This window comes from Lagopus leucura, unplaced genomic scaffold (assembly GCF_019238085.1).
Source record: "Lagopus leucura isolate 7727_CA_CO unplaced genomic scaffold, USGS_WTPT01 Super-Scaffold_73, whole genome shotgun sequence".
Classification (NCBI taxonomy): domain Eukaryota; kingdom Metazoa; phylum Chordata; class Aves; order Galliformes; family Phasianidae; genus Lagopus; species Lagopus leucura.
In genome coordinates, this window is record NW_024962252.1 from 45,481,961 (window position 1) to 45,554,049 (window position 72,089).

Below are 72,089 nucleotides of genomic sequence, written 5' to 3' on the forward strand. Positions count from 1 at the left end.
TTTTGTTGTAAACTACCTTCACGGAGAAACAGCAACAATTGCTCACGAGTTTTGCAGCATGCAACCTTTTTTGAGAAACAATAATCATTTCTTGGTATTTCCTTATAAGTCTACTAATAGCTCTGTCTTTGGGAAAACTGTAAGGATTACAGTCTCCTGGTTTTTATGTGCTATTTGTAGTCTTATTAAATTTACTAAAACAACATCCAAGGAATCCAGGATTTCCTCATGCAGTCTGTTCCCTATCTTTCATCTCTATGGGAATTCTGTAGGAGGGAGAAATCCTGGTCAACAGGTCAGATTCTGGAAAGCATGCTCTTCTCAGTCCCCTGTGCCAGTCTGCTACTCCACTAGTGGTGCCACCAACTCTCTTCATTCCTGCACAAATGAAAATAACACGAAAAATTCACGTGCCCACTTTTAAAATCTGACTACAAGCATCTGACCACTTGGGCTAGTTTCTATTTTTGTGAAACAAACAAACAAACAGTATACAAGCATTTGGAGCGTTTAAAAGGGATATTTTGCTCTGCACTGTAATCCCTTTTTCACTGCATTCATAACTCAAGGATCATTTTTCACTGCACTGCTGAGCCCAAGAGGAAGTAGAATACAATGCTATTTTGTTCTCCTCTACACCAGCTCTGGCTCTGTCCTCTCTCTGTCCCAGACTCATGTTTGTATACAGAGGCATAAGCATCGTTTATAATAGCAGAAGCAAATCTGGATGAGCTTGGTCCCATGTGGATGTGGAGCCAGAGGGCATGATCAAGCATGCAGTTGTTGTTGTGCGAATGAGCCATCAGTCAAAGCGAATCCTAAGTAATTCTTCCTACTAGATAGCTTAGTTTATTGTTAGAACAAAACTGCTTAGTTTTTATTTGGGTAATGTGGCTGCTAGAAGGGGCGTGCATAAAACTTGTGTCTGAGAGCAGTGAAATGCATAGTATTAAGCCGATCATGATGTTGTCTTATTAGACAGACAACTCGTCCTTTTTTGTCAGGGAATTGCAAAGATCTGCCAAGGCCCAGTTTAATCTACTCCCTGTAATAGGATTTGTCTGTAGCTTGAGGAAACAGAAGCTCATAATGCATAGGGTTATTAAAACTGGGATGTAAGCTATTTGAGACTCTTTAATAAGATATAGTATCAGTATATTCAACAAATATGGAATGAGGGATCTAAATATTTCTTGTTAAAACCTTCAGATATCTTGGGAAAGGAGAATAGTACTAATTAAAGCGAGGGTAGAAAGCAACAGCTCTCTGAATTCTAGCCTTCCTCAAAGTTAAATATTGATGTAAGCTAGAGTTCAAGAATCTCATTGCCTCTCCTCTAACCATTAAATGAAATGCCTGCCCATTCCAAGACAAGGTTAATGTATTTCAGGAACCTTGTGAACAACATCTTTAGTTGCTTTCATGTACAGCCATGTGTAACTCTTTTACAAACAAGGCAGTTTTAAACAAGGGAAGATAGAGCTGCCAGGAGGTACGAAGTATTCTGCCCCTTGAATTGCCTCACTTCCGATGTAACAAGCTCTGAGACAGTTCCAAGTATTTGCAGTCCTAGTCCTAAACCTCACTCACTTCCTCCCTGTGTCTTGACGGGAAACACAAAAATCAAAAGATTTAATTGCCTCTTTTTAGAGGGAGTTTGGTGTCCAGAGCAAGCAATCAACACAGTGATAGATTTTTTTTTTCCCCCCTCCCCTTCTTCTTCTGGGCAGAACCATTAGGAACAGGGCTCTGTTTTGTATGCTTCTGAGTGCTATGGCACTCTGTGATCAGAAACCAAATGTGTGTGTAATAATAATAAAAATTTACAAACAGAGTTACACCCATCACAGCCACATCAGACTAACATGTACAATCAAATCTCTGTTTTTAGAGATTCCTGGAACTGGAATAAGTTAAAACAAACTAAAATTGGCACCTTTTAGTCAATAGCACCTTGCCAGCTCCTCCAGAACACCTAGTTCACTGTTTATCTTGCTGATTAATATGACCTTGTCTGAGTTAAACCTAGACAGGTTAAATACCTAGATTATTATTCATGGCCAAAATGTCAGTAAATCTATTGCACTGAAATCATAAATAATCAGCCTGGGGCACCTCTGTTTCCTTGGAGTTACTCTACAAGCACTCGCTGGTTGTAGCACTCTGAAAAAGCTCTGCAGGGGGAAACATGTTTTAAAACCAATTGTCCTTGCTCCCATATCTCTGAGTACAAAGTCTAGATTCAGTTTGCTGTGTGCCTGGCTTGTAGTCTCCACGCGCATGCTAAATATAGGTAACATTCAGTTGGCAAAAGAGAGAAGAAGGGAACAAAAAGGGCAAATTTTACCTCCCATCTGTTGGGATTGGGTACTTTTGGGGGTGGAAAGTGGAAAATGTATGGCATGATTTATTTATTTTTTTTTAAATCAGAAGATGATTATTTGGCATTTGCTTTTATGAAATTAAAATTCTCTGTAGACAGTGTTAAAAAAAAAGTGAGATGAGACAAAGAGGATTTCTCCCTAAAGAATTCATTTATTAGTTAAGAATTCACTATTAATTAACCTGAGCTAATGTGGAAAACAGAAAAGCTGTGCTCTCCTCGTAAAGTTATTTGCTCAAGGAATTAGGCCTGGATTTTGTCTCAGATAAACAGAAGAGACTGAGGACGTGTGTCATTTTCCCCTTAATTTTGTGAGAGACAAAACAATTCAGTGAAAGCTTTGGAGACAATTGTAGGACTGTTGACTCGAATGTCATGACACTGAGTCTCTCCCCAGATCAGGAGGAGTGCAGCAGGCCTTCATAGCCACAGAGCTCCCAAATGGGTTTGTAATATGGCCTGTGGAGACTCAGCAGAGGGTTATTCCTGTGACCTGGCCCACCTCTGTCAGAAAGTTTATTCACATTGGGAACCAATTGTGAACAAGACTGCAGCAGTGAGAAAGCTTAAGTTCAACCTCACCAAAGCAAAGCACATCTCCCTCTGTTCTCCTTCCCCAAGACCTCTCAGATTACTTCTCTGACTCCATCTTCCAAAGCAGATATTTCCTCTGTTATATTAGAGAATGTGTTAAGGAAAGCATCTACTTTATTGCTAGTCTGTTTTGGGTCTCAGAGCCTTTACTTATGAAGAGCAATAAGACATCCAAAACATTTTAAAACTTCCAGAAAAAAAAATTGAAGTCACTAATTTTCAGTGAATTCTAGCATAAAAGGGTTTTGAACAGATAGAGATCAACTCACACAGGGACCTGGGGAGCACAGGACTGAGCAGTGCCAGGGCACAGCGACAATAAATGTGTCTGCAATATGGGGAAAAGCAGCAGTTCTGTAAAGCCTTGGCTCTCCATACCTCACAAAACTTAGCCAAAAGAAAATATCAAGGGGCAAAGTAGCATTTATTCTTTCTTCTTCTCACAGAGATGAGCACTTTCTCTCAGCTCTGTATCCCATCTATGAGTCCAGAACTCACAGAACTAAGCCCTTCCCTTTCTGAGTCACAAAAAGCAAATAAAAGACAGGTACATCTTTTCTTCTTCTAATAGCGGATGAAGCAGGGATAATAATAATAATAATAATAACTGAAGGCCACACACAGGGCACAAATCTATCCTTTGCCTGAGCTGACACAAGAACTTGAAGGTCCTTTCAGCTTCTCATACAAATGCAATAATCACAGGCTGTAGTACAATCCAGGGTGCACATGTGACCAAGAAGCCTGCCTCGTGGATGCTCTACTTGTTGGGCTTCAGTTCACTCTCTCTGGCCCAGCAGGTTTCTCTATCTGTGCACAAGATCAAAGCTTTTAGGAAGAGAGCAAAAGAGACCAATATTAGGAACCTCTGTAACCTGGTAAAACACGTGCTTATTGATAAGTTAAGAGATGAAGAGAGATGAAGAGTCAAAGAAGAATGAAGATTTTCTGTGCACATGTTAGTTTACGTAGCATAAAGAAAAGAGTTATTGGCTTCTCCCATCAGTGCTGGGGTGCAGTTGATGTTCCAGCACTGCAATGTATAGACCTCTGTAACTCTATAGTACAATGGAAAACACAGCAATGACAGCAGGGCAGCAAAGTTTCAGGCTACAGCAAGTGAGTACAAACACAAGTGCAGCAAGCTGTGGATACAGGAGAGAGAGGAGAAGAAGGAAAAAAAAAAAAAAAAAAAAAAAAAGCTGCTCACCTTTGAAGGCCCCAGGTAGACAGGAATCTCCAGTGAGATACCCTCACCTCCACTGCCAACCCTCAAATAAATGCTGGGAAACATGGATCCTGACTCCATCCCTTCCAATCACACAGATGCATTCCACGCAGCCAAGCTCCTCTAGGTTGGCCCTACCTTCCCACCAGGTGCTCAATCACTGCTTCAAGCATGACTTGCATTTCCACTACAGCCTCACTGCCAGTTTCCCATGCAGATTCAGACTGCACCCAAGCTTACACCTCTGTTCCAGGAAAATACTCTAACAGCTCTAATGGTTTAATAAGAGGGGTTACTTCCTTCACTCCTCTGATTATTGCATGATTGTGCCTTGTAAATACCATAGTTAGTGACAGGAAAAAACCCAGTTTTCAAATTCTGCTGAATTTCATGCAAAACAGACATTTATCAAAGAATTCAAACAGATAATGCAAAAGAATTCTAGCTATCTTGACACTTTAAAGTTGAACACAAGTGTCACTCTTGGGTCTTAACCTCACTGTTAGATTATGAAAAATGAAGGTTTAAAATGTGTACATAAAACACATGAAAAAGCAGGGGTTTTTTCCTAAAGGAGATATCTTTAATTAATTAGTTTACCACTTAAAATCCAAAATGTATCTTGCCTTATAATAAGCAGATTGATGAAAAAAATATACAAGCAATAACACAGAGGTTTGAAGAAAAGCAGGGACTGAGAAAATAAGGTAGGAACAAGGTGACAATGGGCTTCTGCAAGTGAGTCTATTTTTGGCTAGAAATTATTTTGATAGGGTGCATGAGAAAGAACCCCTTTCCAATACAGTTGCTGAAAATCAGTGCTAAGCTTAGCGTGCATAAGAAGCTAAAAGCTTCTGAAAAAAATTTGAGTTTCCAGGGCTGTTACAGTCAAAAAGATTAGCACAATAGAAAGGCAATACAAGAGTAGAATGGCAAAAGTACAAACAGGAAGTGAATACTCACTCATCTCTAAGGATCTAAGCTCATGAAGAAAAACTCCACAAAGAAGGGAACTCCAACCAGCTACCTTTCCCTAGGGGCAGTCAGCCCTTAAATGGAGTCTAAAAGAGGTGCAGCCAGGTTCCACCGCTTCCAGTCATACAGCTGAATTGCCTTCAGCTGTGCTCTCAGGGCTGATCCAGTCATTTCCTCAGGTGGAAATTAGTGGTTCAGGCTGTGTGACTCAACAGTTCCCATAGACAGGCTTAAATTTGTACTTAAAAAAATCTCATATAATTTCAGTAGTAGGATAGTAAATGATTCAGCATTTAATCCTACAGGTTTCAAGCAAAGTTTGTAAAAAGTGAGGTTATAGAATCCAGATTCCTAACTTCAAAAGGCTAAGCATACTGTTGGTTTCACCTTTCCAAATAATTCAGGACTAAATAACAGTTTCTGTTCCACACAGCTGTAAAGAAAATAGTGCTCTATAATTATTTTTAAATCTTACCTTCAGCAATAGATATAATAGATAACTTGCATGAACATGTGCACACATGATACGTACTTTGCTAGTGAGATGTCCCATGCCATGTATTGGATGCAGTGATAACAATTCTAGTAATATTGAACTAAATTTAGTAAAATTAACTCACAGGAAAAAAAAAATAAAAAGAAGATCCTACATTGCAATCCATTATTCTGTTCACTAGTATATCAAAGGAAGGCGCACTTACAACACTTAAAACTATACTAGTTATTTTTCTTCCGATATATAGGATTGATATATATGAATAGTTAGGCTACAGATAGAAAACAGTTCAGCTAACACAGTTTCATCTTGAAAGTTGTTCTGTTGGTACAGAAAATGCTAAGATTACTTTAACCCACAGATACACAAAAATAGCACAGATCTGAAAACAAACAAACAACAAAAAAAGAATAACCCAACACAGTAAGAGGTAAGAAAATCTTAGTAACAGTAAAATTTCTCTCTACTATTAAATCCCTTTTGTCATCAAGGGCAACAGAACTTCACTTTGTGAGTGGTGCTTATGTTTGGGTAAGAAGCTATTTCCTGCAGGATTTCTTTTTGAAAGCTTGAACTTTCCCTGCGGGAAATTTTTGTACAGGCAGTAAATGCTTTTCTGGCCATTGTACACTGGCTTGCCAAATTCTTCCCTCTTTCTAACTAGCCAAGATAAAAAGGTGTGCGTGGTATTTTGAGAAATACAGTTACAGACCTTTTTCTCCCTCTACAGTGTTTGTTAGGAATTTTTCACCTTTATTTTGATCATCTACAGACAGCTGCAGTTAGGATATAGACTGGGCAAGAGAACTGTCTATTAGACTGTATCAGTGAACCATTTGTAAGTTCTAGAATAAATATCTTCTGGAGATTAAACCCAGCATAACATTCTGCATGGTTGTTAGAAGACCATGTGTATCTGTGGAGAAAAAGAAGTTTTACTCCTCTCAGTGGTCGCTATCTCAGCTGCATCTCATACACATAATGGTAAAGAAACAGAGACCACTAAGATATGTTCTGTCAAGGAGATGTTGTCATTGTGCAAAGCAAGCCAGTGCTCAAAGAAAGCCATATAGCATTAGTTCAAGAACTTTGGTATGATATAGTCTAGAACTAGTTTATAAAATAAGAAAGAAAATAAGTGTTTGTCTCTGAACCCAGTTGCACAAGCTATTCATTCTGAGACAAACTTCAGGTTCATGGCTAGTCTGCTTTATTGGCATCTTCACCTTCTTCCTACACGAAGACCAGTCTTTCCAGTTCTGATAGTCATGGTGATTATTACACCTCTGAAAACTGGGATCTAGCTGGGGAGAAGTGAGAGTAGATCTGAGAAGCTTGTGACCTCTCTGGAAGCATCTTGGAGTACACAGTGCAGACCCAAGCTACGCATCACATCACATCATTCTCTGCACTAGGCATCCTCTTCTGAACTTTCCTCTAGCCCTCTGCCTGTCAAGCACCAGTCAGAGATCAACAGTTGAGCATTAGAACCCAAATGTTTGTTGTATGTATGTTATCAGGTATTTCCAGATGTAGCACAGAATATTCCCACTATTTTGCATTAATTAAAGCTCTTGCTTAATGAGCACTTATTTGCAATTCTGGAAATGTCTTTACTTTTCATTATAAAATGCAACGTAGTAAGAAATAAGCATGTGCACTTTTGACACATTTCATCTTAGGAAATCAGAGTGCTTCACAAATACTAATTAATCTAACACCCCATTTATTTACCAGAAGCTGTTAAGTGTTCTCGAGCCATAAATGGTGTTGTGCTGCCAGTACAGTTTGTGTTGGTGATCTCAGTCGGTGTGCCTGGGATTAATCATTCTGTTCTGAACAAGCCACAGAAGATAATTTTTCCTAATATATATGTTTGATAAAGATGACATAAATTAATATTGTTAATTATTTTAAGTGGCTTTAGACCTCCTAAGTGCAAAAAGCTTCCCCATAGATTGTAGTTGTTTTTTTTTTTTTTTTTTCCCAGTAATGACACTGCATTAAAGAAACTGTGAATGCAAATATATTTTTCACTGTACTAGACATCTTACATCTTAACACTGAAAGAAGTCTTGAAAGTTTCAAAGGAGTTACTGTAGAATTAAGCACTCAGAATTTTTCCCAGATTAGCCTCATGTCAGTGAGTTTAACAGCCTAATCCAACAGTCGCTGCTTTTGAGGACATTCTTTAGACATCCTTGATCAGGGTGGTATCTGATACATTATATTCTCTTTTCAGCAAACCAGTTGTTAACATATGTGTAAACCTTAAAAGCACATCTGAAGACAGACTTGTTGGGTGCAGTTTAGGGTTTCAACATGTGCTTATTTGGTGAACTCTATTACTTCAAAGTATTTAAAACATTTTATTAGGAATCCTGAAAGTAGAATGGTTCAGTTCATTTGAGGAATGACTCTCTAATGTAACAACCACAAATCAAGAAAAAAAGAATATTGAAACTTTTTATAGACATGTGGTATGAGGGCTAGAAAAATTGTATGTGATGGATAGAGAATAACCTTTAATCTACACCATAGAAGAAGCCTTTCCCTCCTCTGATACACTGGGAGTTTCAGGACAAAGAATGGAGATACCTATGAGAAGTAAGACTCAAATAAGAGTTCAAGATGAAAATCTTGTTTCAGAAAAATTCCTGTGCAGACTGCCTTCTACTCCTGAAGGTATCCAGGATATTGAGGCTTCCAGTCTTTCTGGCAGACTTGCAATTCTGTACTTATGCTCTGGAGCATCCCAGCTCTGTGCTGTGCAATTTCTCCAATCCTGTAGAGACCGAGTTCCATCATGTGATGTCCCACTTCCTCAGCAGTGGAGGGGATGTGCCCATCTGCTTTCCTGCCTGATCAGAGCACTTCTTGGGTGGTGGACAGTGAGGAACCTCTAACTGAGGATGTACTGAACAAAATACATTCAGTTCTTGAAAGTATGAAGCAAATGCTAAGTTGCTGGCATGTGGATAGAGGTGGCATCAACTCCCATGGAAGAGAGGTGTTCTAAATTATTTAAAAACAAGCAAACAAACAAATGCATGCTTTGCTTCATACTGAATTAAGGATTGCAAGTCCTAGTTAAATCCCAAACATTGGAGAAATGAGAATTTTGATTCTTCTTAGGACTCAGTAGTATTTGGTGAATAGGCAATTCCATGTTTGGCATATGACATTTTCTGATAATAATTTGGAGTGTGTAATAGTTCTGCATATGTTATAAGAAGCATAATGTTGGGTGTATGTGTGTTACTCCTAGATGTCTAAATACTTTTTTAGATCTATTTCTAAGTGTCTGAAGTAGTAAGTCAAATTCAACTTCGTGTCACAGAAACTAAAGTTAAAATATCAACAAAACTGATAGAATAAGTTGGAAACCACCTGTTGGAAATTTGGGGCATACAAAGATAATTCTTTGCTGAAGGATCTGAAACCATTTTATAAAAACACTCTGATGTGACCTCGAAACTCCATTTCCCATCGAGATTGCAATCTTGATTCTCAGCTGGTATAAACTGTCAGAGCTGCATTGAAGCCAATTTCCGACAGCTTCTGATCTGGCTCAAAGATATCATCTACTGCTATCTACACCAGTATCATCGAGTATCATCTGTACTGGCTTCAGGACCAAATGCACATGCCTGTGTGTAGCTTTGTATCTTACAAAGACTCAGAACTAGGCTGACATAGAATAAACATTAAGAATAAGATATGCTGAGAACTGAAATGTTCTTTATCCATGATAATGTGCTGCTTACTCCCTAGTTTCTGTTATTATTTATTTAAAAGATGCTTTTCTTTAAACAGGCTGATAGCCATATTAGCTGCATTTATAGACTATTTCCAGTGCAGTACAAAAGCCTCTGTCCTGCTACAGAATGCAGATATTGTAGAAATACATCTAATGTATATTACAGCCTTGTGTAGAGTGGATAAAATATGTGATACTGTCAGAGAAATAGTGGTCAGATATGCACTGCAATGTTTTTTGTTAAAAAGGCACTATCCTTTTCCTTCTTTTTATACTCAAATAAAAAAAGGGACTTCAGAAATACAAAAATTTTCAACAAACCTGTTGGAATGCAAAGGCAATGTTGGCAACAGGAAGATTTTTATTCTATGGCCTTTTGTTATGAGTCTTTCAGAGCCTCATAGCTCTCAGATAAGTTTTGACTGGTGTTCTTCTTGCAGAAGGCATGTATGTGTGTGTGTACGTTTGTGCACGCCTGTTCTCATGAGGAAGCTGCAGGAGTCTCCTGTCTGTGGATGTAAGCTCAGTGATGGCAGCCTGCAGGGATGCAGGTCTGGAGATGTGAAGTGTGATGGTACTGGCCACAGGAACACTGCCCAAGGTGAGAGATTCTGGTAATTTTCCTTGCTGTTATGGGAAATGTTGTATGTAATTCCAGCTTTGGCAGGTTTTTCTACAATTATCTGACTATCAGACACACCTTTTGCTGGAACAAAGCACTGCCCTCCGGCTGTGTTCTGGCAGTCTGTGGCAGTGCTGCTGCCTCTGCCTTATCGGTAACACCAGTGTCTGCACAGCTTTGCATGGGAACAGAGCAGGGGATTGATCTGGTTTAAGAAAAGCAGTATCCCAACATCCACACCTATTTTTTTTTTTTTAATCTATATGAGATCTCTGTGCTGGGCCATGAATAGCAGTAGAAATACTTGTGCCAGGACAGGATTCAAATGCCTTGGGAAAGAAGAGGTGGCAGCTCCTTGGAGTGACTTCTCAAGACACAAAGCCAGGGAGTATTGGTCTCTTTCTTGTGATCATAAACCACAAAGGACATGACTGCAGCCAGAACACTAGGGCTGCCACAGCGATGGCTCCAGGCCCAGGCAGGGTCTTGACATTCTAAATGCAAAGCTAAAGACTTGTCATCGGTATTGACTTGCCTACTTCCTCCCAGTAACAGTGCAAAGAACTTGCCTTCGGTATTTGCACAGGAACATATCTCTAATACCTCTTCCACCATTCAGTACATGTTATTTTCTGGCAAGCATCTTAAAATGGCTGTATCACTACTGCATTAGCAGGTATGCAGCTCAGGATAATATTTGAAAGAACTGTGAGCAGGATAACCTAAAAACTGGGTGAGAGACAGGTCTGTGGTTCTGAGGGTGATCTGACTCTTTTTAACACGAAGATTAGAGAAAGGATTTTCACAAGCTGCGTGGTGTTAAAAATTTGATTCTTAAAATCACCTCTTCTGAGAAATACTGACATCAGAATATGATTAACTGTGCTACTCCTGTTCTATCTTGCTTCAGGAAGACAACAGCAGTTCCATGGAAGCAGGCAAGTATTATTTTACATATAATGCAGATTTAATTTCAAGATGCATGCTGACAGACTATGTTACTTTCTCTATCATAGTAAAACAAGGTAATTAAGTTTGGAAAATATCAAATTTTTTTTGCTTGATTTTAGAGCCATTGAAAATACTTTTGCAGTCAGAAATCCACTTTATTCTCTTGTGTTGCAACAGTAGAGAGCTCTACTGGCTTTACAGTTCTGTCCTAGAGTACAAATAGCATAATGCTGGAAATATTATCTATCTTTTAATATAAGGTTAGACCCTGAAGACTGTATTCACTTTTTATTCCAACACAGCTCTCTGCTAAGTCAAAAGAATTTTTCTGAATAGAATTGATTAAACATCTCTGGAATTTGACCTGTATTTGTTTAGTGTGAACAGCATGTTCAGTACTGTCAAGTACGTAATTGTTTCCATTTCAGGCATTTAAAATGCTTTATATTGTTTAGTGCATACAGACTGGCTCAAATAACTCCAGGTTTTTGATGAGAGACTTTTTCAGATTTCCGGTAGGGCATTAAAATAAACATAATTTTAGGATGGGATTTGAAAAACTTTGTGAATAATTGATCTTCTTTATTCTGGTTCTATACTGAAACCCTCTGTGGGATTTTGTTTTTCTAATTGCCAACTTAAATTATAACACAGGAAATATAAATTTAAATTATGGAAATACTGAACAGCAAATTTTTTAATTTTTTTTTTAATTTTTATTTATTTATTTATTTATTTATTTATTTTTGTGGGAGTGAAGCTCAGAATTTAAATTATAATCCTCTAATTTCATGCCATACAAAGTTTATTTACCAAAGTTACCCAAATCTGTGCTGCTACTCCAACACAAGAACAGGTTTATTTGGCTCTTGAGAAAAAGCCTGTGGTGCTCAGAACTGCAGTGGATGACAGGTGCCAAACTTTCTGGTCCCTGTCTTGTTCTCATCAGTGATCTCTCCAAGTTTCAGTCCTCAAGCCCTGCTTTTCTGCAGAGTTGGGAGTCCACAGAATAGAACCCACTAGAAAGATAGGGACAGTGAAGTCCTGAGTATGCAGAAAAGACTGAGCCAGATCTGCTTTGGCCTTTAGATTTTACAAGATGACCTTCACAGGCTGCTTTCCAACCTAAATTTTTTGATGACTGCATTTTTGTGAACTAACCTTTGTATAGTGTGATTCATTTCAAAAGCCTGAGCAGTTTTTCATGTAGCATCTATTTTACAGTTATTGAATATTCTCAACATTTAAAATAAATTTCAGAGCATTTCTAACAACACAGTTCTTCAGACTTGCATTAATTGGGATTTTTTTTTTACTTTGTATCCAAAAATAATCATATTTTTTGCTATTCCATTAGAGGAATATGTGATCAATGAAGTTCTAAAATTTACAAATTAACTATTCCAAGTAGCTGCTAAGACTGACATGAAGGAGGAATTCCCCATATCGGTCATACGACAACTAAATGGTAACAAATATATAGAGGTAACAATATATGATGAATAATCAAAGAAATCAAATTGTTTGCAAAGCAATAATGTATTTAATGAGCCAAATCCAAAGATAATTAATTCTGCTTGAAATCATACTTTAAAATAGCAACAAAAATATTTGAGCAGGGAAAGCAACTTATCAACCAAACTGCAATACTTCTACCATCATTTTATTTCACAAATAGTTCTATTAATTTGGTACAGCAGATACGATAGTATCGCAGGTAAGTCATGCAGCCTTGAGGTTTGTAAGTGAAAAACTGAGGCAAAGTTATCTTAAGCAGCAAAATATGTCTTTGTTGGTAGGTTGGAAATAAATACTGTCTGCTCTGAACAGAAACAGTGGAGAGTAAGACATGAAATTTTATTGTGTATCCTGTTTTTAGTCATCTTAGTTTTCTCTCAAAAACTTGCAGTCTTCTGTAGGCTTTGTACAAACAGAAAATAATCACAGAGCTTTTCTTTCACTTGCTAAAAATTAGTATCAAGCACTTCTACAGTACGGTCTACACAGGAAATTGCTCTGTCCTTCAGCTGAAAATTGATTAGGTAATTCATTATATCAGTCATCTAAGACACTCTACCCTCTGAAATTTTGTTTTCTGTGGCTCTGATAAAGGTAAGATCTATTGGTCTTCTATTCCAAGTAGGTGAGTCATGTTAGGCAGCACATTTCACAGGTTTTCTTAGGATGGCAATTCTCTGTGGCTAAAACAACTGAAGAAAAACATTAAACTTATCTGATGCTTATCTGTAGGGTGCACAGAATACAGGGCAGAATAAGCTTTGTATGAAGAACTTCTCATACTTCTCTTCCTCTTCAGTTCACAATCATTGGCTTTTGTTCACATCTGAAATGTTTGTACTCCCCCAGGAGAATGCTCGTAGCAGAACCTGAATCTCCCCAAGCTCTTTTCCTTCCATTACTACATATTGATTTTTATTTATGTTTGTAAATCACAGCATATGCATTAATTCTCTAGATTGGCTCAGAAAAAATCTTGCTTACATGATAAATCATCCTTCTGATGCATAAGTGCATCAGAGACCACAATTATCTGACTTTTTGCATTTACAGTCTGTGTGACATATGTGAACCTGAAAAATTGATCTTATGGATTCCAGCCAAAGGAAAAATAAAAAAGGAGAGAATAAAAAAAGTGAAGCAATTTATACCTAATTATGACTGGGAAGAATTGAGAGGATGGGGAAGCATGAATAGGGAATCATGAACAATAAAACTCATTGCAATTATACAACATGGTAAAAAGCAAATAAGAATAAAAATAAATAAATGGGTCAGTCTCTTAAAATTTGTGGAGAAAAGGAAAAAAAATTACTGAACAAAAGATATACCAAAATAATCCATACGAAAAGTTAGTAGAACAGTGGTCCATAAAATATTTTTTGCATTTTCTCCCTGAGTATGTAGTTTTACAAAGTTGATTTGGTCAGAAAGGAATGCTAAAAAAGTCTTCCAAAGAAATAACATGAATGATTAACATATAATTCTAACGTTATAACACTAGGAAGGCTGTTATTTATTAAACAACTTAGGCATATGAAAGGAAACAAATTCATCATATTTCATCGCCAAAAACAATTAAGAATCTAGGAAAAGCTTACAGTATAAGTAATAAGGGAAATTATGTTTTGTTATGATTTTAAGGGAAAAGCATGACTTGAATGACTTAATGTTTGCATTTTATCACTACTAAAATCAACCTTATTTAGATTAGTGGTTTACATTTTTGCTTACCATGGTTGCTCATTTGTCCACACTTCATCTCAGTATATAAAACCAAAGTCTTGTTGTTGTTGTTGTAAATGAAAGTCAGGCTTTTGTTCTAAGTCACCAAAACACAAGATGTAAAGCAATCAGAAAAAAAGAGAAAAGAGGAGAAGGAGAAAGAAAAAGGAAAAAAAGAAAAGAGAAACAGAAAAAGAAAAAAGAAAAAGGAAAAAAAGAAAAAAGAAAAAAGAAAAAAGAAAAAAAAGTATTGTATTGGGAAAACAACACAACAAACAGTGTGAATAAATAAGACAGGTTAGGAAAAGTTGTCCCTGCTAGAGCATGGGGCTTGGACCAGTTGATGCCTTCCAATCTAACTGATCAGCAATTCTGGGAAAGCACTCTACCTCTACAAAAGGTTTTCCAGTCGTTTCTAAAAATCATTTCTAATGACTAACGTTACAGAATGTCTTTTCACTTTTGAAGCTTCCTACTTTCTTAAAATATTTTGTATATATATTTAAGTTCTTGATAGATACATTTATGATCTAGAAAGGTAACAGTGCTGATACAGCTGTGGTTAGAAAGTACGTGCACACAAAGTTCTCCATTGAGACATATTTTCATTTGTTCACAACAATCAAAGGTAAGAAAACACTTGTCCACTTTAGGTGTTTGCAGAGGAAGTAGTATTCTCATATTCAGGAAAAGAAAGGAGAAGATATTTTCTCATCCTTCCTTCATCTTGGTCAACCCTTTCTTGCTAATCCATAGAGATGACTTGTGAATGAAGAGATGACTTGTGAACGATAGATGACTTGTGAACGATAGCCCTGTTTTGGTGCTGAAGCACATGCTAACACTGATTATATAGAAGAACTTGACAGAGAAAATATTGACTTGATTTTCCTAATTCTGGATAAAGGAAAAAACTTTTTTATTTTTTCAATAGAGGTGAATTGAAATTGTACATAATTGAGGACCTGAACAGATCAAACAATGTCTTTGAGAGGCCTTGCATCTGAGAACAAACTTTTCAGTAGCTACCCCCTTTTTTTTTTTTTTCATTTTAGCAGCAAAATGTATACTGGAAAGTGAAGAAGTTATGATCCTTTCTCCTCTTAGTTCAGTTTAGTTCACTCTTGTTGAAGGAGTATCACAACCAAAACATCTTCTTAGCAGGTAAGAAAGTAGTATTCAAAAAATTTAAGCCATGTCCCAACAAGCAAAACAGAAGGTAATGTGAAAAGTGGCAAATAAAGCATAGTAGCTCAAACATAGACCATCAATAAATGTGTTAGGGAATACTTGCTAAACCTATAAATACTAATAGCAAACTCTTCCTTGAAGCAATTAGGGTTTGAGGGAGTCACCCTTGGAGTCATTTGGGGCAACTGACATATAAATGAGAAGTTAAGATAGAGCACGAAAAAAGGGATTATTTTTATTTTTATTTTTATTTTTATTTTTATTTTTATTTTTATTTTTTTTTTTTTTACACTGGCAGGTCTTAGGACATTCACACTCCAGAAGTCTACTTTACAAGGACAAATCAGGAGACTCGTTTTAAACTGAAATGTCTGTGGAGGAGGTTACAGAACAAATTTACAAAATGAACAGTAGCAAACTGCCAGGACCATATGGTATTTACCCAGGATATCTGAGGGAAATTGAGGATGAAATAGCTGAATTACTGTCTGTGGTATACAGCCTCTACCTGCAAACTGCCTTTGTACTAAACATGGAAGGTGGTGATTGCAACAATAACTTCTAAAAAGCGTCTCAGTTAGAGATTCTGGCATTATAGACCAACGATTTTGATTTCTGTGAAGCAACAGACAATGCAGAAAAAAATAACCCTAACTTTACATGCACTGTGAGGAACTCTGTACTAAGTGCTACCACTCATTAAAAAAAAAAGGTGTTGGAAATGTAGTACACAACTCTATGAAAAAGGCTGTGTTGTACTGAGTGACAGTGAAAGAATGAACTACAAAACACTACAATTTTGGAATATTATACTTACTTTTCAGTATATGGGCCCCTTCTCAAAACCATGTGTTTGTCTGATTTCTTTGCTGATTTGTTTTTGTTGGTGGTGGATTTTTGTTCTTGTTGTTTTCCTCTAGTTATTCTGCTAAACATATTACCTTCATTTTTGAGCTACTTACTTTGATATTTTTGAACCAGCACAGCAAGAAAAATGCTACCAGAAAGATCAGGAAATTATTACTGCAGGACTAGAGAGCATAGCAGTGTGTCAAGCTACATCCCTTTCTTAAATTCTGTTACATTTCTGGCCTTTCTTCATATCTCTCATGCCAGAAGTCAAGGGGAAGAGCTGGAAAATATTCCAAGATGAAGAATAGCAGTCACCAAAGGGATGAAATAGCATCCATAAGGAGAACAACTACATTGTTTAGAACTGTTCAGCCAGGAAAAGGCAGCTTAATTCTGTACAACTATCAGGGTCTGTAGAAGGTGAACAGTCCAATGACTTTTCCCCTATAATGACAGTGAGAGAGCAAATGATATTTTCTGGGGACAGGTTGAAAATAAAGTTATTTATACTGTGGATCTTTCCCACAAGATATTTTGATTTCAAAATTGTTCAAAGATCTTTTGGACAAATGAGCAGAGGAAAAATCAACTAGATTTCATAAAATAATAACTCACATTCAGGAAATTGATGAGCCACTGGAGTTTGAAAAGGTACTATGGAGAAGTAGTGGCATATTCTATCTTGGCTTTTATACCATTAACAGGAAACCTGCTATGGGTCAGTGTCAAAGAGGTGTTATGATCCCACATGGAATTTTGATCCTATCCAGTAAGCTATTGTCATAGTTCTTCATTTACATATTGAGATACCCCATACTAGGTTAGTTTCTGAAGTCCTTTATGCCTTTGGTGCACGGGCAGAATCTCATTCAGAATCTACATTCTGTTTATCTTAGCCATAAGCATGGCTAGATTTTAGGTATGCAAGGAATGTCACAGCTGCTACTAATATTTGTCCTCTTGAGAACATAAGCTACTCCATCAAATTGTGAATAAATGCAAAAGAAAAAAAATGTAGGCTAAAATAATAAATTATTGTTCTGTTTTGTATTGATTGAACACAACATTGTGCCTCTGAGGATGTGTGTGAAATTCTGTGCAATAATCTTAATGAGAAGAAAAAGCAAGAATAAAACATTATAAAAAGTCCATAAGGAAAATCTCTACCCGTGAGTCTTTAGAGTAAGAGTGAAAAATAAATAGAGTAAGAAGATTATATCCTTTCTGTATCAGGATTTTTTTCACCATACAGTAAAATTAGATTTCCTCTCAGACTTAGAAACTGTAAATATTATGCATTTATAAATTCCACCAGGGAGGGTATTTATCAGTGTAACAGTTGCCAAATTGAAGATGATTTTTCTTTATTTAAAAAGAGGTCCATATGTGGCCGTTTTCCATATAGTTCTTGATGATGGCAGTAGGAAAAAAAATGTTCCTGGGCAGTTTTCACTTCACCCAATGATGAGTATTGACTTTCATGACAACCCTTTGTTTGTAAAGGTAAAAATGGATGTAAATATTACCTTCTGCTTGTTTCTTGAGACTTTACAAGAATTAATTTCACTCTTTTTGGTTTTCCAAAGCAATATTTTTAAAAAAATCACCCCAAGATTTACAACATCATTTGCAGCCCCAAATTGCTGTGGAACAAATAACTGGAATCTGACCTCAGTTTTTCTCCTTGGACAAAATTCCTATCAAAAAACTGCATGAACTGGTAGTTAGGAACCTATTCAGACAATTTCAAATACGTGCCACTGTAGGAAGAATGGGTAGAAATTTGGGGCAGGATATAGAAAGATTGGACTTTTTATTTTCTTCAATGTGAGGAAAATGACTTGCTTAGCTCTTTCTCTTTTTAATTTTCCTCTTTTTTTTTTTTTTTTTTTTTTTTGCTAGTTTTATATTTATTCTAGCAGAAGTATATTGCCAACAATATACATACCTCTTTATTTGCACTGCAAAAATTCCTGATAGCTATCAGGAGGCAGCAACTTTTTTAATACAAAAATCGATATTGGTTTGTATGGACCTCACTAATTCAGGGAGACTTCTCCATAAGACACTAACTGGTAACCACTTTATAAACCACTGTAAAATCAAATTGGAAAGTTTTGAGTCTTTCACTGAGGTCTGAGCATAATTGATAACAATATACACCCGTGTGGCAAGGGGGAAGAAAGTTTTCTTTTGTTTTCTGAACTCCACGTCTTCATATTGAAGGCGATAAATAGGTAGGCTTCTCTTCTGTGCTGAGTTCTTCCAGTTGGTTGGTAGATATCCTGAATTCTGTCCTCTTTCTGAAGATTCTCCTAAACTGAACTTATTTTTTCTCCCCAACATGATCTCCCTATTCAGCAGACTAATTGAAGAAAGGTAAATAATAGGAAACCTCCCTTTTGATGGAAGAGTACCTCTGTGAAGAAAGAGGTGAAGCTAGCAAAGACAAATTCAGTTTACTTTTTTCATTTTACTGCCAACTAATGTCTGTGTAGTAAAGACAGTATTTCTAGATCTAAACCAAGAGTATTTAATTTCACAGTGCTATTAGTTTGATTCATTTCATGAGAACAATCTTCTAAAGTTGCTTTTAAAAAATGAAAAATTCTACGAAAGACACACAGTTCTGGCAACAGGCTAATAGGGAACAGCCTGCTACAGCCTGAAGTATGCGAGCCCTCACTTGCCAATCTAACAGTCATTCCCTGTTGGTACGATTGGATTATTTCATTGGATTGTTTCCCAGATGGACATTAATGTGTTTATAGGGCACATTCAGTTAAAGGGTCAATGTTTATTAAAACTGCAGATATTGCATTTGCTCTGAACACGTAATTAAAACAGCAGATTGTTCTCTGTTTTACCTTTCATACAGTAGGCTATATCATGAAACAACTCTGGATAATTTTACCACCTGCTTTGACAAGAGCTTTTAAGTAGAATATATTATAGGCTTCTTATATGAAATAGTATTTTTCCATCAAGCTAAGTTTTTATGAGTATGATGATATGCTCTATCGAGGAAATTCCATATTCCCTGTGAGACCTCTGTCTTGGTTTATGAACCTGTTGTTCCTCCGTCCACAGTTCCCTGTACATGCTATTGAATTTGTGCATGTGAGATTTTTGGTGAAATAAACATGATTTAGATCTATAATTTCTCAATAGATGATACTGTGAATAGCCATTCTTGCATATGAGTAACATACTGATCATATTGTTATTCAATCATAGTTTTTAATGTGGCCAATATTAGCAATACTCATTGTCTTACAATTGCCTGTCCCAGAAATATAAATTGTGTATATTATGAGAAAGATACAAAATTATTTTTCCTACCTATCATGTCTCATCCAATTCCACTCTGCATTTTTCATTATGTATTTTTATATATAACATTATATATTGTTTCAGTTCAACGGTGAATGAAATTATGGTTCTTACATATAATATATTATGCATCATGTATTAGATGAAGCAATCTTTTTATCAGTGTTTTTAATAACATTGAGCAGTAAAATACAATGGTCTCAAGCATTAATATGCTTTGTTCTCTGCTTCAAGGGCACTATTTCTACCATACAGTCAGTATCCATTGGCTTTGTTTCCTTCATTCTATACTGAGAATAAAGTGTCAGAGCCTTTCCCCAGGTTCAAACAAAAAGAAATCAGCAGACTTGAAAGATTAAGGCAGAAATACTTCTCAGTTTTCAAAGCAACCTCTTAAGAACGTCGTTAAGAAGCTAGATCTCCTGTAAGCCTCTTCCAATTGTACTGGCTTAGCACTATTCCAGAAGCTTACCATGTTCAATTACCCTAAAAGAATTCTAATCAGGCCTTAGGCTAAAATGCTGCATTGACAGTAGTTCTGGACACTTAGTGAGATGTTCTTTTTACTTCAACCAATGGCCATATCACTGAAAATAGATGTCCTTCTTTTATTCTGAGGTGAACAAAAAATTTAGGCCTGCATGTAATTCTTAGTAGTCTTGAATCATATAAGATGGTTTTATCATCTTTATCAATAGATGATGGATCAAGTGCACCGTCAGCAAGTATGCTGATGGCACCAAGCTGAACAGTGCAGTTAATACAGCAGAAAGAAGGGATGCCATCCAGAGGGACATTGATAAACTCAAAGGGTGGGTCCATGTAAACCTAATGAGGTCCATCAAAGCAAAGTATAAAGTTTTGTACTTGGGTCAGGTATCCCGGGTATGTATACAGACTGGGAGAAGAACTCCTTGAGATTAGCCCTGCCAAGAAGGACTTAGAGATCATGATAAATGAAAAACTTAACATGACCTAACAGTGTGCTCTTGCAACCCAGAAGGCCAATGTACCCTGGGTTGCACCAAAAGAGAAGTGGTCAGCAGATCAAGGGAGGAGATTGTTTCTCTGTACTCTGCTCTTGTGAGGCCTCATCTGAACTATTGCATCCAGGTCTGGAGACCCCAACTCAGGAAAGATGTTGACCTTTTGGAGGGGGTCCATACAGTTGCCACAAAGATCATCAGAGGGCTGGAGTACCTCTCCTATGAAGACAGCCTGAAGTAACTGGGCTCATTCAGCCTGGAGAAGAGAAGGCTACATGGAGACCTCATTATGTCTTTCTGATATTTAAAGAGAGATTATATAAAGGTTTTACATGAGTAGATAGTGATAGAACAAGGGGAAGTTCTTTTAGACTAAAGGAGGGAAGATTTAGATTACATGCCAGGGAGAAGTTTTTGTCTGAGGTTGTGGTAAGGTGCTGGAACAGGCTGCCCAAGGAGGTAGTGGGTGCCTCATTTTTGGAAATGTACAAGGCTGGGGTGGATGGGTCTCCGGGCAATATGATCTAGTACTCAATCTAGTGGCTGGTAATCCTGCCTGCAGCAGGGGTTTGGAACTTCATAATATCCTTGAGGTCTCTTCCAACCCAAGTCATTCTACGAGGTCTACAATATGAGCCTGAATCAACAAAATTCTAGTATGATGCTTTGCACTAAACTTTTATTTAAGAAATTTACTTCAGATCTGATTATATTGATCATCCTAGAAGTATAGGAATTCTTAAGGATTTCTCAGACATCCCAGACCCTAGAGGTAAGAGAAAGAGCCTGGGCAAGAGGAAGGATCTGCTCAGAGAGTGTCTAGCCAAAACCAATGCACACAGACACATAGACACCAATGGGATGCACCTGTGTGTGCTGAGAGAGCTGGCAGAAATGACCGTTGAACTGCTGTTTTTCATCTTTGAAAGGTCTTGCTGAACAGAAGAGTTGCCTGAAGACTGGAGGATAGACAATGTCACTCCAGCCTTCAAAAAGGACAAGAAGGAGGATCCAGGAAACTACAGGCCAGTCACCCTCACCTCCATCCCTGGAAAGGCAATGGAACAATTTGTTCTGGATACACTCTCCAAGCAACTGGGAGAGAAGGTTATTGGGAGTAGTCAACATGGATTAGTCAAGGGGAAATCATGCTCAACCAACATGGTAGCCTTTTATGGTGTCATCACTGCCTGGGTATATGAGGGGAGAGCAGTAGATGTTGCTTATCTTGACTTCAGCAAGGCACTGGACACTATCTCCCCCATCATCCTTGTTATGAAACCTAAAAGGTGTGGGATAGATGAGATGGTGAGGTGGATTGAGAATTGGCTGACTGGCAGAGCTCAGAGAGCTGTCATCAGTGGCAGAGTCTGACTGGAGGTCTGTAACTAGCAGTGCTCCCCAAGAGTTGGTGCTGGGACTGGTCTTGTTCAATGTCTTTATCAGCAACATGGATGAAAGGATAGAGTCCACTCTCAGTAAGTTAGCTGATGATACAGAGCTGGGAGGCTAAATACTCTGGGCTGACATATTGGAAGGTTGTGCTACCTTGCTATGAGATCTGGACAGACTGGAGAGTTGGGCAGGGAGGAACTTGATGAGGTTCAACAAGAACAAGTCTTGTACCCAGGAAGGAATTTCCACATGCATCAGTACAGACTGGGGGATTACCTGCTGGAGAGGAACTCTGCAAAGGAAGACCTGGGTGTTCTTGTGGACAACAGGTTGTCCATGAGCCTTTGTGGCCAGGAAGGCCAATTGTATCCTAAGGCACATTACAACAAGTGTGGCTAGCAGGTCAAGGGAGGTTATCCTCCCCCTCTACTCTGCCCTGGTGAAGACAAATTTAGAATTCTGTGTCCAGTTCTGGGCTCCTCAATTAAAAAAAATCAGTGCTCTCATAAAAGGAGTCCAGAGGAGGCCAGAAAGATGATAAAGAGCCTGGAGCACCTCCTGTATAAGGAAAGAGTGAGTAACATGGATCTGTTCAACCTGGGGAAAAGACTGAGGAGGGATCTGATTAATGTTCATAAATTTCTAATGGGGGATGGGAGGCAAATGGATGAGGTCAGGTTCTCCTTGGTGGTGGGTAGTAAAAGGACAAGGAGTAATGGCCTAAAGAACGAGCATAGAAAGTTCCATGCAAACACTCAGAAGGACTTGTTTATGGTCAAAGTGATGGAGCTTGGGAACAGATTGCCCAGGGGGGTTGTGGAGATTTCCTATCGAGATATGTAAGACCTGTATGGTTGCCAACCTGTGTGACCTATTGTAAGGTATCTGCTTTAGCAGAGGGGTTGGACTCAGTGATCTCTTGAGTTTCCTTCTAACCCCTGCAATTCTGTGATTCTATGTGATTCAGTGATTCTGATCCAAGTTCTTCACTTGCTGAGGTTTGTGGCCTTGACAGCTCTCAACATTCTTGCCATTTTTCTCTTCTCATCCTGCGTAATGATGCTTCAAGGCTTAGAAAATAGTTGTGCAGTAGTCATGACTCCAGCGATGCATGTGATGTTGAACTGGAGCCCTCTGTGTGGTCAAGTCATGGGAATATTAGTAATTTTTTTTTTTTTTTTTCATTTCTGTGATAATTTTTGAGAGTATAAGAAAGCATGATATTTAAATGATTTGGATTGAAATTGAAATTTTAGATTCTGATTATCTCACGTGCTTCACTCACGTAACTGTGAAATGCAAGCACTGGTTTAATTTACCTTCAATAACTCAAGCAGATACATTTTATTTTGTAGCAATTTATTCTGTTTCTTTTTATTACTTCTTTTCCTACAGGGTGAAAGCCAGGGCCACAATGACAAGATATGTGATTAATGTGATTTGAAAGATAATGGGAGTATTCACTTCTCTGCTATTATCTGTTCAACAGACCATCTGCGGTAACCAGACTCCAAGATTATTTTTCTGTTTGTAGTTTATCATGTAAAAGCAGCATATTATACAGCAGTACTCAGCTAGATTTGAAAGGTAAACTTACCTTATGTTTCCCTTGCCTTGGAAGACGCAGTAGGTTAAGAGCAGTCGTGAAGGACTGGGAATTTTTTTTTTTTTTTTTTTTTTTTTTTTGAAAGCTGTTGAAAACACATGGGATGAGTTGTTTGCAATGTTCAAGCAAGAGAGGCAGCATGAGTTTAGAGTGAGATGACATTCAAGAACATTCAGGGAACAGACATCTCACTGGCTCACTTGCTGGAAAACAAAATTTTCTGGAGAGTGTGGAATTTGCTGCAATGCAATCTGACTTAGAGGATTGAGGGTGATTTTGAAGGATAGGGCCAGCCCTATGATTATACCTGGGACAGAGGAGGTATTTGTTTGTAAATCTATTACTCTGCTGCTTTATGTTAGTTTGTTTATTTTTCTGTGCTCCAGTAAGATAGCTTTTGGAAATCAATGCTCCAGAAATTCTGTGAACACTCACAGAAAGTTTGACCTACTTTCAAAATTTGACCCAATTCATGTTCCCATTACGCCGTTCTTAATAAAACTTTCTCCTGAAGTGCAATTAGCAAGTCTGAGTGGATAAGATTAGCATTGCCTAATAAAACTGATAACTTAATGCCTGCTCAGTGTTCCCACCTGATGCCTCAGCTGGCAGAACATTCCTCTCTGTAGCCATCATTCCTCCGATTAGTTACCAGCTGATTAAGTCTGAGGAAAATCCTTGCACCCTCTGGATTGGGTGCTAACCATGCCCCCTGCAAACAAGTGTGGAAGCAGATATTTCTGTTGATGGGAGGGTTATGCCTTTGCAACTGTGCAGATCATCATAAGTGGTGGCAGCAGAGATGCAAGCTACAGATGGCAACAAGGGGTTGCATCTGTCTGCGTAAGGCTTAGTATCCCTGAAGCAGCTGCGCTGGGAATTTGGTAGATGTAGCATGGCTTATGTGTGCTGAGTGCTCTCTTTTAATCCTTCTGCCTTCACCTTATCTATGCTCATTATGTTATTATCACAAATTATGAGTACTGCTAAAGTACTAACAATATGGCAACCTGTTGGCATATCCACTTGTCCTGTGGTCTCTGTGTTCCTGGCATAAAGTAGACTACACTCTGCTTTCTTTTCTAATGCTTTTCTTGTCATTGCTGTTTTGTTTTCCAATCTGAATTTAAATAATTCTATGCCCGTATTTAACAAATTATGCCCAGTTCCTTGTGTAAATAGCATTTTAAATTATAATCTGTGACATAACTTCAAACTATTGAAAGTGGACCCTTTTGAATCTATCACTGAAATCAGAAGATTAGCGTAAAAGATAATCTTGATAGTTTACTTTAATTTGAGCTATTATTTAAATTATGATCAGTTTTGCACAAAGATAAATTATAGCTATATTTACATCTTTCATTCTCTTTTCTACAGCACTCTTTATGTTCTTTTTCCCTTTTTTTTTTTTTTTTTTTTTTTTTTTTTTTCCTTTTTCTGGTCACTTTCAGATTGTTCCTTAAGATCCTTGTCCCATCCTCTTTCCCATCCCATAAAAAATTATTTATTTGATCAGCTATTAAGAAATCTTTTATCTCTTAACAGTCAATGTGCCATCATTAGTGCTTTAGTGTTAGCAAAAGAAGTGTACAGTAAAACTTCTGATCTTGGAGCAAATCTTCCCTGAGGCATCCATGAAGTATTTGGATTAGTAGCCACATTATGACCAAAAGCTGTCTGATCTTCCAGCTCAATATTACATATTCTCTGAAGGAAACTGAGTATTGCTTCAGCACTCTTCTTATTCTGAAGGAACAGACAAGCTAATTAAGTCTCTCCAAAAGAAGTTCATCAGGGAAGTTCATCAGTTCAGAAGTTCTCAGGGTCATCTCAGCATTACCTTTATCCAGTTTAAGCTTGGCTGGCATTTGCTAGCAGGTACCTGACCAGATCATAACTATTCCCAAACTGGGAATTCTGTAGGAATATCAGTTGCAGTTCTAGCTCAATGTGCAAAAGACCCTTAATGGTGTTAATTGAAAGAGGACTTTTCCCATTTTAAGATCTTTTTGCACTGGCTTTGAGACTGCAAGGTAATAACCGTTTAGGCCTAGTGTGTTTCTACATCAGTGCTGTAGAAGAGGTCAGGAAGAGGAACAATAAAGGATGCACAGAGAAATGGAATTTACTTACAATAATTTATTTTAAATTTATTCACATTCCTTCGGAAAACATAAAACATTAAATTTAATCATAGCAATAATTCCAGAAAATTGAGGAAATGTTATAAAGTTATTTTAAATGTTTTGAATTCAAGAGAGGTAATTAAACCTGTTTTTTAATTAAAACTGTTCACACACAATATATCAGCTTGTTTCAGTGAGAGAAACTTGGTTTGTGCAAGACTATGGGAAGTGCTTGCAGGCAATGTTATTCTGACATTATCTGTATTTTCTCCTTTCCCTTCCTCTTCGCTCCTTCAGAACTTTTTTCTTTCTATGACCTTTCTTTTCCATTTTACTTGCTCATAATTCCTCACTTTTAGCTAGTTTCAAGTCCTTCACGTTCTTTTTTCTCCTTCTCTGTCCTTTTGTCTTTTATTTGCACTTGCTCCATTCTCAGCTTCTTTCCCATGTGCCTTCTTCCTTTCTCATCACATACTCCTTTCCTATGTATATGATTACATGGCTAGTCCGTTTCCTCTAACCTCTTCGTATTTCCATCTTAAAAGACGAAATAAAAGTTAAATGTGAGATGCAGCTTTCATTTAAATATTTATACTGTATAATGGCTTTCTCACTATGTTAGATATCTTTATATTATCCCAATACATACTGGCAGAGAAAGTAAGCTTGAATTTAAAAAAATGTAAAAAAAACTTCAATTTCCAGAACTGCTTTCTGGAAAACAGCTACTAGGTCTTAAAATTTTATTTTTCCAAAAATTTAAAACTTTATTTAATGAAACATTGACAGGACACCAGACTTGTTTTATTTTTGCACAATCATATTTTCAGAGAAAACAGTTAATGCACAGTGACTTTCTTACACATAGTTCAGAATTCATTTTGTAAGAAAAATGAAGTGAATAATCAAGGATGAAGATTTAATAAAGTAGTGTTAGCCCCAAGAACTTCTTTCAATAACTTTTCTGACATCTCTCTAACCTGTTGGTTACATCAACAAGGAAAATGCTTGTCTCACTGCTGAAAAAAGAAAAATGATGTAATGAGGCAAAAAATAAAATGACAGCCAAGCTTTGGTATAAAAGTAAATTAAGCACTGTTAATGGACTATAGACATCAGAGCCTTGATCCACTGAGGCCAATGAATATAGTCATATTGAGTCAGTGAGAGCCAGGTTTCTGTGCTAACTTCAAATTCAGACTACAAAAGCTGTCTTAAATAAATATTTCCTCAGTTTGACTGCAGCAAATACCTTAGTTTGTCTACCTTTTAAATCATGAGTAATCTGATAGGCTTTAATCTGCCTATTGTCAGAACTAGGAATCCAGGGTCTTCCCTACTAACCCTACAAAATGGGAAAAGGATTCTGAGCAATGCTTGTGATACCCTTGCTGAAAGAGAAGAGGATCCGTTACTCAAATCTCTGCTAGCAAAACAAATGAAGCAAGACTGTTAGAAAATGTTTTATTTCAACAAGTAATTTGTTCCTTTGCATGATCACTGCTGTTGATTTTTTTTGTTTCAGAATTAATTTTGATAAAGCACCATAAAATATTACAATGAATAATCCAAGAGTATCCAAATAAGAAATTAATAATATTTTGTCAGTCTATTACTTTTCTAGCTTCAGTGGTTCTAATGATTTGTAGTATAAATTTAGAGACAAAAACACCTGATAGTCATTATACAGATGAATATAGAGACTTCTGTTTTGCAATGCAGAATAATTCCATATTTCCTAGATTCTCTAATTGTATTCTATAGACTGTGTTTTAATGCCTAGTATGTATGGTTGCAAATATTTTTTGTACATTTGTATAGATTTTGCCTTGGAAAGTTTTCAGAGAGAGGTTTCTAACTAAAAATATGCGATTACCTGTTTTAAGAAATGAATCTCAGTGAGTAGGTTTAATATGTGCAAAGTACTATATCTGGGCTTGAACAGTAAATGTCTCTTAGCCTTTGGAAGGATGGAAGGTTCATTTATCCTTGTTGACCCCTGTAGGCAGTTTCTTCTGAAGATGTCTGGCCATGGCTTGAGTGGGAAACACAAACAATTTTTGTGTACCCACAATAATCTCACAACATTCCTGAGTTCTGGTTGCAAAAAGGAAATCTTGAATTATACTTTGTCTCTTATTCTTGTAGTCTCTGCTAAGTGGCTTCTCAAGGCTATTCACTTGGATGATATTTCTTTCACTTTTGTGCATTTACAGTTACATTTACTTGTTAATCATAGGCCTCGTTGATCTCTGATGTTAACTGAGTATATAAGGGCAATAATACTTACAAATCATGAATAATCCCCCTTCATAGGAAAGAGTGTACCTAAGTGAGAGAACAGTGACAATTTTGGTTTGAAATGGCTGGTGCTAACTTCCTGAAATGGCTGAGAGAAGAAAGTCCAGCTAAAGCTAGTTTTGAATCACAATGGCAAGCTAAGGAATTCCTAAAATTGTCACATGTATAAGCTGCATAACCTGTTTCTAAGCTTTCATCAGCAGCAAATACATTGAGGCAATTCCAAGAATTTTTAGTGTCAGAGACTAAACACATTCAATAAGAGTAGGAGATGGTAAAAACAGTGAATTATTTGTGGAGAGTTGCTAAGTAAATTAGCTGAAAGAATTCTTATAAGACTCTTTGGACTGCTTCCTGCTCAGAGATTTATGGAGGATAAATACAACAAGTACTGTTCCTGCATGTTTGTTTATCTGTGAAACTTCTCCACACAAAAAATAATGATACCCTTTCATTGACATCATCCCAGTAATAATATCTTTCTGACTGTGTCAGAGGGGTAATAACAAGCTTTCATCTACTTCACCAAGTACCATATCTTTGACATTCTACATAAAAAATGAAAAGCCTCCTTAAAAAAATACAAACTCGTATTTGTTCCACTATAAATGTCAGCATCTCTAAATTAAACTGTTGTGGATTTAAGATGAATGCAGAATTTGACCCACTGTACCAAAGAAGTAATCTGAGTTCTAAAAGACTTTCCCAGTTACTTCCTCAGTTTTCTTAATGCTTTCGTAATTATATAATCCATTTGTTTTAATAATGATTTCATTGCTATTCTACACAAGACAAGAGTACATTAGGAGACAAAAAAAAAAAAAAAAAAAAAAGGAGCAGGGTGACAAAGTTTATGAGAACTCTTCTTTCAAGTTCAATTGCAAGTTATTTATCATTCAGCAAATTAGCCTTGAGAGGTCACTGTTGTTCATTCAGGATGAAAGCACTCATGCTAAGATACTGCATAAAAAAAAATAGTTTAGTTATGTAGTTTCTCCTCTGCTTATTACTCTGTGATGCAGTCTTATGTTGACATGCAAAGGTCTTTTCCTATGATGGAATAGAAAGTTGTATGAAACTGTTCAAAGCAAAAATGTAAACCTTTTCCCTTTCAATGCATTACTTTAATTACTTTACATAACAGAGATTTAGTACAATAAAATTATATATATTCATTAAAGTACTCTGATCAGATTGCTTCTTGTCATAATGTTTAATCCCTAAAGTGAAATACATTGAGATGTTGATCTTTTTATTAAGCTGATATCTTTTAAAGCTAAAGATCTAGCAAGTTGTACAGGAACTTAACTGACAATCTGTTTACTGCACTTCATTTACTTCATTGAGCTTTTAATATCACCAGATAAAATAAAAAGATCAAAGAAATTTCCTGCTGTATGGGAACTGCTGAGTCACGGCCTGAACCTCTGATTAATCACCTGAGGTGAGCCATGAGTCAGCCAGAGGAGCACAGGTGAAGGCAATTCAGCTGTGCTGCCGGAAGGGGTGGAGCCAGGCTCCACCCCTCCTGGCCCTATTTAAGAGCTGGCTACCAGAGGGGAAGGATCCCTTCTGGAGATCCTCCTCTTTTGGTGTTTTCTGGTGAGCTCAACCCAAGGGTAAGCTCTTCCACTCTTTTTGTGATCCTTGTCTGCTTTGCCTTACTCTCTTGATTATATTGCGATTGTAACATCTTGATATCTACTGATTATACACAATTATATTGTGATTATAACATCTTGGTTATACACCTGCCTATGAGGGAAAGTGAACTGCGTATTAACTTTTTCATGCTACTAGTGAGAATTCTTGTAACCCAACCAATAGAATAACTGCACTGCAGAGGCGTGAATCTTTTGAATTACACTTGCAGAAAAGCTGCAGTCATCAGTTCTAGCTTCTTTTAGAACAAATTCCTTTTTCCACGACTATGAGTTGTTAGAATGCCCCTTTTACTCTGACTGCTCCCATTTGAACTCATGATAAAAGCAGGCTTTCAAAACTCTTGTAAACTGAGTTATCTTTTTACTTAGCTAAAAAACAAGAAGTAGAGCTTGCCTTACTTCAAATATGAAATTCACTGATTTGTTCTGTTCACATGTTGAATTACATTCTGCCAATACTGTGAAATCACATTTTATCAGTTGGCAATGACAGCTCTCTCAAGTTCACATGTCATATCCTATAAGCTAGATTTGATAGCTTTGAGATGAGCAGCATCTAACTCTATGAGAAATTCTGGTGAAGTTGGTAGAATCTCTTGCAGTAACTTTTTTAGGGCATGCAAATTATTAACAAAAAAATGTTGAATTATTTTATCATTACTTTAATGCTGAACCATCTCAGATGACTTTCTCCCTCTCAACATTTTAAATGTGGGTCATTTTGTACCTTTAAGCTATAAAGATTGTTCTTTATTTTTTAGAGCCACATATTTATACAAATCAAAGACCTGATCCTGCAAACATTCAAGCATATGCTTAATTTGACTTAGTGATGCAATCTCTTACATACAGATTAATGGGACAAAAGTGTATATAAGATTAGGGCCTTATTTGGCTTTCAGGAAATCTTTTTACCCCTCTCCAAATACTTTGAGTAGCCCTTTTATTGAGCATATAATGCCTGCAAGGCTGCAAAGGAAACCCAAAATAAAAACAGAGATATCTGCACATTTTTCAAAGAAGGATAGTTTTTTCCATTTAATCTTTAAATGGAAGAGAGAAGGAAGAAGAAAAGTCATAGCAGCACCTGTTATACTGCCTGTTAAACCCATCAGCAGGGCAAAATGTGGTATGAACATAGCCATCAGCAGAGTTAACAGGAGAAATACACTTCTTACACACAAAGCAAACAGTGGGGAACTGTAATTGGAATAGTTGCCTCTAGAAATACAAGCATAAACAATTTCCGTGGCTGCAAAAAAGGGCAAAGGATAAGAAAGAAGGGCCTTGGTTAATAGGCACAAATTCACTAGAGTTTGAAGAAATGATGGCAGGTTGTCAGTAACAACTTCCCTAGTCTCTCCACCCCAAGTTAAGAATGCAGACAGGGCAAAGGTTGTTTTCAAGACACAAGCAAAAAAGTGAGTCCAATTCAGCATACACCTAAATTCCCCTGGGTTTTTCATGTTACCTTCAAGTGTAGGAAGAAATATTTGTGAAGTGTAACTGAAAATTATCACCCCCATGGAGACCAAGAAGTCTTCAAATTCCAGAGAGAGTCTGAATTTTGCCCAGGACCACTGATGTATTTGTGTGAGACAGTAAGTCATCACTACAAAGATGATAATGAAATGGACCAAAGAACAAAGCTGGCTGAGTTTGGAGACAATTTTTAGAGTTTTGATAAATACACAAGGCAGCAGTGTAAGAAATGCAATTACAGACCAAGTTTTCTCGGTCACTGGTACATATGAAAAACTGTGTGACAGCAAATTCCCACTAACAACCAGATACAAAATACATGTCATGATCAGTTCCGTCACTTGGGTCACATTGACAACTATGCCACCTAGTCTGGGAGACAGCTTTTTGCAGCAGGCATTTGCAATATCTTCATATGTATCTCTCACTCTTATGAGCTGCCCATCTTCATTTTCTTCATACAGGCAAGCGATTAGAATTTTGCCTGTATAACAGCATAATGCTGCAGCCAAGACAATAAGAAACAGGCCACTGTATCCACTGTGGAGAAGAGCATATGGCAATCCCAGGACAAAAATTCCCTGAAGAGGAAAAAGAGAAATAAGAGATAGCAGAAAATCCCTGAGGCAAAATGTATAGTAGAAGTCATGCTCCCAAACTTGCCCTTCACCAAACACTGCTTTCACCAAACTGCATGGTGGAAGTGCTGCTACATCCAGCTAAATAACCATGAGAAGTATGTTTATTTATGACAACTGAAATTATCAGCAAAAATAACTGCTCATACTGACACACATGTAATGATAAGCTAGGAAAAGGAGAATGTGGATGAATGATATAGTCAGGTTCTTAGTTAATATTTAACGCTGATGTGATTTTACAAGGTTCCGAGGCAGTTACTCAGTCAACATACATATTAATGAAGTGGGTTTAATAACAGTAAAATTAAGCAGCTGTATCATCACCATCTCCATAATTTTCATTTAAACTAAAAATAGCATTGTAGATAGATCCAGTAATGACAATTCTCTTCAGTCTAATAATTGTTAACACACCTCTGGAAAGGAAAGGGCATTAAAGCAACAGCAGCATTGGCTTTAGCTTTCTTTGTGGCTTCTGAACTCCTCACACAATCTTTACAGTGGTTAAGTCCATTACTACAGCAATTTTGCTCAGAAGTTGAGATTCTAGATTGTGCAAACTTATTTAGGTGTCTAAACCACACATGAAAAATATAGACATAATTTTCTCTAAACACTCTCAGAAATGGACATAATTATATATATATATATTTATCCAGTAAAAACTGTCATTCAAATTTCATAAAGCAGTTTAGGAAAAAAATACAGTTAACCAGTTCTACAGAAATTTTTACTTCTGTATTTATTATAGCATTGGTGATACGATGAAATAAGAACTTTCATGGTCATGTTTGCTATCATACAGACAAGACATGATTTGTATCAATTCCATCTTAATTCTATTTCTGAACAAACCAGAACTTCATTCTACTTTGCTAAACCTGTGAACTCTCAAGAAAAAGAGTTTTTTTTACATCACATGAGCCATCAAGACATCCACCTGATGGTTCAAAACAAGTAGGATTTTCCTGAAATTCTAGATTTCATTTTGGTATTACCCAGTGGAATTAATTGCTACCCACATTTTTGAATAAAATCCTTGCTACTATGCACTCATCACTGATTGCTTTCTGAACATTACTCATTTCCACATTTTAAAATGCTAGTCATGGCTCTTTTCAAAGTAAATGGAATTTCCTTTAGAGAGCACCTCATTTCATGGAATATGTATTGGCTGAAGTTTGAAGGGACAAGTCCTATTTCTTAGACATACCTCTAATCAGAGAGGAGCTCTGTTCCCTACAGTTACTACTGAGTATTACTGTTTACAGGCTCAGATGCTTATATTTTATTCACTGCGAAACATGGCGGACCCTCCTGCTCTTCTTGAAGGGAGCAACAGGTTCTTTCCCTCTCACTTCCTAAGCAGGTAGTGCTGCTTACTGTTTTCAGGAAGAAGAAGTGAATTTGACAGTCTAAATCTCAGCTTATGAATTTTTCATCCATAATCTTGGCCATGAGATCAGATAAGGACGTTTCAGGCATGCTTTTGTCTTTTATGTTTTCTCAACTCACTCAAACATCGGTCTTTCTTGTGAAGGCAGCATAGGAGGCCGGCTCTGTTTCAGTTCATCAAGAGGGTTCGTGTTCACCGCGTCTTCAGGGGCTTTGTACCTTACTGCCCATTTCTTTGTCGTACACATTGTCTCAGGCTTGATTGATAAGGAGGGGCAATTTTTCAAACACTGAATAATCATCAATGTATATAAAGTATTACTGTTTTCTTCCAGCCATGAGATAGCAGTCTTTTCCAGGCTCACTACTGGCCTGAATCATCAACAGGAGAAGAAATATTAGAGCCCTGAAATTAAAACATTATTTTTCCTCTAAGACAGTGAAATTGTTCACCGTAAGCATTGCCAGTCTCACCAGACTTCACTCTAGATACAGATATCTGCAACATGTAGCTGAATAAGAGCTAGAAGGATCATATTAATTACATGCCTTAGTACCTCTTGATTAAAAGGTCAGCATCTTTGTATATTGTAACAGAGGTACTTTGGTTATTATTTACATAACAATACAGTTATTCACTTTCACTACATAACTATTTTGGTTGTTTTAAAGATTTCATTTTACAGCAATGTTTTCTGGTATAAATCACAGGTGCTATTTCATTTAAGAGCTGGGATTCCACTGTCTGGTTGATTGTACTTCAGTCACCCCAAACTCCCCACTCCATTACAGTAATGGCTTGGCTCCATTCTAACGTGGGCCTTGTGATCCAATTAGCTCACAGTTAGTGTTTCTTACTTATATGAACTTCATGGAAGCATTCAAAAGTGCTTAATTTCTGTTATTTAATAAGCTACTTACTTAAAAACACTAGGTATCTGACTACCTGGTCTGCAGATAGTACATGCATGTAACTTCTGCTGTCTTGCCATTTTTAATCACAGATTTCACTGACTGGGAAGATAAGTAATTGTCTTAAGTACAAAATGTGTTCTCTTACCTATGAAAACAATCCTTAGAGAACATTTACATAATAGTTTGAATTTAAAAGCATTGTAAATAAACCAGATCTGTGAAAAAGTCATGAAGATAAAAGCCACAATCATCTTGCATATTAACATAAGAACAATGATGTTTTCTCAGTTTCTTGCAATTTGTAGCAGGCTTATCTCATTTGCTCCATACTCACAGCACCACTGTTTTGCCCCTTAACCTGCATTTGGGAGTTCAAAAGGTATCTGCTGACCTGAAGGGTGACAGTGTAATTAAACTGCAGGTAAGTGTCAGAGCAGGCTTTACCACAGAATGGCTTTTTTTTTTTCCCCATGCTGAATTTAGGCCATTAGCATTTATCTGACTAGCCTCAAACTAAACCAAAGCGCAAGTGTTTCAGAGATACTATCACGTTTGACAGCCATTTGCAGTCCTCCCCACAGGTGTCTGCATTTCCCAGCTTAATTGTTAGTTTAATCAGAGTATGACATAATTCTAACCTCTAACATTTCCTTGCTGTTTGTTTATATCAATTTTATTTGGTACTTGTTTATATTAATTTTATTTGGTACTTAACACACAGCGTAAGATGAAAAATGTTGTTGTTGTTTTTTTTTCAACTTTTGAAATTTCAGACGTTATTAAATAATCTCATTTTTGCTCTCTCTATACTTTTTCTTCAAATAAACATAGAGCCATAGAATCCTTAGAGTCAGAAAGGACATCTAAGGGCCATATAGTCCAATTCCCCTGCAATGAACAGGGGCATGCACAAGTAGGTCAGGGTGCCCGGGACCTTATCCGGCTTTGACTTGAAAGTCTCCAGGGATGGGGCATAAATCACGTCACTGGGCAACCCATCCCAGTACCTCTCCACTCCAATTGTAAAAGATTTTTCTCTTATACCTAACTTAAAACTACCCTCTTTTATCTTGTTACTGTTTCCCCTTGTTCTATCACCCCAGACCCTGCTGCAGAGTCTGTTGCCTTCTTTTCCATAGCTCTCCTTTAGATACTGAAAGGCTACTATCAGGTCATCTCACAGCCTTCTCTTCCTCAGGCTGAACAGCCCCAGCTCTCTCAGCCAGTCCTCATAGGAGAGGTGCTCCGTTGTGTGGATCATTGACCTCACTGTTGATGTCACTGATGAAGATATTAAAGAGTATTGACCCCATCACTGACCCTTGGGGGACACCATTTGTCACCAATCTCCATCCAGACACTGACCTATTGGCCACCATCCTCTGGACTGAATAATGCAGCCAGCTCTTCGTCCATCAGACTACCCACCACACTGATATCTTTCCAATTCGGAGAGAAAGATGTTATGGGTTATTGTGTCAAAAGCCTTACTGAAGTTGAGATAGATAACATCAGTGGCTCTTCCCTGGTCCACTGATGCAATGATACCATCATAGAAGGCCACTAGTTTGGTCAAGCAGGATTTGCTGCTGGTGAAGTCATGCTGGCTTTCCCATATCACCTCCCTGCTTTCTGTGTGCCTTAGCATAGCTTCCAGGAGAGTCTGCTCCATGATCTTCTCTGGAACAGAGATGAAATTTACAGGTTGGTAGTTCCTAGGGTTATCCTTCTCACACTTCTTAAGAATGGATATGATGTTATTGTCACTACTTTTCAAATACCACAGAGAGTGGTGTGACACTACATAGGCCAGTTCCCTTAGGACTCTGGGATGTATCTCACTGGGACTCATAGACTTACAGATGTTGCTCTGGTGGTCACAAACCTGAACATGATCTTTGCTTACAGTGGGAGAGTCATAGTCTTCCCAATCTCCTCTTACCAAACCATATGTTTGAGATCTGTGTGGTGAGCAGTTATCAGGAAAGACAGAGGCAAAAAAATTGTTAAGCACCTCAGCCTTCTACTTGTCTGTTAATACCAGCTCATCTGTGTTACTCATTAGGGGGGATGCGCCCTCCTGGACTTTCCTTTTCTGGTTGAGGTACCTGTAGAATCCTTTCTTGTTTCTTCTGGCATCCCCAGCCAATTTCAGTTCAAGCTGGGCCTTGGCTTTCCTGATCCCACCTCTACACAGCCTAGCAGTTTCCTTATACTCTTCCCAGGGGACCTGTTCCTGTTCCCACTGCCTGTGCGTTTTCTTCTTACTCTTGAGTTTGACAAATAGGTCCCCTGTTCAGACACACCAGTTTCAAATCACTGGTTGCCGATTTCAAATTAAGTACACCGAGCTTAGAATTTGTAAAATGAACATTTCTACAGAAAGTGCAAATTTTCCTTTTAGTTGATATTTTCAGCATCTCTATTACTCTATCACTTTTCCCAGCTGGCCAGCAAAGGCTTTTCAATTAAGAAAGAACAAAGAAAATGAGAAAAAGGAAAGAAGGAGAGAAGGAGAGAAGGAAAAGGAAAAGAAAAAGAAAAAGAAAAAAGGAAGGAAGGAAGAAAGAAGAAGGAAAATAAGGAAGAAAAATGGAAAGAGAGAAAGAAAGTTTACTGTATTGGCACACTGTCAAATTACTATGAAATAGCAAGAAAATGTTAATGATGGCCACGAGGGCTGAAAGACTCTTTTTCAGACTTACAAATTCTCTTTGGATTTGATCCTCTGCTCCTACCTTTTCAAAAGTAACACTTTCTGTTAGAACCATTTCCTGTACATCACCAAGTTTAAACAGTTTAATTTCAATGTAAAAGATACCTTTAATAAGTGCTTAGATTACTGTCATTGTGAGAAAACAGCAAAGGCACTGTGCTGTGTGCTCTCGTTTAAAGTAGTTCAGCAACCTTAGACCATTTCTTGATCTATCTGTGGAAAATTCCACAGAGAATCTCCTCCACAGAGAAATTCTTTCATGGTGCATTGCTGTTGAACATGGTTTTTGTACACCTCTTAGGAGGACAGAATATGGACAGAGTATATCAGCACTGCTTCTCTGCCACTGGAATGGGGACACAGATAATTTCTATGCCATCAGTCAATCCACTTTTGGACCAGTCTGAATGCTCTCATCCAGTCTTGTGTCCAAATTACGTATGCAACAGATAGCTTAAGCTGTGAGGATTCAATTAAAAATGAGCAGCCAAAGGAGCAATTTCTTAAGTTGCCTCGCAGATCTTTGTTTTGTCCATGGAGTGTGCCTGCCTAAGTGGTTTTACTTTCACGTATTCTACTGGGAGACCAAATAAGCTGAAAAATTCTCTTTTAAGGTGATTTGTTTATAAAATAGAATAGCACAGAGAAAAAGCACTCATACTTGAGTACGAGTGGAGAAGGAGTTTTTGAAGCAATTCATTTTTACAGCTTAGCTTGAATGTTTATTTGCCAGCAGGGGGGGACCCAATCTTGCTCAGCAGGCTGACCCTTCCCTGGCTGTTGTCTCCCAAGATGATTTTAAGACTTTGTTATTTTCAACCCAGACTGATGATGGAAGTGCAGTGGGTATTGGTGTATGTTGCCAATGAGTGAACACATGTACCTGGGTGAAGGTCCTCATCAGCCCCTGGAGTAGACTTAGACATAGGCATCTGGGCCTACAAGAGAGGACTCGTGGATGAACTGGTGATCAGCCTTTAAAGAAGCAGCCTTTAAAAAAACAGTAGTGGAAAAGGCATGCAGGGTGAAGTCAGCTAGAATCTATTCGCCTTATCTGAACTTCCCCAAGATGAAACCCCAGAAATTACTGATCCACCAAAAACACAAAACCAGCAGGTTGGGATTTCCAATCTGTGTCTTCATATTAAAATATTTCTACATTTCTTGACGGCTTGACTGCAATTTTTTAACCACATAGTATCGTTTCTCATACCACCAAGACTGGATTCTTGTTTAAAAAGCCAAGATTTGCATAGAATGTCAAAATGGGATTGTTCACTTTCATACCGACTTTTTGACACTACTTCACCTCAGGATAAGTACATCTTCAAGGAATCAAATATGTAAAGAAAAATGGAGAAACAAGCACAATTTAGCATCCTGAGAAAACATCAACAATTCTTAATGTTTTAATATTTTTTAATCCCTCCCAAAATGCTTCATTTTATAAGCTATTCTGGCTTGAAATATGACACTTTAAAAAACAAAGCTGAATGAAAGGTAGTTAAAAGCAATGAAGATCAAATCGTGGTCAGAGCTGAAATATGTCAAGAGGAAATTGAATAAAATAGAGTAAAAGTGATGGTACAATAAAAAAAAAAAATATGGAGAGATTTCACCTTAAGACTTAATCAGATGAAAAAATAAATTAAGAAATGAAGATAAATTTAACTGAAAACAATTAAGTTAGTACAGCTCTGCTATGTGCAGAACACATGCTAATATGTCGGACTGCTGAATGAGGTCTGATTGCCTTTCTGGCAATCTGCAGTTACACCACTGGAACAGTTCAGTTAAGCCAAACTGTATTTCCAACATTTGATTCTGTGCATGAATTTGTGTTAGGCATAGAAACTACATAGGAAAATCTCCTTCATGCATTTTCTTCTAAGAGCAGAGACATAAATTCAAGAAGCATTTGTTTTCATTTAAAGTGCATTGTTTTCCAGAACTGCTGTAAAAGGGTATTGTTGTGGTATTTATATGAAGATACTACCTTATTAGCTCTACATTTTAAAATATGGCAAATCTCTTAATCTCATGCCATGATAATGGAGCTACTTGTTTGTTCATGTCCTTGGCCTTCTACCTTTCTCAGGCACCACTATAATAAAAAGAGATTTTGTATTTTCTTCCCGGTCACTGTGTACAACACAGAACAATATTGGACAAGCTCCTGATTATTGTACCAGAAAACTTCCTAACTACACCAGAAACTCATGCAGAACCAAAGAATTGCAGAATAGTTGAGTTCAGAAGAGATATCTGGGTCCATCTGGGCCAACACCCCCTCAAGTAGGGAAACCCAGAGCAGGGTGCTCAGGCCTGTGATGGTTTCTGAAGATCTTCAGGGTGGGAGACTCCATAAAGTCTGGGCAGCCTGTTCCTGTGCTCGATAACTTGCTTTGACAATCAATCTACACTGACAGTTACTTTTTTAGGATTTGTCACTTAGGCAGTTATTAATCCACTTAAGATGTATTTTACTGCTATGTTAATTGTTAAATCAGAATGTTGTGTATTAATGTGTCAAAAATCCTTTTAAAGTCTAAATATATTATTTTTCACTACCTAAATTACAACAAAGAATTATATAAAGTGTGCTTAATAAGAACAGAAAGGACTTTCTTCAACACCTAGAAGATTGACACTAATTATATTCCTACCTTTTTATTGCATATCAATTAAAAAGTGCATTAGTGTTACTTTATTTTTCTCAGAATTGTTAATAGGCTTAAATAGTTGGCCTGACTTTTTAAATATCATTATGATATCCATAGTCTACTGAAAATTCTAAACGTAGTAGCAATTGTGCATTATCAGATTAGATGTATCTATAGCTAAGTCTCCCACTTGCACACTTGCTAGGCATTCTGCTTTCAAAATATTGATGACATCTTAATATTCATTTAAAATTCTAACTGTAGTTATGTAATAGTTAATTGCCCCAGTCTAAGCTAATCATCAAATGTTCCTCTATAAACACTTGAAAAAAAAATCACCCCTATTTCTAACTCAGCTACCTTAAGATATGTGGATAGCAAAGATGAAATTAATTTTCAGCCTGTTTCTCTGGCTGGACAGTGAACAAAGTGTGAACAAACACCTTTGAAACTCTAAGAGCTGACTTCAAAATGTCTTATGCAGAATAGCATGATGCCATCCTGAAAAATTTCAAAATGACCAACTCTAATCCTCTGCTAGAAGTACATCTTGATTCCCTCGGATAGAGACTAGGAACAGTTTTTTATTATATACATTATTTTTATTATTATTTTTATTATACATTATTTTTAGAATTATGAACAATTTTACATGCTCCCTCTACAGCTAATAGATTTGCAAAATTCAATGCGAAATCTTAGGGAAGAGAGTAATCTCATACTACCAATCTCTAGTGGTTGAGATAAACCACTCACAGCACTGGTGTGTGTGACATTGAAGCCTAAGTCCACTTGCATGCCACAAGGAGGACAAAGGATGCTGGCTGATTTTAGATTTACCTTTTATACTCATTTGGAGTAGATTCTGGTTTTATACATACATCCTTCTCTTAATTCTCTTGACATTTATCTTTAGGTTAGTTTTTCTACCTTTTCATTTAGTTGAAATCACATATGTAGTTCTCTGTGGTAGTTAACATATGGCAGTGTGGAACAGGTAATCTCAGAATTTCAGAATTAAAACAAAAACATCCTAAATACTGTCCTAATCTGTGGAGGATGCATTTCTTCCTAATGTCTTCGGACTCCTGTATCTCTTTGTTAGACTTCATAACTTATAATTTACAACAATTACACTCAATCTCCCTCCCTTTTATTATAGGTATATATTTGTTAAATTTTAATTGATACATTCACATAATGACTGGAGTTGGAGGGGTTTTAACATGTAGGCGTACTGCTTCTTAATTGTGAGATGTGACTTCTGGACACCTCATAAATTCTTGTTAAGTAACTTTCAAATTACTTCCACTATTTGCTTTCTGTATTTATTTTTTCTAACCCATTATCTCTCAAAATTTTATCCAGGTTTTTAAAATTCTCTCCTTTGAAGTATTGAGTGTACGTATATTACTGTCCTCTGTTTTCGCATAATGAATGCAATTAGATCCACTGATCTGTTCATCTTTATTCAAGGTAATGAGGCTCAAAATAGAATTACCTTATGTTAGGTTCAATGCCTTTTGTGTTAGATAATTATCATCTATCATTTTTAGAAACTTTAATGATGTTTTACTACAGACTGCATACAACCTCCAGCACAGGTCTTTAGAATGGAAGGCACCAAGAACAATACAATTTGTCTTTCCAGACAACAGCTCTGACACAGATAATCACCTTTCTAAAGTAAAGTGCTGCACTCACTCCTTTTACCAATGTTCTTTTTTGTAAACAAGCTTTATCTAATTATTTTAAAATTTCAGTCACATAACTGTATTTGCAATATCAATTATGTTCTATTTCTCTTCAGTGTTAAGAATTTTCTGCTTCTTTAGCTGGCAACACAGACTCCTGGCATTAATCTACAGACACCAGGAAAGGATTTCATCCTCTTTCTTCCTCACTTATCTGTTTGTTCACAGAGTTTGAATTCAAAAAATACTAGTATTTCTTCTATGGAAAACTTCAAATATTGTCCATTGCCTGTATGACCTTAGCAGCTGATCCATCTCTTTTTAAGCCAGTGAAAAATCTTCCTATAACTTCAAGGTTGAAATGTACCCCAGCAATCTTGTTTTTCCTGGTTTGTCTTTATTCTTTTTGTCTGCCAATGCCAGCCTGCTTTAGCTTCAGGGAAGAAAGTGAGTAAGGTGTTTATTTTGTGATTAATGGCCACAATCACCTCATATACTGAGAGAAATTTCAGAAGTGTTGGTCTGTCAATCTTCAGGTCCCATAAACATTTGATAAGGCAGATAGACTGCTCAGGAGATGCTGGGATAAGAAACACAGGTAAGGAAGGTGCACAATCCATACTGTGAAATGTATGCATCCATTCGACAGAAAAAGAAGTCACTGTTTTTGTTCTCCTGTCAGTAGCCAGATTAGTCTTAAGAATCTCCTAAAGATTAGGTAAGGGAACAGAGGAAGGAAAATGTCTCAGCAAATAAAGATCCGATGTTATTGAATATGACAGCTGATCCCGTTGGCTTTGTATTTGTTTAAATATTTGTTCTCAGATTGAAATAATATGTTGATAGTTAATTCTGGTTTGATGGAAAATGTTAGTTTATATAAATTCATAGCTGTCTGTAAGAATGCTCTGAGCCAAACAAACTAAATCCCCCAAGCAAATTACCTTTTAAGAAAATATGTTATTTCCCTGAGTCTCAAAGGACAAAGCAAGATTTGGTAAAGGAATGAGAGCTTTTATTACGCATTATGGGGAGAAGAGGAAAAAGAGATGAAAAAATTAAAGCAGCCAAAACTAAAATTATTTTGAAAATTAGTAGTGGTGAGTGATGTGGAGTCACTGGCTGCTTATCTATTTCTCACATCATAGCTCATCACAGATTCTCAGGTTTTCACCTGAAGATAGATAGGCACTCAAAACATCCAAATATAGGAAAATGGGGTTCCTCAAAAGTGTGTTTGAAAGAGCTTAAGGGGAGGAAAAGAGGGAACTATGGGAGACTGGAATTAAAGCAAAGCAAAGCAGTGAAGACCCTAACATCTTTATCTGAGTCTGCACTGACATAACAAAAGGAAGTGTACAAGTGTGTAGAAAATCAGGCTGAGAGAAAGCATTCGGCTTGTTAGGATTTTTTATTGAGCATTGCCTATACTGGATTAGCAGCAATTCTTATTACTTACAAAAGCAAGGCTGCATAGAACAAATCTTACACACTTCTGAGAGGTGAGAAAGAAGCCAGGTTATATCTTCTGGAGGTTGGGTTATGTGTTGTGAAAGCTGGCATAGGATTTATCATGACTGCATGCAGAGTAAAAGGTGACTTACTCTTCCCCTGACCAATATTATCCTGTTTTTTCCTCTGCACAGACTCGTTCACCAACTTTTGATGGACTTCTACTCAACATATAATGACTCCCAGAGCTCGGCATGCAAAGGGGAAATTTCTCATCTTACAGCACTGCCAGGAGAGAATGCAGTTAATAGTTTGGGTGAAAGACCTAAATAGTGGTATACTATTATTTTTTGTGTCCATGAATCAGCCAACTGATATAAAATACTGCAGCATATTGTTGTATACATATGAAAAGATATTCCTTACTGCTTGGCTAAGTGTAGACAGCAAATCTCCAGTGCTTTTGTTCACTTAACCTCAGTTAAACTTCAGTGGCACCCTGAGGCTTCTGTCTTTAGGATAAAAGAAAGAGCAGTGGATTTCAATGCTAAAGTTTCATCACATGCAGATATAGATGAAGATGATATTGCAAATGAATTCCAATAGTGGAGGTGTCTCTATTCTGCAAGGAAATAAAAGATAGTATCATTCTTAAAATTCAACAAAGATGGATAATTCAACTAATTTTGAGTAGATTAGCCAGAAATCCCCTAATTTTTATAGTTAATAATAAAGAGAAAAATTAAAGATGAGAAATGAAATGTGATTTTTTTTGCACCCTCTTAGTACTCAGTATAAAAGCAAAACTATTTAATGTCTCCCTTCTGAAATAAATAAAAGAAAAATGGTCTACAGTTATGTATTGTGAAAGCAGGCATATGGCATATTGACTGCATGCCAAAGAAGCATTTTTAAGGTCTGTAGATGTAACATACTAAAACTGTTATCACTTGAGGAGTAATTTCTCATTATGGTTACACATACTGTGAGACTGCGGTTCTTGATATCTATCGGCCCATGAATATGAGTGCTGAAGTTATAAAATAAGTCAGATTTCTTCTCTGCTTTCATTTATTTCCATTGTTTTTCTTGGTCCATGACAACACTGGAAAGACATGGAGACAAGACGTTGCCCAGAAGTAACAGCTAAGAGTTTTTGGATGAACAGACTGAGGAATTTTACTTTCTTGACTTCATGATTACTCTAAGCTTTTAGATACGAATACTGTTTGCATGGATAGAAATATGAATATTTTATAGAATCATCTCATAGAATTTTTTAGATTGGAAAAGACTACTAAAGTCATCTATCCCAACCATTAATTTCATTAGCAAAGCAAAGTTAGTTTAGTAATTATTGTCAGAGTCTGCATCTCTCTCTTTTTTTTTCAACTTAGACTATTCTTACACAGCAGGGGAACTTCTCAGCTACACAGAGTTTCTTCTTTGCTCATACTTCAGTACTGAGAGCTGTAGTGATTTCATATTCGAGATATTTGATTAAGACTGCATTTAATTTCTGTTCTTTTCACCAAATTTTCATTTGTTATATTCAAATATCTGGATGAAAGACTTTTGTTTATTTATTTATTTATTGTGATATGAAGTTCTGGATTTTCATGGAAATTCAGTGCTGTACTGTAGTTTCTGAAGTAACTATTTCTTTACTCTCTTTGGTACACAAGGAAATGAGTGTTTCTTAACGTCTATGAACTCTATCTCATTTAAGTACTCTGTCTAAAACAGGTATGTAATGAATGAATACACATAGTAGCAGAAGAGATATGCATTACAAATCTACCTTCTTTGTGATGCAGTTAGAGATGAGATTCCTAACTTCCTGTATGTAAATACAGCAAAAATAAAATGACTGTTAGCTCTGGACAGTGCAGATAGGAACAAACATCACAAAAGGACTATTCATTCAAAGAGCATAGGACACTTCTTTTAGGATATACGAAGCTCCACCAAAGGTGCCTATCTTTCTTTATCACCTACAGAATGAGATGGATTTCCTTGTGAAGGCTGTGAGATTCTGAGGTGCCTAGGAAGAGCAAAGGAAGAGCTGGGCAGTTTGGGAACAACACCTGCACATGTGTTGTTATGTAACCTAAGAAATATTGCAATACAAGGTTATGAACCATATCAGGTAGCAACAAGGGATAGGAGAATATGACAGGCAAGAAGCTGTGAGGAAAAATAATATGATAAACATATAACTGAAGCATAAGACAAGAATCACTAGAAAGCTAGAGGGAAAGCATGAATTATGCAGACAATTATCCTTTCTGATTAGAAGAAACCTTTAGGGGTTGAATGGCAGCTCCTCACAATTTAGGAAACAGCAAAGAGCCTCTGAAATCCCATCTGAGTAGCAAAAGGAAGCCTACAGTTTTGTGAAAGTATTTTAGGTATTTTATTTTTAACTTGAGATGACAACAATAAAAAGTACAAAAGGAAAATCACTGAGAGAGGCTGGCTTCCCAGCAAAAGTGAAAAAGTCAGCAGGCAAGCAAAAACAGCAAAACCAAGAAGAGAGAATTCATTTTAAACCTTCAAATCCTAATTAAAACTTGGAAGATTTTTAAGACCCTTAAGGGAAAGTGACTAGGGAAATGTCATTTGGAGTTGGAGATTTGATGCAGCAAAAGAGACAAGGGAACTACATTAAAATGTGGTGAGATAGAATAGATCTCAGTGCCAACTCCTAAATATAATGTAAACAGTTAAATGAGGGAATTAGTAGTAACTATATATATATACATATGTATAATATCTTATAATATCTCTTACATTATGCTATTATATTTCACATATCTGCAAATTCTTGGAACTACTCATTATGTCTGAAATATGCAGTTTATTTTGAAGTAATCACACTAGAATGGTTTCTAAAACTGAAAAACAAAAAAATTTGTCTGTTTGTGACCCTGAATCAACTTCTAAAAAGGAAAACTGAGCCATGAAAGAAACGGTAATAAATGAAAACACCTATGGAAACACCAAGAAAAAATTTGTCATTGCCACTAATATCATTAAGCAACCAAATTATTTTTGTTCTAGGTAATTACAAAATACAATCTCTTAGTCCTGTTATTTGTCTCAGTTCATGAAATAGAATGAGACAAAATGAAACAGATAGTGGGATGAGTCTATAAGTTGAAGTGAATGTTTCCTCACTTTGACTCATGTGTTTACAATTTTGAGAAGTAAATATTAAATTTATTCTTTTTTTGTTGTTGTTTGGTGAATATAGTTTGCACATATGGTAAAGCTAGTGCCACTGGCCAAGAATACAGAGCTACATTTTCATCCAAGAAACATGGTATGTGTGGGGGGAAGAGGGAGAATAGATGCAAATGGAAGCCATTATTTTGTATTGTGCTTTTATACAGCTAACAATGCTAAAACTAGAGTACAATATATCATCTTCACTACTGTGTGTAATCAGTGTTTATGGCTTTTTATATTCTCAAATAGTTCAATTTACTCATTCAGACAAAGCTTGTGCCATATTGCTGAATCTCTCATTGTCAGAAATTATACAGACTGAAGTAAATGGTAGATTAAACATCCATGGATTGTGAGAAAGAAGCTTTGCCATTTGGAAAGTCAGCTAGAGAAACATTACTATTTCTGATTCTGTCAGTACATTATAATTATTTGGAAGTCCTTTATTTTTAATATTAAATTCTCATACCTATAGGTGTTGGTCTTGTCCTAGTATTTATTCTTTGATGAAACTTATGGCTCTCTGGCTCACCTTTATATATATATATATATATATATATATATAATATATAAACATGAGCTTCTTGCTGAAAAAATTGCTAATGAAAATGAAGGAAGTTTATTTCCTTCTGGAAAGGGCTTATATCTGGCAAAATATTTGCAGTTTACCAGCTATCATTATGCTATTCCTGCCTTAGAAGGAATGTTATCTTGGGAGGAATTATATATGTAAATGCTGTGTATTAAAGCAAATAAATTCTCTGAGGTTGTGCATCTTACAGGTTAAAGAAGTTAAATGGCAAGATTATAAGACTGTTTTCCATCAGGGATAACTAGTTAGTGATATGCGTGAGAACCTGTAAAAAGGCATGAGCGTGCACAACATATCAGCCATAGCAGGCTGGTAAGTCATTGTAAAAGGCAATACGGGTTTTATTTGGAAAGGTAGGTCAAACATTATCACAGCAATAAAGTAAGATGATTTATATATAAATTCAAAATTGCCAAATAATAATGGTTTTTAACGAAACCCCACCACGAATTAGAGGGGAAGAAATTATGCCATGTTTCTATTTTGCCTGTAGAAAATACTTAGGTACTGATAAGACCAAAAAGTCTGGCAGATTGATTAGTGTAGATTGAAAGTATTTGAGCTATCCACTTGACCAGAGAGAGACAAAGATCTTTGTTCTGCAACAAGTCTTGCTGTTTTGGGTTCTTCTGTGGAATAAAGTTGTCAGCTACTTGAAACCTATGACAAGTGTTTGAATTTGTTTGGTATTTACTATTTCAAAAGGTATAACTTTCACACATTTATCTTTAATATCAAGTTTCTGTCATTCTCTTGCTTTATAGGATTTTTAAGATGGCATACACATTTTAATGCCAGAATATTCTAAAAGTACTTCTATCTTGTTAGTCTGCTGACTTATTTTGTGCCCACAATGAATCTCAATCACAAGTAAAAATTATTCATATTAAAAAAAAAAAGAGGGAGGAAATTGGATCAGATACCAGGCTGATTTATCATAGCCCACATTTAAATGATCATTGTTTTGTAAAGAGTCTCTAAAATAGAAGACTTGTTGAGACTTACTTTCAAAATTATTTTCCTTATTGGAGCACCTGAGAGTCCTTGGTCAGAATCCCTTCATGCCAGACACTGTGCAAACAGACTGCAAAAAGATGGTCTCTTCTTCAAATAATTTAAAATCTAAGGGTGAGATAACAGTAAACAAATGCAGTGTGCAGTGAAGTCAATGAAACCATGACTCAATATCAGAAGCTGCAAGTCAAGAGAAGTAGTGGTTCTACTGTAGCTTGTAAAGGTGATGTTTTCAGCAAAAGGATATTTAAAGGCAGCTCAAAGAAGGGCAAATAAGTATCTTCATGTAAGCTGATAAGAATGCTTGTTTAAATTTTAAAGAATTCATGATCTTAATTTTAACCTGAAGAACTGAAATCAGTCAGCAGATGAGAAAGGTAAATGGTAGATTGCTAAGGAAAAGATGTGTAGTTTATGTTTGACTGAAAAGTTGAAGAGGTGTTAGCAAAGAGCTACGAATAATTGGTTTATAAATGAAGTATTCTTTTTGTTATGCAAGAATTATTGCAGTGAAAAATGCATGCTGGAGTTATTTAGCATGTGTACACTAGTATATATCTCCGTATCACTGCAAGCAAAAGATTTTTTAGGCATGAACACCTCTGGAACAGGCCATCTCCTGCATGGCTTGAAGGTTTCCTAATGAAGAAAGTAAAGATAAAGAGGTCTAGAGGGAGACACAATGTTCAGGTTTTCAAAGTATTACTCACAAGTAACATTTATTCCATGTATGTCATGGGAGAAATACACACTGACAAACTTTTTTTTGCAAATATATTTAAATGTAATGCAAATTACACCTCTGACACTTGGCAGGTTGTCTGTTGAGCTCTAGCAACACCACTGATAGTAGTTGGCCTTTGAAGACTATCAAAGTCAAAACCTCTCAGGTGAATATGTGCTTTCACTTCATTCATGGAACTGTTCTTGAGCTGAAATATAAAATGGTAGAAATACTGATGTGCCTGCTAAGAGTGTCAAAACACCTCACAAATTTCAATTAAACCAAAATTTTGTGCTATTACTGGCTGGAGAGCAAGGCTGTAAAGAGGAGAGCTGAGCTGGTCTCTTCCAGCTGCTCTCCTGCAGCTCACACTATGACTTGTGAGCCCTGAGCCCATCAGAGCTGCAGGGAGCTCACTCTCCTTGCAGAATGGGAGCAAAGGGGCCAAAGGGAAAAAGTGGGAGACGCCCAAGCCATAAACAGCCTATCAGCTCCTGCCCCTCAAAAGTCAGTTCCTTGAAGTGCTAGCACTTACAATTCAGAAGGCAATAGTCAGCTCTGCAGGTTGGACGCTCTAAATAATGCGTAGTGCAGAGAAACTTTATTGATCATGATCTGTTTCTTACATTTTAAAATCTGATTAAAATGTCAGGTAAACACTGGACCATAATAGCTCCATTCATAGGCTTTCCTGAAAAATGAGTTACAAAAGTGGTTGAAAAATCAGTCTCCAAATACTGCCTGTACACTTTTCTTCGCTGTCCTGAAATGCATACAGATCAGTGACAAAACTGCTTTTTTTTGCACTGGCATGAAACATTTAGACAAATGCATCAGCAAGGCATTGTGCTCTACTGCTGATATTGGCTTTCTGTTTCTAGGTGTTAGGAAGCAGGAAAGCTCTGTGGGAAGGGCACTGCTGCACACAGCCAGCTGCAGTCCCTTCCATCAATCCCACCACAGGGTGCAGCTGAGCCCATTGGCCATATTTGAGGCACCTTTGAAAGGTGTATGTGGAAAAAAGCAGAAAAGGCTTCAGAGGACAGTGTCAAACTGAACATAAAAATTCAGGATAAGTGTATTATGCATTACAGTAGCTTAGCTACTACTTCTAAGAATAATTACCTACAATATGATGGCTCTGAAATTTAGACATGAAATAGATATATTTTAGGGAGTTTCAGTTGACATGACTGGAAATTATAAACATTTGACATTGCTAAAAATAAAGCGTCAAATGAATAGGTTTTTGAAATACAAGATTATAATTCAATGTTCTGAACAGAACAATTTGAATTTATTTAAGCACAGCAGTGTTTCCAGCTACTGTTATCAAAAGGATGTGAGGTTAGCTATGTCACTAGGACTCAGGTAGAAATCAGTTAAAGAGATTAAAGATATCAGTTAAGAGTAAACATTTTAAAATAAATCTGACACCCAATGTTATCAGGATATTCACATTTATGGTTGATTTTGCCAGCTAAACCTCAAATGAGTGTTGAGTGCGGTATTTAAGAATGTCTCCCATCTGAAATACATGTTAATTACCTCAAAGTATCAACATCATAAATTATAGATCACTGTATATTGGTTATAGCCAACATATAAAGGTTATTAGAGTCATTTATGAAAGGGGAAATGTAAGGGTAAGAGAAAGGGAGAGAGAAGCAAACCTCCTTTAACTCTTGCTACTCGTCTAGTAGGAAATGGAATTTTGTGTCCATGGTACATACAAGCATAATCTAAGGACTGCATTAACTGGTAAAGATTTTTAATATGTCTTTTTGGCATCTAGAAGATTGCAGGAATTGTAATACTTTGACCAATTACTTTTTAAAGCCATATTTTTAACAGGTAGTATAGTGCTTTCTGAACCAAGGGTGCATATGTTGGGAATCATCTGTATGTCCAAGGAATAATTTGTGGAGTATTTATTCTATGCCACAGATCCTACTTGCTAGCAAATATGACACAAAAGGACTATGGAAAACTGATTTGCCACTTCTATCATTTCCATAGTAGTTATAGTAGAATATGCTGATGTAAATCCATTCAACACTCCCTCCATCTGTTCATTGCTCCAGTGATATGACAAACAACAAAAAATGCAAAAGTTACAAAACAGCAACTTAAATCCCATGAGAATGATACAACAAGGAAAAGTTTAGGAGTCCCGTCTTCATAACATTTCTAGTATTTACAGCTGATGAAAAGAAAACTTGGCTAATAGAAAACATTCTCTAATTAGATTTATGGGAATGGCAGTTAGTTAACTCAAAATAAATCCACTGCTCAATCTTTATACATCAAATCAGGAGATTTCTGTGAAGTAGATATAATCTCATTGCTGAAATATAACACATTTTTGTGAAAAAAGTAGAGTTGACATGAGAGAGAATATGTATACTGTATGCAGCATTCTTCATGCTATGTGAAAGTAAAGAATTATGGTGTAGAATCTGAGCTAAATTTGAATATGAAAGATATGAATAAAAGATTGAATATAAAAGGTTGAGTTTAGAAGTGACATGTCCAGAATCTTACTCCCTTCTCCCTGCTCCCCCACAAATAGAAAATCAGGGCATGAACATTAGTTACACACAAAATGCAACTTATATTCTGCATTTTATAATGGTGACATTCTATCAAAGGAAAAATGTATTTAAATTTAGATGGTCCTCAACATGTCCTAAGACTTTTTTGATCTCTAGTTGCAGCCATATGAGTTTGAGATTGCAAACACATTAAGAATAAATTTATCTAGTACTGTAGGTGCATTTTATCTAAAACTTTAAAAATTGGCATTTTTATGTGCATCATGTAGACATATAGGTTTGAAATTTTGCTTTGTGTTGTCACTTTTTGACTAGCTCTATTTAGAAACTTGGAATACTTGTTGTTCCTAGATTAGATATGAGCATCAGGCATCTCCCTTTAATTCTCAGTACCATCCTTTGATATGAAATACAGAAGATTGTTTCACTCAGATGTCTATAATTTATTGCAGAGTATGACTTTAGCCTCAAGGAATTTACTGCCCTGGGCAACTGACAGAGTTCACCCTTGTTCTCAATTTTGGAAAAATTGATCACTTAAGATCAAGATTTAAGTGGCTGTTTAGCTTTCTAAACACATAGGAATGTACATCTCTATATTTATAAAATACTTATACTGTCAGTAAATCTTGATGAAAGGCGTATTTAGACACTTTTAAAAGATGTTTACCTGTATATCTTTAGGGACATGCCTGTTAATTCTGCTTTGGTGTCACTCTGTTTCATACTTAAGACTATGGGAGTTGTTGATAATACGTACACTGCAGATTTAGTTATTTTAGGGAGGAGGTGGGTAACTCAGAGCAATCATCATAGAGAAACAAATATGAACTATTTGATATTCTTAAGTAAATATTATAGTCTCATACATGAATGGAGATAAGCCAGATCAGAACGCAATTTGGAAATTTATCTATAATGGCCCAGCTTGATGGAAATACAAAGATGGGTGTGAGCACAGTGAGGCAATGGGTGGTGTGTTTCAGCAATGATGCCATCACACTAAGTATGAGACAGTGGGTCACCTCCACTGGTTCAGATATTTATGAGCACAGCAAGCAAGTTCTTGTTCACTGTTGGTGAAGAAGCATGCACTGAGTCAAAATACACCTTCAGTATGATTGGATACATGTCATTATTTCACCAAATATGCAGGGGAGAACTGTGTTTTTTTATACAAGCATCATGGAGCTGAAAGTAATTGTACTTTGGAATTGCCTGGGTACATGGCTGAGTATTTTAATTGTTAAACTTGCTTGTCCTGATGAGACCAAATAAGGCAAGGTAGACTTACGGTGATGTAAATTACAGTCATAATAACATGAACTTTGATTCCACTATGAAAGGCTATAACATTAGAATTTAACTGCTATTTTTTCTTGCTACTGTTGCTTTGCTCATATATCCAGAGTTACTGTATAAGTTAGAACAAAATTTTTTGGCCTTTTACTGCTCTACACAAATACGACTTGCATCACTCTGAGAGATGATACTGTTCATTTTCCCTTTTGAATTAATTCAGGTTTATGGTCTCTGTCGTTACTCAGATTAACTGGATACAGATTTTCATTTGCCTGTTCAGTGTTGGAATATGAAACGTGTTTCCCTGGAAACTTTAAATGTCTCAGGCAATCATTTACATAAACAGCATTGTCATCAAAGCTGCACAATTTTTCAGTTGAAATTAAAAAACAAACAAACAAAAAAACTATGTCATTGATTGAAAACATTTGCATTTTGAACAATCTAAGAAAACACTTCTATTTAATTTTGGGAACCAAAGATGTACTTGTTCTCATTATAAATACGAAAATAATTTCAATAAATACTTTCACTTATAGACTAACAGTATTCTGGAATATCTGTTTAAAACAGGTCTGAATTCTGCTTAAATATTTACCTCTAATTGTCATGCAAGACACTGCTGCTCTTTCCTCTGGGTAGGGCAAAAACTACTGTCTTTTTGGCACACATTGCTTTCACCAGTCAGGAATGTTTGGATTATTTTAATTATTATTCAGGTAATTCTATTGTTCTCTTCAAAGCTATTTACAGAAGTTTCTTTGAACTGTTATTTTTTTTCCCTCACAGGTACCCAACTAATATTTTTTTCTCCCGTTCTGCCTTTCCTCTTTTCCTTCTTCTGTCTACCCTTTTGCCTAAATGGAATGCCAAAGTATTGGGAAATAGGAAAAGTGCACGCACGTGCACATATGTCCTCCTATATGCACTCAGCACTGCACTGTCATTAGAACATTTTGTCAATTCTTTTAGATGAACTGTAGCTCCCAGGTTTTGCCATCTGCTTTAGAATGAAAGCCCAGTACAATGGTAGCTGCCTTCTCTTTTAATTATGATTTCTAAAATATTTGAGATCAAAGAGCAGCATGCAAAGCTTACAAAGCTGAAAGTTTTAACTCAGACCATAGTTACTGATATGACTGGGTAAGTTAGCTTGAATTTCTCCAGTTTTTAAATGGGCATCTCTATGTAACAGATCTATTTTTGAGCTGGAAGCCATAATATTAATGATTGTTAGTAATTGTCTATATAAAGACATTTGGGACTTTTTAGACAATTTGATGCATTGCAGAGACATTATTGCTTTTGTTTTTCAGAAGGAAAAACAATGAGTGAGGGAGAAGGTGACTTCTCAAAAGGTCATACAGCAAATATTGACAAAATTGAGTTCCAGAATGAAATCTTGGCTTTGGTTAAATCAAAGGTAAAACTCACAAAGATAGCAATGGACTCTCAACCCAGGCTCCTGTTCTGACTAGAAGCTGATGAGACATATCAAAGAGAAAAAATGTTACTAAAAAGTAGCTTGGCTATTTTAGGACCTCTATTCACAGCTGAGTACTTTCTGAGTATGATGTGATACTGTGCCCTAAATGTTATTACATTGGCTCTCGTGTGGTGGTGCTCATGTCTGAAAATAGAGCGAGGTTAAAATACGTCCTTTTTCTTTTACTCCTTTGCAGAACTGAAGGATGAACTGAATACATAAACAAATGTTCATCAGCATGAGCACAGAATTATGTGACATCGGAAGGATTTTTTTTGTATAATTGGATTGCCATAAAAAAGTCAAATAGTTACTGGGACTAGATGTATCTGTGGGTATCACTTTCTTCTTACCATGTCAAACACAAATTCAGTTGTAATGATTGAATTATGTAAGGAAAAGAATCACGAAAAGTGAGAAAAAGAATCTGAAACATTTTATGCTAAATTTAAGGACTCAGAAAAAGGACTCACATCCACAGAAAATGCTAGGACCAGATCCCTGGGTCTTGCCAACTCGACTATTTTCTTTAACACTGAAGAGTATTATCACACTTTGTGTGTTTCGTGCTCCAGTTCATATCTAGTGTAACTTACACATCAGAAAATATTTGACCTCAATCTAACTCTTATTGCCCTATTTCTAGGAGATATTTTTCTCAATTTTCTCATACTTCTCCGTAACTGAATTAAAATATACTTACCAAATAAAATTTACAGACTTTTAGAACAGATGCAATCACCACCTTTTCATTTTCTACTAGTTTAAATATTTCTGAAGTTTTAAGTAACATCCCTGTGTATGTTTTTTTTTTTTTTTATTCCATTTGGAGCAATAGCAAAAGTAAAAATTTCACAGATCATTTAGAAAATTGCAGAATGATGGTGAATTAAAAAACAAACAAACAAAAACAACAACAACAAAAAAAAAGCAGGCTAAATGATGACCAAATTGTAAAAATTATAGTTGTAATGAGTATAGCAGTAAGAATTTACCTGAATAGCATTGGTCACATTCCATCCTGCTTCCCAGCTGGAGAGCAGTTTTACCCGGGCCTGTGGCAGTGGAGCTGGAGTCTCATATCCTGGATCCTGATGGCAGATGTCAAGCTCAAATTTCAGGGGTCCATCTGGCTTCTCTCTCTCCTCACTGTGAACCCTGTTCAGTTCATCTCTTCTAGCAAAATTCACATTTTCTTCATCAGTGTCTAGGCAACTGTCCCATCTTACCATTTGCAAAAAGAAAGACGGTGTTTCCCTAAAGCAGGTGAAAAGAGATGAAAAGGTCTGCTTCAGATGAGCCATCTTGAATACCAAATATTAAAATAAAATCTTTCGTGACTTGTCTTTATTTTGATCTGCAGCTGTACACTGTTAATCCTTTTGCTAAGTTAGCGGAGATACTTAGTAATTATGATTCACAAAGTTTATTGTTCATTTATTTATTCCAATTTCAAAAGCGAGCTAAAGAAATATCTCCAGCATCTTCAGCATGCTGCCCAGAAAGGTCTGCAGTGAGGTTTAACAGTTGGCAAGCTGCAATTTAAAATTCAAATCATTTTTCCTTCTACCTATTGTATCTACATACATTAGTCAGTCATTCATGAAGCACCTACAGGTTGCTGCAAGAATCTTGTTCTGGAAATTATGCATGTTTCTAATACAAATAAATAGTTCTGCCAAAAGGAAGAAAAATGCTTCATTAAAACCTAGAGTTGATGGACTGACTGTGAGGTAAATGCATGTAAACAAGTTCACTTCTCCCAGTGCAAGAATTTTCTTCTACATTTTAGTGTCTACAGAGGTCAGTAGAACTTTAAAAATGTTCTTTAAAAAGCTCAAAGTTGCAAGAAAAAAACAGCTTGCTCATAACTGTATTTAACAGGGAAACGACACAGAGCTATGATTATATGCTTACTATAGGGATGTAAAGAGTTATAATTATGATTATTCACACTACAAAATCCTAAAAATACCTGTATATTCCTGTCCTTCCTTTGAAGGAATTTATGAAAGAAAGGTTGCACAGTTTTAAAATTATTTATCCTAATTTTCTTTTGATATTTTCCAAGCTAGCCTCATGTTTCTCTTCCCTCTTCCCTTCTTTAATAAGAAGACTAAGCTTTTTAACAGCAATATTTCTACATTAAAAATTGAATAGCTAGGACAACAATAATGCTGGAAAAAACTATTTGCTTATAAAGGGTCTGAATTTGACCACATGAGAAGAATTGTAGTCCTTGTTTGCACAAGCATCACCTCTCTGTTAGCTGTAATTTCAGGAATTCTGAAAAGAAGTTTCTATTTCTTAGTGAGAATATTGAATTGGTAACTTCTCTGCCAGATAAATGTAAACCTCAGACTTAGTAGTACTTATCAGTTCTCATACATTTTCAAAAATTAAGTATCGAAATACCAAATAAAAATGCACATTTATATGTCTCCAGAAATAACTGATTTTTAATTAAAATATTTCTTTTAGATCTCTTGGGCTTGGTGTACTGTTAGAACTGATGAAATATCCTTATTAGTCTCTGACATACATCATAGCACAGGACATTATAGATTACCACTGTACAATATTTATTATTATTTATAAGACTACCTAGATATCCTAGCTGAAGTCAAGATTCCTTTGAATTAAGATGTCCTAAAATCTGTTTAGTAAGAGACAGCCCCTTTTTAAGAAGTTTGCAGTTTAACAAGAAAAGACATACAGAAGCTTGGCAATTTAGGAATCTATTCTCCTTCTTTGCCTACTAGGCATAGATTTTTTTCATTCTGTATATTACCTGCAGCTTTTATTTTTGCAGTCAGCAGGACAAATTATGCTCTTGGTACTTTACTTGGTACAATATTACATTGGTATACATCTACTGCATGTTTCACTGACATAAGTAATGAGCAAAGGAAGATACATCAAATCTTGTTTTATTATTGCATAAAAAAGCTCTGCTTATGTGACGGCAGAAAATTTAATACTCATTGTACCACTTACAGAGCACTGGGAAAAAGCAAACTGTAAAAGCAATTACTGAGAACTAGACTCAGTCAAAGAGTAGCCTCATTCTTTGTTTTTCCCATTCATTACTTCTGCTAGTCATTCTTTCTTAACATGTTCTTTATACACGCAAGCTAATATTACAAGCTTCATTAAACCTATTATCTGGTTTGGGGTAAAAACTTCCCAGTTTATGGTAGGATACAGTCATCATTGTCCTCGTCAGCTATTTATATATTTCTATTTCAGTACCTGAAATATGATCAAAATTTTCTCCTCCTAGAGAAGCAGGCTGTTGCTGTGATTCATAAGCATGGTAGGACTGGGTTTCAGGAACAGGAAGAGTGGTTGGATAGGCATGTAAATGATATATATCTTGGTCAGTAGGATCACAGTATAACGTTATATCCTCAAGAATAAGATCTTCAGAACTGCCAGTTGCCTCAGACATTATTTTTTCCAGTTTTCCATTGTCCTTCAAAGACTATGTTTCAGAATACTAATGAAAAGTGGGTCAATGAAGTTTCATACGCTTTTATTTTAGACAGAAGTGGAGTTACAGATCATTTTATGTGACAGTCAATCCTATCTCTTCCTTATAGCCTCATCTTAGCTATGGGACTTAGATTTGTTTCAAGTACAAGGATGAGTCATGGCTGCTTAGCATGCTCTTTCATAAGGAATAAGATCTGTCTTCAGAAATAAAATAAGTTTCTTAAAGATTCATCATTCTTAGTCAGAAGACTAGCTGGTCAAATAGAGCACTTATATATATATATATATATATATATATATATATATATATCTTTTTTCCTCTAGAATAAATGCCTGCACAGAGGGTATACACTACTATCACTTTCCACAATGGAGTTACTTCACACCTGTAGGATTTTTTCAGACTTTCCCATGACAGTGCTCTAGATCCATGAGTAAATGCACTAGATCCATGGGTAAAACTGGATCTAAGAGCATGGAAATTTTGGATTTAGGCAAAGATACATGTGGCATGCTCTCACAGAACCATAAAGCTGTGTGATGGAGAATACTGCTGAATACCAATATTGTGCAGTTGAGATATCTACTAGCTACCCCACTCCCCAACACAAGATTAGCAGGGTTCTTTTTTAGTCTTCAGAAATGTATGACTGTAAATACATATGCCACTTTAAAAATATATAAAATTCCTTACCTAAGGAGCCAAACTCTAATGCAGACAGAAAACAATTTAAATCAAGAATAAAAAAATTGAGTGGTTAACAGCACTAATACTGGAAAGTTCTTTGAATGATCTTGATTCTTGGTCAGAATTTGTAGATGATGATTTTTCTCAGAGAATGAGTATGAAGCTGTTCAAAGCCTAAGGGTCATGAGAGGAATTAGTTCACTAGTCGTGCAAATAAAGAAGACAATACAAAAGAGGACTGTAAGAAATACACATCTCGATGATGTGACAGAAAATAAGAAAAAGTATAGAGACAGAAAGGAAACTGCAATGGCCAACTGGTCCAGAGCAGGATGTCACAATAATAAGCTTTTTACTTGTTTATGTAAAACAAAAACGTCAGAAATCACCATGTGACACCAGAATTGTCTGTCCTTTTTTGGCAGTCTCAAAGTTAGTATATGTTGACTGCTTATTTTTGTTGCAGTAGAGGGAAAGAGATTCTGACAGTTTTCACAGTTAGGGATATTCTGCTGGACAAAGTAATATAATTTGTGAGTACACACATGTGAGCATAATGAGGAAAAGAAAAAGTTTTGTAATTTCATCAAGAGCAGTTATTTAAACATATTCCCTAAAGGAATGTGTGCCTGGTCTCCAAATAAAGATCACAAGAGATGCTAGTACCAGAAGTGGGTGTTAATATCAATTAACTGTAGCTCATTCTGAACTACATCTTCAGGTCCCTTTCATGTACCTTGCTGAATAAGAAATGTAATTCTAGCAAATGGCTTATCACAGTCTAAAGCTGGCATCTAAAGCAGGTCAGCTGCCGCAGGTCAGTACCATGAAATCGACCATTTTCCCCCCTCACCATAAGGAAAATCCATGATTACCAGCTTACATGTGAATAAATATCTCTACGGTACCCATATGAAGGCAGATGAGATGAAACTCAGAGTATATATTTTTGGAATGCCTACTTTGCTTTGTGCACTGCTGCGGCGTATCTCCTTGCAGTGTTTCTTCCAGATACTAATTAAATTTTGCATTCAAATCCATGAAGATTTTTGGCAATTTTGCTGATAATCTCTATACTTTTATTCAGCAAATAGGAAGGGATCCACAAGAATCATTGACACCAACTCCTGCCTCCATATAGGACTACCCAGCATACAAAACCTTGTCTGAGAGCAGTGTCCAAACATCTCTTGAATCCAGCAATGCTGGGCCATGGCCACTGCCCAGATGAGCCTGCTCCATTGCCCAACCACCCTCTGGTGAAGAATCTTTTCCTAATCTGCTACCTGGCCCTCCCTTGATGCAGCTCCATGTTGCTCCCTCAGGTCCTACCTCTGTCACCAGAGAACAGATATCAGCACAACCGCTCCACTCCTTCATGATGAGCTGTAGGCCATCATGAGTCCTTCCTTCAGCTTTCTCTTCCCTGAATGGAACAAACCAAGGGATTCTAGCTGTTACTTATACATCTTGCCTTCTAAACAGTTCACCATTTTTGTTTTCTGTGGGACTACTGTCCTTCTCATCCCCTAGTTTCTGTACATATATGACAGATTGCCTCAGTAGAAGTGCAGAATCTGGTACTTGCTCTTGTTAAACTTCATGCTTTTTGTGGTTGCCCAGTCCCCCAATTTGTAAAGATCTTTCTGCAAGGTTTCTCTATCCTCAAGAGAGTCAACAAGTCCTGCTAATTTAATGTAATCTAAAAACATACATATTTACACAAATATAAGCAAATAGAAAAAAAAAAATTCAAAGGTTGCGATAAAAGATTAAACTTCTTTTTGTTAAGATGTAATACCAGGCTCTTAACAATTTGAAATTCCTTTGATCACATTCATTTAGAAAGTTAGAAGATTGAAAGTCTTAAATGATAGCCTTACAGATAGCAGGAATTCCTCAATGATCAGTTCAATCTATATGAGGACTGCTCCAAAAGTAATGCCTCCTTAGTTTGGCTCATGACATCAGAGGCAGATGGTGGTGGTACGGTAGGTAAAGATGAACCTGTCCACCAACATTCCATTGTATTTTGTTGCCATGCAACAGACATCAGCAGGAGGGGCAGTTGGCCAAATGACCTCTGACGTGGAAGAACAGATGAAGCAAATGTGTGTCACTGACTTCCTCCCTGAGGGGGGAAAAAAAAAAGATACCCACTGACATTCATCGGTGCTTGCTGAATGTTTATGGAGACCAAAGAGTAGATGTGAGCTGTAAAGTGGGGCATGGTACATTTCAGCAGTGGTGATGGTGGAGCATCTATACTGTTGATATTTACAATCATGGTATGCAGTCACCTGTTCATCAACTGGTGAAAATGCATAGCTAATTGTGGTATCGATGTTGAAAAATAGTATTTCATAGCTGAGAATTTGCTCTATCAAAGCGTTATTGTGCTCTTTGTATCTATTATAATTTCCATGGAAATAAGGAGGACACATTACTTTTAGAGTGGCCTACATAGTTTGGGTGTTCTGCATTGAGAATGACCTCCCACTAATTTCCAGCTAGACACTGAGTGATTGAACGTTACACTCTGGGTGCAACCTCGCAACTATTCCCTTGTCCATTGAATAGTCCACCCATCAAATACATATCTCTTCAATTTGGAGATAAGGATGTTGTGGGGGACCATGTCAAAGGCCATGCAGATAGATGACATCAGTAGCTCCTCCCTCATCAATTGATGTAGTTATGCCATCACAGAAGATCACTTGGTTAGGCAGGATTTGTCTTTGGGGAAGCCATACAGGCTGTTCCACATCACCTCCCTCTTCTCCATGTGCCTTAGTATAGCTTCTAGGAAGCTCCTAGCTTCCAGGAGGATCTGTTCCTGAAACCTCCCTTGCATAAAGGACAAGCTGACAGTTCAGTAGTCCCCCAGGTTGTCCTTTCTACCCTCCTTAAAAATAGATGTGTCACTGCTATTGTTCCAGTCACTAGGGGCTCCACCTGATTGCCACTGTTACCTTTTCAAATATCACTGAGTGGCTTGATAGCTACTTCAGTCAATTCCCTTAAAGCTCTGGGGTGCATTTCACTGGAACCCCCAGAAAGTTCAGGTTCCTCAGGAACTCCTGAGGAAGTCATGAACCCAATCATTGCTTACAGTGGGAAGGACATTGTTCCCCCAGATCAGATTATCAGATTATGCACTATTTCTCAGAAAGTAGCCAAAGTCCAAGAAATGTTCTCTTTTCTGTGGCTGACTCTTATATGAGTCTAGAGTAGCTCTACCCTGAGTCCTCCCCTTCTGGTCACATGAGGAGCACGAGTGTAAAATATTTGCCTATGCTCCCTGGTCCCACCAACCTTTCACCAGGTGCTCAATCATCAGTTCAAGCTGTAACTAAACAGCTCCCCTGTAGAGTGTCTGTTACTTGGCTCAGGAATTTATCCTTAATGCATTGCAGGAGCCTCCTGGATTATCCGCAGCTTGTTGTGATGCTTTTCCAGGGGGTGACAGGATGGTTGAAGTCCCGCAGCAGTGTGAAATCTTGTGTTTGTGATGTCTCCTGTAGCTGAAGGAAAAAGGCTTCAACAGATAACCTGTAGAAGGCATCAAGCACAAGGCTCCTTTTTTTTTTTTTTTTTGTCTTAGTGTTTAAATCTCACCCAGAAGTTTTTGACTTGCTCATGGTCATTCTTCTGGGACAGCTCTTCATGCTATTTCTTTATTGGTGCAGAAGGCAATGCCTCCTCTCCTACTTCCTTGCCTGTCAGCAGGTAGCCATTGATAGCCACTCTCTTATCCAGGTTTCAATGACTGCAACGGAAGAAGCTGAGCATAGAAGCTGCTGTGTAGTGTTGTGTCTGCTAGCTGTCTCTGTTTGCTGCATTCGGGGCATGCTTTGAAAGAGGAAGTAAAGTTGAAATAATTTAGTATTACTTGTACAGTTCAATAATGTATATTTTTTGAGTAGGAGGGGGTCTTCTGTTCTATGCTTTACTGGAGTATAATACATCTAGATAACTAAATAACCCTATTGTCAAAAGATTTATTTAAACTCCTTATCACAAAAGGGGTTTTTCATCTTTCACATGAGCAGAATGCCTGGACATTCTGCGTTTCCTGACAGTTATAAAAGTTATGCAGAAGACAACACTGAGAAACTCCTCTCCCACACTGAACAACTTAGATGGTTTCTCTTAAACGGACCACTATTAATTGTTTTCAGAAATATTTCAGAAGATTGATTCATGCATAAAAATGCTTTTAGTCAAGGATTTTCTCTGCTTAAAAAGCTTTATAATTTTCTTCTTGAAGAAAGATCTTTAATTACATTGAAGCAGTAGAGCGGAATTTATGCATATATTCTAATTATGTACCAGTAAAACTGAAAAGCTCTTGGTTAAAATCATGTGGAGAAAAATCAGAGACATGCCAGAACTTCATTACTGAGGACTTAAGAAGAATTGTGTGGTGGCTTGTTATCAGCTTTACCTAAATAGAAGGGTACTCTACATGTTGCATATGTCGGCACAATCTTTTAGATTAAAAAACAGATTGATTTTGAGAAAACAGAAGAGGATACAAATTAACTTAGTTAATTAAGCCAAAGAAATTAATTCGACATAGTGATAATAGCACCTTGTTACCTATTTAATAGACAGGTGTTACAATAAACATGTTTTTTTCTAATTTAAATTTGTGTATGCATAGATATATATGGAGCATACAAGGTGAAAGATCAAGGTTAGTTCAACCACAACCTAATTAAATCTAAGTGATTACCAGATTTTTTTATTTATTATAATTAGTTCATATAATAGTTCATAAGAACCACAGGCTTATAGCATGAGCAGAATATGTGCCAGTCTTTCTGTTTAAATATAAGACTTTATGATGAAGCAGAGTTTTCACATGCTGTAAAAAAGAACAGCTGGTGCACAGGCTGTCTTATAACACACTGTGATAACAATACAATAGACTTATTGTTAGTTGTATGTTTGTGTATAAAGAAGTTATTCACATTTTAAACACAGAATTGCTGAGTACTTCTTGCCAAATTGCAGACCTTCATCAACAATTCCCTTGAAGTCACAAGCACGTTACTTTTTACTTTTTAGCATTAGTCCATATTATGATAAAGTATTTAAGTCTTATGAGAAGGGTGGGTTTATACAATATATAATCTGCTGACTGCAAATTTGTAGGAGGGAACTGAATAAATTTTAATTTGATCAAATCAGGAGGGTAATAGTAGAAAGTAGAAATGAGAAAGGAAATAACAATGTCTCCTTATAGTGAATTCATTTGCTGAAACTCACATATGGCCAAATCCTGCAATTCATCCTTTGTTATCAAGTTCCTTTATATTATAACTCTTCCCATGAAAATAAAAGTAGATAAAAAATAAATATGCAGCAATATTCTTTCTAAGTGAACCAGCTCATTAAACATGAAGAAATGTGACAGTGATTTGATCATGGGAAGTTCACAATGTGAGTTCTTGTAGTTGTGTAAAACATCTAGCTAATTATTTGTTAGATAAAAAATTTTAGCATGCATATCTCTCCAAGATTAAGCAACATATATAATTTCTTAATATTTTCAATATTTCATTTTACTTCCATCAGTAATTATTTGCAATGACAGGTATTAATTACATTTTTAGGATGACTTTAAAGTAGGTTACATGATTGGAAGGGACTTCCTCTGTCTTCAGACCTACTTTTGTTACAGTCAAATGTCTCATGTAATCTGCTACTTAAGCAGATCTAATTTGATTTTAAACTCTTACGATTTCTTATCTAAACAATTCTTGTGAGGAAAACAACAATGACAACAAAAAGCCACATTGTTATTTGTAGTTCATCACAGAATCAAAGGATCACAGAATTGCAGGGGCTGGAAGAGACCTCCAGAGACTGACTACACCAACATTTCTGCTATTTATCCTTACTTAACTTATACCAGTTTCTAGTAACAGAAATTAGCTGTGTACTTTGACGCTAACTTTTTTTTTTCCTGAGGAATACTAATATTTTCTGAGAAATCAGCCATAGATCTTTTTAGCTTTTGTGTCTTTTTTTTTTTCCTGAAAGAAATTATTGACCTTTAAACTCTTCCTATAAATTCATTTAATAATCTTTAGTCTGGTTTCATTTTAAATTATTTTAAATTATTTTATCTTGAATATGAGTGATCAAAACTGTATACAGTATTTCACATGAGTTCTGTCAGAGCTTGAAAAATGTTGTCAATCTTACCTTCTTTTATGGAAAATATTTGAGACGTAGAAAAGTGTATTTTACTTTTTCATGATTTCATCATCTTTGTGAATCATAGACATCCTGTGATTGACTATCATGGATAAGTTTCTCACCCTTTCAGTTGTATTCTGCAAATTACACCTTTTCTGCAGACATTGTTAGTCCTAGATACATAACACTGCGCTTTTATCCCATTTCTACCATCTCTTTCTTCAAGGTCAAAATCTTTTCCTCCTGTAAGATATATAAAGTCTTTATATATTTTTGTTACCTTGATAGTTTTCAGTTTTCTGTATGTTCTTGTTTTGCAGCTTAGAAATCATTTCAAAATACATAAATGATACATACACAATAATAGATATACTTCATTTATTTCATTCAGATTATAACTCTTTACTGTTACATACACATACCTGGCTAATATTTCAAGAGCAAATAGACATACTTTTTGTTGTTGTTTGCTTTTAAAGAAGCTGACAACTTTTACAACAGAGCTGGTTTTTAAGGAAAAAACTGATGGCTTCATGACAAATAACAGCCAGAATCTTTTTTAGTTTTTCCTTGTATGAAAAAATATACATATATAAAGTTCAAACATATATTCAAGGAATCATGGAATAGTTAAGACCAGAAGAGATCTCTGGAGATCATCTGGTCCAATCCTCTTGCTCAGAGTTTGGGTGGCTTTTGAAGATCTCCAAGGGAGGTAAACTCTACAATCTCCACAACTTCAACTTACCCCAGTGTTCCATCACCTGCAAGTGCAAGGTGCTTCATTTTTGCTGGGGCAATCCCATTTATGTACACAGACTTGGAAAAGAACTCATGTATGCAACCCTGCAGGGAAAGAATTGAGCATTCTGGCAGAAAAAAAGCTTGAAGTGAGCCATCACTATGCTCTTGCAGCCTGGAAAACCAGCTGTGTCCTGGGCTGCATCAAAAGAGAGGTGGTAAGCAAGGCAAGGGAGGTGATTGTCTCTCTTTATTCTGCAGTTGTGAGGCCCCATCTGGAGTACTGTATCCAGATCAAGCCCCCCCCCCCAGTACTAGAAAAACGTGGAGTTGCTAGGGAGGGCTCAGAGGAGAACCATGAAGATAATCAGAAGGCTAGAGCACCTCTCCTATGAAGCAAGTTTAAGGAAGCCAGACTTGCTCAGCTTAGAAAAGGCTTAAGGGAGAAGGCACTGCAGCCTTTAAGTATTTAAAAGGAGTTTATAAACAGGAAGAAAAGTGACATTATGCAGTCTGATAGTAATTGGAAAAGGGGAAATTGTTTAAAACTAAAAAAGGGGAAGTTTAAATGTTTGAATGAATTTTTTTATTCAGAGGTTGGTGAAATATTGAAACAGGCTGCCCAGAGAGGTTGTGGATGTTCCGTCCCTGGAGGTGTTCAAGGCCAGACTGGATGGAACCCAGGGCAACCTGAGATAGTGTTTGCCTACTTTGCCCATGGCAAGGGGGTTCTAGTTAGGTGATCTTTAAGATCCCTTTCAACCCAAGCCATTCTTTGATTCTATGACATTTAGACAGAACTTCTTTTGTTCCAATTTGTGCCCAGTTGTTCTTATTATAGCAGCGGGCACCATTCAAAATAGCCAAGCTCCATCATCTTTGCAGTCTCCCTTCAGTTATTTTAACGCATTAACTAATTCTACCCTGGGCCTCCTCTAGGCTGAAGTGTCCCAGACACTCTATCCCCTTGTCCAGTCTGTTGATGAAGATTCTGAGCAAGACTGGACCTAGTATTGACCCTTGGGATGTTTGCTACTGGCCTTCAACTAGACTTTCGGCCACTGACTACCCTCTGGTTCAGCCAGTTTTTGATCCATCTCACAGTCTGCTCTTCCATCCCATACCTCAATAGCTTTTCTCTGAGTACCTTTCTGGGGGCAAAAGCCTTATTGAGATCTAGGAAGATATTATCCATTAATCTGGTGATCACCTTCCTAGGAATCAAGGTGAAGCTGACTGGGTTGTTTTTCCCCTAGATCTTCTTTGTCGTTCTTAAAGATAGGTGTGACATTTGCTATCCTTAGTCTTGGACCCAGTTGCCATGATCAGGCAAAGATATAGTATGGCCTCACAATCACATCTGCCAGTTTCCTCAGCGCTCACTCTCATGGGTGCATTCTCTCAAAGCCTATGAATTTATGAAAATCCAATTTGCTCAAGTTCTTCCTGATCCGATCCTCTTCCATACAAGGTACTTCTTCCTTCATCCAGCCTTTCATCCTGGACTCTGAGACCTGGGATTCCCAAAGGCTAGTCTTCCTGGTAAAGACTAAAGAATCATAGAATCATAGAATCATAGAATCACCAAGGTTGGAAAAGACCTAAAAGATCACCCAGTCCAACTGTTCACCTATTCCCAATAGCTCCTACTAAACCATGTCCCTCAACACAACATCCAGTCTTTCCTTGAACACCCCCAGGGTCGGTGATTCCACCACCTCCCTGGGCAGTCCATTCCAGTGCCTGACCACCCTTTCTGAAAAGTAATACTTCCTCATGTCCAGCCTGAATCTCCCCTGCCGTAGCTTGAAACCATTCCCCCTGGTCCTATCACTAATGACACGAGAGAAGAGGCCGACCCCCAGCTCACTACAACCTCCCTTCAGGAAGTTATAGAGAGCAATAAGGTCTCCCCTGAGCCTCCTCTTCTCCAGGCTGAACATTCCCAGCTCCTTCAGCCTCTCCTCATATGGCCTGTGTTCCAGACCCCTCACCAGCTTTGTTGCCCTTCTTTGAACACGTTCCAGGGCCTCAATATCTTTCTTGCAGTGAGGGGCCCAAAACTGGACACAGTACTCGAGGTGCGGCCTCACTAGTGCTGAATATAGGGGAACAATCACCTCTCTGCTCCTGCTTGCAACACTGTTTCTGATGCAAGCCAGAATGCCATTGGCCTTCTTGGCCACCTGGGCACACTGTCGGCTCACGTTCAGCCGAGCATCAATCAATACCCCCAGGTCCATTTCCTCTACGCAGTCCTCCAGCCACACCGCCCCAAGCCTGTAGCATCGCCTGGGGTTGTTGTGGCCGAAGTGCAGGACACGGCATTTGGCCTTGTTGAAACTCATCCCATTGGCTCCAGCCCAGCTCTCCAGCCTGTCCAGATCCCTCTGTAGGGCCTTGCTACCCCCAGGCAGATCCACACTTCCAGCCAATTTGGTGTCATCTGCGAATTTACTGAGGGTGCACTCGATGCCCTCATCCAGGTCATCAATAAAGATATTGAAGAGGACAGGCCCCAGCACCGACCCCTGCGGAACACCACTCACGACCGGTCGCCAGCTGGATTTAACTCCATTCACCACCACTCTCTGTGCCCGGCCCTCCAGCCAGCTCCTTACCCAGCCAAGAGTGTACCCATCCAAGCCTCTGGCTGCCAGCTTCTGCAGGAGAATGCTGTGGGAGACAGTGTCAAAGGCTTTGCTGAAGTCTAGGTAGACCACATCAACAGCCTTTCCTTCATCCACCAGATGGGTCACTAGATCATAGAAGGAGATCAGGTTGGTCAAACAGGACCTGCCCTTCATGAACCCATGCTGGCTAGGCCTGATCCCCCGGTCACCCTGCACATGCCGCATGATCTCCCTCAAGACGATCTGCTCCATAACCTTCCCTGGCACCGAGGTCAGGCTGACAGGCCTGTAGTTCCCCGGATCCTCCTTACGACCTTTCTTATAAATGGGAATCAAAAGGAAAGAAGGCATTCAGTATCTCAGCCTCTTCAATGGCCTGGGTAACAAAGTCTCCTGTTTCCTTCAGAAGAGGGCTTATACTTCTCCTAGTCTTTCTTTTGTCACTGCAATTCTTGTAGAAGCCCTTTTAGTTGCCCTCGATGTCTCTGGCCTGATTCAATTCTGAGCTTTCTTTTTCCTAACTTGATCCCTGGCTGCTTAAACATGCTTTGCATTCCTCCTGGGTTACCTATTGTTGCTTCCATCTTCTTTTTTTGTGTTTAAGTTTGGCCAAGAACACCTCGTTGGTCCATGCAGGCCTCCTGGCACTTTTGCCTGACTTTCTCATTGTTAAGATGAGCTGCTTCTCAGGTTATTTTGTCAAGAATTCCAACTGTGATTATCATAGTCATAGTGGGACAGGAATTATGTGTTAATATGTTTCTCACAAAGTATTTTCTGATAGAAATAGACAAAGCTGAACAAGTAACACTACATACTGAGATCAGCTTAGGAATGAAAAGAGAGAAATCAAGAACTAAAGTGCATCTGCTGCTCAATTAGGAAAACATTTAAATAACCCTCACTTTTCCCAATCAGAAATTGTTAGTTGCAGCCAAGAGGAAAACGGATTGAAAAGAATTATAGGGTACATAGAAACAATGTTCCATGTAAACAAAAGAATTGGGAAAAAAAGTCCTGTTTATGTAGCCAGTACATAACATTCTTTTGTCTGTCAGATAAATTCAATTTCTCAGATTTTTGATAAGATTTCTCATTATTAATTTGTAATAAAAGGAAGGTAGGTTTCTTTGGTATCTGCAGAAAATCTATAATGAAATGTTAAAGTAAATTTTGAATTACTTAGTATACGCACAGCAGAGTATAAGTATCCCTATTATCTGCATCGTAGTTTCTCACAGTAAGCTGTTGAAAGGAGTAAATCATAAATGCTGAAAATGCAATGTGACTAACTCAACTCTCTTTTCATAGACAGGAGCCAGGAAAATATTTACTTCTACTAAAAATAGTTGTGTTGGTATAGGTTGTACAATGTCTATTTGTACAACCTATAGAATCTGTTTGAGCCTTCTGAAGTGGTTTTATAAAGCAAATGTTTTTCTCCTCTCCAAAAATTTCTGTGTGTTCTGCTCTCACTATTCACTGCTCAGCAAGTCCTGTTCACCTGTAATGCTTATAATAAAAAGACCTGGCTAAAGGCCTTTCTCTGAAGAGTGCTAGAGTCTAGAAATAAGAATTCTCCAGAACTCTTTCTAACTTCACAAAAAATGATCCTCAGGTTTACTATATCTTGACAGAAAGGTAAAAGTTCAGCTGCTTGTTCCCATAAATCTACTGATTCAGTTATAATACTTAAATATATTTTAAATTCTATCATTGGAAGCAAAAGATCTAGAAACTCATTTTAGAGAAAGGCTGAATATTCTCTTTGCTTCTAAAGCAATGCAGTGCTCAATCACAGTAAAAAAAAATTACTAGAACATTTTATTTTATTCAAAACATGGAAACAATATGGAAGTTAGTAAAAAATTAATATTCTTATATATAACATTTTCATGAATGCTCAATCTTATTCCACTATTTTCTTATTTCACAAATAAGATTATTTTCTTTTTGTCCTGAAGAAATGGGTCTGAGTTGCTTCTATGCAGGCTAAATATAGGACTTCTTGTCTGACCTAGGGTAGATACACTTCAGTGCTGATTGTTGCTTAAAATATTGAGCTGCAAGCACAGTCTGGGTTTGTAGAGACCTATCATTGTCCCGCATAAAAAGATGAACCCCCCTGTTTAGAAATAGAGGATATTTCCAGTGTTTCCCAGTCCCCGGTGGAGATGTCTTCTGCCTTGGAAACCTGCGTTTCTTCAGTTTGCTACTTTCTCTGTCGAGTAGGTGATTAGGAAATTATTTTTTCCTTCACTCAGTCCTTACATGTTTTTCTCTTGGCACACTGTTTAAGAAATTGTCAGGCTACTGAAAAGCACTCAAAAGAAATTGTAGATGGCCAAGGAACTGAGTTTCTCAGGTCATACTGTGCCTTGAGTCACCAGAAGTAATTCACTATGAAAAACAGGATGTCATTTGGTAGCCAGGAGTCTTCTTTACAGTGTTATTGCTTTGCCAATACTTGCTAAGACAAATACCATCAGCCTGAAACTGGGATTTCAAGCAGGCATAAGTGGGCCCCCAAAAGACAGTGCGATATCAGAGCTACATCTTGTGTTACTGTTTCTTCTTCCAAATTACATGACTAGAGTGATCTGGAAAAGAACATGTATACCTCTCAGGAGAGGAAGGGATTCCAACACTAGCAATGATCTGTGCTTCTGAAGTGTTGTAAAAGTGCCTCAAGAGAGAAACCAGATATAAGTTCCTCTTCAGGCATTGGTACCTCAAAGCACATCTCTCTGTCCTGTGTCCTTGTAAACCCTGCAACAGGGACCCAAGTCTTCCAGGAGTTTCTGCTGACTGATGGAAACCTGTACACGTTCTAGCAGTTTGTTAGCATGGAATTAGAGACTTTAGGGAATATGATAAAATGTAGTATGTCCTGAGTCTAGGCTTCTGGTTCAGAATAGCAGAAAGGTCTCCAGGGAAGATTGGGAAATGTGTGGGAAGCATCCCACAAACAGATTTTTGAACTTGCTGCATGTGCTGGCAGCCATTCACTATGTCTTATGTTAGATGCTGAATAAAATTAATCTTTTTCTTCAGCTTTTACAGGACCTGGTCTTCTCTGAGCATGTGCAACGGTAGGACGATACATATAGTTGTGATAAGGACTTGGAAGTGGTTGTGCTTTGATGCAAATCATTCTCAAGTGCAGAAAATCCAACTAGAATATGGATAAGTGACATGTATGTTCCACTGTGCTGAGGAACATATTTTACAAGTGAGGGTACAGCAGAAAGTTATCAACTAGGGTACAAATATTATTTCCTTAATCTAGACAGCCTAGTTAATATGCTGCCTGTTAAAATGAGAAAAAAGAAAGATATGTAGTGGCTTCAGGACAAGAGGAGAAACAGAAAAGATGGAGAAAAGACTCCAGGGTCAATAAAGGAAAGTGGAAGAAGTACAAGTGCAGAGGATGTTATAGATAGTATTTTCCTCATGGAACCAAATCAGCAAGCAGCAGGTGAGCAAAGGTGTTAGAAATGCTTAACCTTATCGGAACTATGAGAGTGAGAAAGATTACTCATTTGCCTTCTGTAGCATTTTATGAATGTATGAATGTAGCATTTCTGTAAACATTTTATAACCCTCTTTGCAACAGGGTTATAAAGTGTATGTCATCAAATCAGTAACACTATCAGCTGTGGTGGACCATAAAACTTTGTATTTAGGTCACTCCAAGAGCAATGCCTCCTCTTTCATTATTTTGGCCCACAACATCAGGAGAAGATTGCAATAGAGGGTTAACCTTCTTGCCAATATTCTATTACATTTTGTTGCTGTGCAACAGATGGCAGCAGAGGGGCAGTATGACAAAATGGCCTCTGACATGGAAGTGTGGATGAAGCAAAGGCATGCAATTAAATTCCTCTGTGAAGAAAAAAATTCCATTGACATTCATCTGCAGTTCAAAAAAGACAGGAAACTGTTAGAAAGAATGTAGCAGAAAAACATAAATATGATGAAGGTCTTGGTGTATCTCCCTCATGAGGAAAGGCTGAGAGACCTGAGACTGTTCAACCTGGAGAGTAGAGGGAAAGAAACTTAACAATGCTTATAAATATCTAATGGGCAGGAGACAAGCGATGACGCCATTCTCTTTTTTTATGCTGCCCAGCAACAGAACAAGAGGCACAAGCTGGAACACAGAAAGTTCCATATGAACATGAGGAAAAATTTTTTTACTTTGAGGGTTACAGGGCACCCAAACAATCTGAAGAAAGAGATTGTGGAGTCTCCTCTGGAGGTATTCAAAAACTGCCCAGGCACTTCCCTTTCTAATCTACTGCAGGGAATCTGCTTTAGCAGAAATGTTGATGTAGACAATCTCATGAGATGCCTTCTAACCCGTAAAATTCTGTGATTCTGTAATAGCAAATGAGTACTAAATGTTAACAACAAAAGTAAGAATTGCTATGCAACTAATCTTGGTACAGAAGGGTGAGAAAGACTTACTTGTTTGGCATTCCAAAAATCCTGGCATCACAAACATGGCTGATGTGTCTAATCCTGGTGTTATGTGACTGTGAGAGCACAGTGTATAGTGAATAGCCATCTCTTCTTTCAGTTAGTTACACTAGCCATGGATTCTTTTCCATGGATGTTGGAAGGAATGTATACCTACCTAAAGACCAGAACAGCTGGGAATGTTTCCCTATTAAACCTGATAATGTTGTCTTAGGTTTCACTTTGGGGGATAGAAATAAGCAAGCCTAGCGTTATCTCCTGAAGATGGA

The 72,089-nt window shown here is 37.1% G+C and overlaps 1 protein-coding gene across 1 annotated transcript; it reads right to left on the bottom strand.

The window, feature by feature from the left end:
- Positions 1–30,620: 30,620 nt before the first annotated feature.
- LOC122181813 (vesicular inhibitory amino acid transporter-like) lies at positions 30,621–54,803 on the bottom strand. The gene is made up of 2 exons (XM_042874559.1): positions 54,567–54,803; positions 30,621–31,772 (listed from the first exon to the last, which is right to left on the bottom strand). Exons 1-2 carry the CDS (start codon positions 54,801–54,803, stop codon positions 30,621–30,623), a joined length of 1,389 nt encoding a protein of 462 aa, XP_042730493.1.
- Between the last annotated feature and the right edge of the window lie 17,286 nt (positions 54,804–72,089).

Excerpts from the sequence above, each read along its gene's own strand:
- LOC122181813 (XM_042874559.1), bottom strand. The coding sequence starts at position 54,803 with ATGGTAAGATGGGACAGTTGCCTAGACACTGATGAAGAAAATGTGAAT. Across the intron at positions 31,773-54,566 it reads ATGTGACCAATGCTATTCAG|GGAATTTTTGTCCTGGGATT; the intron begins GTAAATTCTTAC and ends TTTCCTCTTCAG.